Source organism: Nesoenas mayeri, assembly GCF_963082525.1.
Source record: "Nesoenas mayeri genome assembly, chromosome: 3".
NCBI classification, from domain to species: Eukaryota; Metazoa; Chordata; class Aves; order Columbiformes; family Columbidae; genus Nesoenas; species Nesoenas mayeri.
Window position 1 is genome coordinate 1,124,895 of NC_137544.1, and position 71,023 is coordinate 1,195,917.

The 71,023-nt window shown below is 53.7% G+C and overlaps 2 protein-coding genes across 2 annotated transcripts; both read right to left on the reverse strand.

The window, feature by feature from the left end:
* Window positions 1-322: 322 nt before the first annotated feature.
* SELENOI (selenoprotein I) lies at window positions 323-31,049 on the reverse strand. The gene is made up of 10 exons (XM_080342599.1): window positions 30,956-31,049; window positions 13,451-13,519; window positions 13,075-13,183; window positions 11,469-11,543; window positions 10,748-11,010; window positions 8,746-8,854; window positions 7,836-7,884; window positions 6,441-6,621; window positions 5,692-5,874; window positions 323-2,275 (listed from the first exon to the last, which is right to left on the reverse strand). Exons 1-10 carry the CDS (start codon window positions 31,001-31,003, stop codon window positions 2,159-2,161), a joined length of 1,203 nt encoding a protein of 400 aa, XP_080198725.1. The 5' UTR covers window positions 31,004-31,049; the 3' UTR covers window positions 323-2,158.
* Window positions 31,050-39,488: 8,439 nt separating this feature from the next.
* On the reverse strand, window positions 39,489-46,772 carry LOC308039503 (interferon-induced very large GTPase 1-like; the record flags this gene model as incomplete). Its single annotated transcript, XM_080342874.1, has 1 exon — window positions 39,489-46,772. One exon carries the CDS (start codon window positions 46,770-46,772, stop codon window positions 39,489-39,491), a length of 7,284 nt encoding a protein of 2,427 aa, XP_080199000.1.
* Between the last annotated feature and the right edge of the window lie 24,251 nt (window positions 46,773-71,023).

Here is a 71,023-nt window from a genome sequence, read left to right on the forward strand (position 1 = left end):
AGCACTGAGTTCAGGACACATTGTTCTAGTTTCAAGGTGCAATAAACGAAGGCACCACAATCTCCGACTCTCCAAAGATAAAGCCCGTGCGGATAAGAAGTGGTTCCAGTTTTTCAGGGAGATCTTTCTCCTACAGCACGACACATTCGCTGGTTTTTGGAGGGGAAGCGCTGCTTCCACATGGTTGGAACTTCACAAAGGGGTTTTTCAGGGTATATTATGTGCCACAAACCAGCTCATTGGCAGGTGAAACAATGGACAACCAGCGTGTGACTGGGCAAAGCCACAGCCGAAACTTTAACATGATCCAAGCAGTGATGGATGGGACGGGACACACTGAACTGAGGGCTCAGCGACCCCCTGGTCCTGCAAACACACAACTACAAAGTGAATCGTCCAACCTCCGCTTTTTATCAGTGCTGGGCGCACGACTTCGCCACCTGAACGCGTCCCATGGACAAGCACCGTGTTCCGTTTTAAGACTCCCTGGAATTCTTGTGCGTGACTTGAGTTCATCTCCCTTCACCATTACCACATTTCATGAACCCACAATAGTCAAAAACTCACGCGCAGCCCGGTTCATTTGTACACCGTTTGTTTTTTTTTCTCTGTACAACATCAGTAAAATAGGAGTAAGCTACTTTATCAAAGAAACTCTGGAATCCGCTTGTCCCCTCTCCCGGACGAGGCGCCGGCCCCGCAGGACGTACCGTGACCCAGTAGCGTTTCAAGCCTCATCGTCTGCGCCACAACGATGCCGATTTACAAATGAAAACACAAAGCATTAAATAGTTACAGTTGGAAGGTTTCCTGAAGCAGGAGGAGCCTTCACCTGCAGGAGGAAAACGCAGCGACCAAGCGTCTACGAGCCACGTTGCACAATCATCAGTGTATAAGCGACTTTGTTCCCATGGTAGATTATACATATGCACAATCTGCTGTGCTTGTTCGCTTCGGGATGCAGCCGTTCCAGAGCCTGGGTTTAAGCTACACTCTTCATTCAAGCACAGGTCTTCATTAAATAAAGTGACTAGAAAAGAAAATCAGCATTCGGTCTTCACCACCCCACTCTAACTCAATTACAAAAAGTAATTAATTCATTAATTAAAAAAAAAAATAAATAAATGCAAACATGTCTGTTACAAATGAACAGTAAACAAATCTATCCCTGGATGAGACGCGCAGCCGCCGAGGACGCTGCTGGCAGAAACAAAAGCGGTATCTGGAAAGGACCCCACGACGCGCGCCCGTGACTCTTGGAAGGTGCACACACGACGCTTAAGGTGCTTCTCCAAGCGGGGAACTCGCTGCCGCGGATGGGCGGTGGGTGGGAGGGTGACGTGCGGCCCCAACCCGGCTCAGGCAGCGCCTAATGACCCGAAACAGCGAGTTCATCCCGGTGGGAAGGGGGGCAGGCTGGTGTAAAGCAATTTCTGCCGCTGAGCCCCCTCCCGGGCGGGGAATACACACAGACAGACAGGAACACGGCCGAGATGTGGTCCTGGGTACCCACAGCTCGAGCTGGGGAGCCAGAAGCCACCTTCCCCTTGTTACAGGAAGCTGAGCCTTGGTTTTTCTAAGCCCAACAAGTAGAATATTACTAGAATGTTTTTGTGTGTTCTTCTTTAAAAAAAAACATAAGAGGCGCAAGTATTTCCCCAAATAGGTGAGTGCAGGAAGGCAGAGACCGCAGAGGGTGGAGAACTGTCCCCATCTGCTCCTGAAGCACCAGCCGGGACCGGGGCTGTCTCGCAGGATTAGGGACAGACAGGATCCCCCAACTGCCGGGACGTCCCCTGGCCCTGCAGAGATCAGCTGTTCCGTTGGGTTCGGTGACAGATCCCAACGCTTCGCTCAGGTAAAGCCATTTGCGTCCCCAACCGGCTTTACCTGAGCGAGAGCTGCAGTCTGAGGTTTCACTGGGAACATTCAGCTGGTCTAATATACAGTAATAGTGACCCGAAAGGCTACCCCTCCTCGTCCAGTTTCACCAAAAAACGACAGTTTGCATTCACTGAAGAGCAGCGGAGGCTGCCCCGTACCAGTCCTGCCCGGCTGCACCGGGTACCGTGCGGACTTTGCCCTGATGTCTGTCCAGAGGATCGGTTTAGATCTGTGGCGATGGTTGAAGTTATTTACAGGTATTTGCAGCAGTTATTTACAGTACTTCTGCGGATCGCAAGCCGATTTTCTCTTCTTCCACTCCTAGTCAATCTGGCGTGGGCTTCTTTAGCGAGAAGGGCCGTATATTGAAGTGCCTGCTCAGCTGGCTCACCTGGGGACAAAGAACACAACGGGACTGCGTTAGAGAGGCTGGAGGGATGAGCAGGAATCACAGGGTGGTTTGGGTTGAAGGGACCGTTAAAGCCCTCCCTGCCATGAGCAGGGACATCTGCACCAGCTCAGGCTGCTCAGAGCCCCGTCCAGCCTGGCCTGGGATGTCTCAGGGATGGTTCAGCCACCACCTCTCTGGCCAACCTGAGCCAGGCTCTCACCACCCTCAGCACAAACTATTTCTTCCTCATGTCCGGCCTGAATCTCCCTCCTTTAGATTAAAACCATCACCCCTTGTCCTATCACAACAGCCCCTGCTCAAAAGTCTGTCCCATCTTTCTTCTCGGCCCCTTTTAAGCACTGAAAGGCTGCACTGAGGTCTCCCCGGAGCTTCTCTTCTCCAGCTGAACACCCCAACTCCCAGCCTGTCCCCCAGCAGAGCAAAGCGAGCAGAGCACCAGACCGGTTCTCTGTATGGCTGACAAAGCTCTGCCACCTTCCCATACCAGTTTCCCCAGCATTGCCCACCCCACAGGCGCAGCAGATCTGGACCTGTGCTGTGGGGCCAGCCAGGCTGCCCTGCCCCGGACCTGCGCCCTGTCCCAGTCGGGGACAAGCAGGAATGTGGCCCCGCGAGGCGCAGCTTTGCTCCCCCAGCTTCCCAAGGGACAGGCTGTGCTGCCCAGGACCAGACTCACCTGCACCCCATGCTCCTCAAGAGCAGGAGGCAGAAACATCCGAGCACAGGGTGAAACCCTGCGTGCCAGGGCTGCTGCTCCCTCACTGCCCCTCCCAGGAGAATTGTTAATATTTTGCATAAATTAATTTGCTAATCTCAAATATAAATGTGAAAAAATGCCCCCTGACTCCATTTACTCCCCTGTTGCAATAGGACAAGGGGTGATGGTTTTAAACTAAAGGAGGGAGATTCAGGCTGGACATGATGCAGAAATTGTTTGTGCTGAGGGTGGTGAGAGCCTGGCCCAGGTTGGCCAGAGAGGTGGTGGCTGAACCATCCCTGGAGACATCCCAGGCCAGGCTGGACGGGCTCTGAGCACCCTGAGCTGGTGCAGATGTCCCTGCTCATGGCAGGGGGGGCTGGGTGAGATTTAATGGTCCCTCCAACCCAAACCATCCTGGGATTTTGCGATTTGATGATTCGCAATTCAGACTGGAGGTCGAGTGCTTTGCATTGCCCGTGAACACACACAGGAGGGTCACAGAGCAGAGGTGACCCCAGCGCCAGGTTTCTGGAGCAGCAGCAGCGGCTGAGCTGGGCACAGCGTCCGGGCAGCTTTATCCCCACTCGTTACTCCCCAAGTCAGAGCAGTTTGGGATTATGTTCTGCTCACAGAGCCTTAGAAGGCTCTTCAGCTCAATAAAAGCTCTTATATCCTAAAATAGAAGACCACCCAGATGGGCACTTGGAAAAATGGAGGCGGGGGGAAGGAGAGGAACAGAAATTCATGGGAGCAGAGCACCGAGCAGCTCGCGGCAGCGTTCGGGCGAGCCCGGGCAGGCAGGATTACACCACCCGGTCATCCCCGTCTCCAGCTATGATCCCGAGACCAAATTTATTTAAGCTGCTTAGCTATTCAAATCCTTCTTGCATAGAAGCCTCATTACGCTAATTGGAAAGACAAGACAACCTGGCTATTGCTTCTTTGCTGTAATTACAGTTCAAACTGGACTCTGGAGGGTCCACATTAAGAGCTGGGGGTCCCAGGGGATGGGGCTCCCCAGGAGGGTGTTGGTCACAGACCCCCAGGCTGGCTGGGGTTGAAGGGACCTCTGGAGACCCCCCAGCCCAACCCAGCTGCTCACGCAGGGTCACAGAGCAGATCACACAGGTGGGTCCAGGGGGTTTGAATGTCTCAGAGCAGGAGACTCCACACCCGCTCTGGGCAGCCTGGGCCAGGCTCTGGCACCTCCCAGCAAACAAGTTTCTGCTCATGTTCACACGGAGCCTCCTGTGTTTCAGTCTGTGCCCGTTGCCCCTCACCCTGGCGTTGGGCACCACTGAACAGAGTCTGGTCCATCCTCTGACACCCACCCTGACATATTGATCCATTGATCACATCCCTCTCAGCTTCTCTTCTCCAGCTCAACAGCCCCAGCTCTCTCAGTCTCCTCATCACAAAGATGCTCCAGACCCCTCAGCATCTCTTCTAAGCCTTGCCCAGCTCCTCAGCAGCTTCGTGGGACATTCCTAATGGGACTTGGTCTCCTCTGAGTTTGTTTTCTCTCTTAATCCAAGCTCAGGGAGTCAGCACAGGGAGCAGAGCAGTCCCTGGATCTCCACGCAGCCCTTGCAGGAGCCACTGCAGCTGCGGTGTCCCCATGTCCCCTTGCAGGGACATCCACCGTCCATCCTGGCTCTCCCAGTGACTCCAGCGCAGAGCACATCTGCGAGGTCACAGATTGGACTCAGCAGCCAGAGTTACACCAACAGATGTTTAACTTTTTATACCAAGGCTCCCAAATTAAGGTGTTCGGCCCCACACGCAGACACGGCATCTGCTGGAGCCGCCCCTCCCATGGCCCAGGGTGCGGGTCACCCACGCTGGCTCATATACATCCACGCTGTTCTCCAAGCTGCAGCCAGACCAAGTTAAACACGGCAGTAGAGATGTGAGTGCTTCTTTTCAACTAATATCTGGTACTACAGACCCTCCGTCACATCGTGTGAAGTGTCTTTCAAACCCATGTGACAAGCACAGCACGGCCAGCCGGGCAGGGGGGATTGTCCCGCTCTGCTCTGCGCTGGGGCGGCCTCACCTGCAGCATTCACTGTGTGCAGGGCTGGGACACAGGAGAAAAGGAGACAAAGCTGCTGGACAGTGTCCAGAAGAGGCTGCGAAGTTGGTGCAGGGTTTGGAGGAGAAGCCGTGTGAGCAGCGGCTGCAGTCCCTGGGTTTGCTCAGCTGGAGCAGAGCAGCCTGAGGGCAGAGCTCATGGGCTGCAGGTTCCTCAGCAGGAGCAGGAGGGGCAGGGTGAGCTCTGCTCTGTGACAGTGACAGAGCCCAGGGAACGGCAGCAGATGTGCCAGGGAGGGGCAGTGGGACATGAGGAAAAGGTTCTTCCCCCAGGGGTGCTGGACACTGAACAGGCTCCCAGGGAGGTGTCACGGCCCAACCTGACAGTGTTCAACAAGAGACTGGACACCGTCCTCAGACACACGGGGTGACCTGTGGGGTGTCCTGTGCAGGGACAGCAGTTGGACTCCATGATCCTGTGAGTCCTTCCATCTCAGGACACTCTATGATTACGCCCCTTGTCAGGAAGCAGCTCCGGTTTGGCACGGCCACAGCCGGCACGAGCAGAGCTCGGTGCTCCCAGTTATCCTCCCCAACATTCCCATTTTTAAGCCCCAAACCCAGCAGCCAAGCCCCAATTCCCCGCAATGAGTTCACCTACCACGACCACCCCGTAGTGGATGTGCGCCAGGGTGAGGAAAGCGGTGAGCAGGTAGAGGAGAAGCGTTTCGCTGCTGGGCGCGAGCCCGGCCAGCACCACGGCCAGCACGGCCGCGATGGGGAGCAGCATCCAGTTGAGAGGCTGGCAGCGCGTGCTGCTCATCTGACAGACGATCAGTTGGCACTGTGGGAAGAGAATGCGATCAGAACTCATGCCTGGAGTCGATTCTGCAAGCCCAGAGCTGTCTGGAGCGCAGAGAGGCTGGTCGCACACCTATGCGTATTGATTGTCTGCGCTTACAACAACCACCACGCGGTTTCCCCGAGCTTCTCACTTTCTTTGCTTTGTTAAGGCCTCCAGCAAGCACAGGCGCAATATGCAGCAAAATCACATTTACACTAAAGCTTTAGCCCCCCAGTTTAAAGTTTACACCCCAAAAGAAGCAAGAACTCCTTCTGTATTAGCAGTTTGCCATTCACAACACAGAGAACACGTGTGTGTGAACACACTCAATTTAACCAATTCTCTGGTTTCTCAAGAGTGAGAACTGCAGCACAAAATTTGCAGATCCCAAACCCTCTCTGCTTCCCTGCTTGTTCTCTCAATCATAGCAAAAGAGAAGTTAGATTAATCTTCACCTCTCCCCTCCTCATATCTGAGCTGGTCTTTTTTAATCCCTGCCTCCCGAGGGTCCTGACACTTGACACTTCCAAGGGGATCAACCGGAGCAGAAAGCAAAAGCCACTTACAGAAATGTTAGCGAAGGCTGTTCCAACCATGAAGTAGAAGAGCCTGGGATGGACCTCCAGGATGTCTGTGGGGGACATGAAGATCCACGTGGTGCAGAGCAGGAAGAGCAACACTGGGGACACCAGCGGCAGCATGATCTCATACACAGAGTGGTGCTTCAAGGTGTTATTTTTATAGGCCCTGAAATGCAAAGGAGTGAAAATAGATGGAGCCGCAGGCCACGCTGCCTTCAGAGAGGGCTGCAAAATGTCATCGGCTGTTCTGCTGCAGATCAAAGAATGATTTTGGTTGGAAAAGCCCCTCAGGATCGTCGAGTCCAACTGTTCACAGAATCCCAGAGTGTCAGGGGTTGAAGGGCCCTGGAAAGCTCATCCAGTGCAATCCCCCCATGGAGCAGGAACACCCAGATGAGGTTACACAGGAAGGTGTCCAGGCGGGTTGGAATGTCTGCACAGAAGGAGACTCCACAACCCCCCTGGGCAGCCTGGGCCAGGCTCTGCCACCCTCACCCCAACAAGTTGCTTCTCATAGTCAAGTGGAACCTCCTGTGTTCCAGTTTGCACCCATTGCCCCTTGTCCTGTCCCTGGTTGTCACCAGCAGAGCCTGGCTCCATCCTCCTGACACTGCCCCTTTCCATCTTGATCCCCAGGAATGAGTCCCCTCTCAGTGTCCTCTTGTCCAGCTCCAGAGCCCCAGCTCCCTCAGCCTTTCCTCACACGGGAGATGCTCCACTCCCTGCAGCATCTTGGTGGCTGCGCTGGACTCTCTGCAGCAGTTTCCTGTCCTGCTGGAGCTGAGGGGCCACAACTGGACACAAGACTCCAGGTGTGGTCTCCCCAGGGCAGAGCAGAGGGGCAGGAGAACCTCTCTCGACTATCACCCCACCCCTGGCACTGCCCCATGTCTGAGAACCTCATGTCCGTCTGTCCAGCCCTCCAGGGCTGGTGACTCCAGCACTGCCCTGGGCAGCCTGTTCCAATGCCCCACAGCCCTTTGGGGAAGAAATTGTTCCCCAGATCCAACCTCAACCTCCTCTGGCGCAAATTGAGGCTGTTTCTTTGTGGCTGTTCTCCAGCTGAACCCCCAGGTCCCTCAGCTGCTCCCATCACACTCATGCTCCAAATTAACGAAGCACCTACTTGTCTGGGTTGTGACCAACAGGACAAACCCCAAAAAGCTGGAGGCCCTTCTGCAAGACCCAACTGAGCAGCCTGCCAGCCCGCTGCTCCCAGTACACCCTGCAAACTGGGACTTTCTGGTGCATCAAAGCCACTTTACTACGCTGAAGACACTCATCTGAAAACAATTAAAGAAACCAAGTTCTCAGAGGCTTTGGAGGCTCTCACAAAGGTGCTGGTGCGGGTTGGGAAGCTTGAGGGCAGAAAACACTCACTTGTAGAAGTTGTAGAGGCTCATGGGCAGCGTCACGGTGAGCGCACAAGCTGGAAGAGAAAGAGCCGCGTTACTGCCCCGTGACACAGGGAGCCCATCATGTGCGTGTAACAAATATAGCTCCGAAGCGCACCAGGAATAGCTCAGCACGTTTAAAAGTAGGTGCTCGGAACTCTTGTCCAAAGAGTTTTAATTACAAGTTAAGGTCTGCTGTAAATGAAAGACATTGCCATGTTTAAAAGTTGTATTAATGAGCCCAGTATTATGCTTCAAACAGTTTAATTACAACATTGCCTTCAATGAGACAAACTCCACAAGTGGCGTGGCTGCGCACAACAGAGTTTTCAGCCTTCACAATAAAGCCCATTTGTAATTTCTCCCACAGTTCTCACTGTGCAAAAAAAGATCTTGTCATTTAACTTGACAAATGATATAAAGAGTCTAAGACTTGGAAGTTCTGGACCTCAATAGGAAACATCTGCTACACTCAAACCCCTCGGAGCCTATCGCAACCCTTTCCGTGTTTATCTACCTTTAAGTGTTTTACCAGAGCTGCAAATATTCCTGGTTTTAATAACCCAGCTCCTATCCAAGCGCACAAGAGCAGCCAGTGTAGGCACTGTGCTCTTTCATAGGGGAAAAGTGTGTTTAGTATTAAAATATGACATTCTACAGCTACCAAAGGCAAGCTGGGAATATCCACCTGATCAAGAAAAGTGCAAGCATTACATTTAACACAACAATTCAATTCGATTTGAAATTAAGTAGTTACAATTAACGCCTAGGCAAACAGATGATGCAAAATTAAACAGAGCAAGAACATCTGAATAAGCGTTATCATAGAATTAAGACATTTGGTTTCGTTAAAAAGGTGGAGTTTAAAAGACAGGCTTCAACATGGAGTTTCTTACCAATAATCATTGTAGTGAATAGGTCTCTATATAAGAAATTAAACAGGAAAGGTGCATACCAGGCCTCAACTCCCACAACGGCTGTCACTATGTAGACAATTGAAATGGTCTGAAAGAGAACACAGGACAAACCGGCATGAGTGACAGCATGGGGACAGCGGGGAGCACAGCAGGGCAGGGGCTGCGGGACAGGCAGCGCCAGGAGCGGGCTCTGAGCTGCACCAGGGGCTGTGCTAACCAAGGGCAGCAAGGAGAAAACAAACCACAGAAATAAAAATCCACAAACATCCCATGTTACAAGATGAGGTCTAATAAGTGCAAGAGCTGCTGAGAAGGACATAGAATCACAGGATGGTTTGGGTTGAAGGGACTGTTAAATGTCCCTCAGCCCCCCTGCCATGAGCAGGGACATCTGCACCAGCTCAGGTTGCTCAGAGCCCCGTCCAGCCTGGCCTGGGATGTCTCCAGGGATGGTTCAGCCACCACCTCTCTGGCCAACCTGGGCCAGGCTCTCACCACCCTCAGCACAAACAATTTCTGCATCATGTCCAGCCTGAATCTCCCTCCTTTAGTTTAAAACCATCACCCCCATGTCCTGTCACAACAGGCCCTGCTCAAAAGTCTGTCCTCATCTTTCTTCTCGGCCTCTTTTAAGCACTGAAAGGCCGCACTAAGGTCTCCCCGGAGCTTCTCTTCTCCAGCTGAACACCCCAACTCTCAGCCTGTCCCCCAGCAGAGCTGTTCCAGCCTCGGGTCATTCCTGGGGCTGCTCTGGCCCCTCTCCAGCAGGACACGAGCACGAGCTGCTCCTTGAGCAGGAGCACAGATGCCCTCGCACAGCTCCAGCTCACGAGGTGCCTGAAGCACACAGAGACACAGATTTTATCTCACGAACTGCAGTGACCAACTCTGGAGGCTTTGTCTGGGACTTTTTCTTATCCATCTGCAGAAGCAATCCCAGGGAAAAGCTCACGAGCTTTAACAGGAGCCCTGCAGCGGGTGAATCTCGCTGTAGGGTGGCTTAGCCCCCCAGCCCCTGCCTTTCTGCAACAGGGAGAGAGCTGAAAGCATTAGGGTTAAGCAATGTTTTTGGAGAAAGGGGTCAGAGCATAGTCAGAGGGGACCAGCTACAGTCTCTTGTTACTAGCAGGGATGATTACTGCAATTAATGCAATTATTGCAGTTCCTGGCTAGGAGGGACGGCAGTGAATTGTATCATCCAGAGCTTATAAGCACAGAATCAATTTGGTTGGAAAAGCCCCTCAAGATCATTGAGTCCAACCATAACGCACCCTGTCCCTGCCCATGTCCTGAGAACCTCATGCCCGTCTGTCCAGCCCTCCAGGGATGGTGACTCCAGCAGGGTTCATCACTGTCAGTCCCAATAGCCACTGCCCGGTCACTGCGGCACAGAGGGGCAGCTCCCCAGGAGCCTTTGCTCCAGGCACAGTGATTAATGTGCCAATTAGTTACTGTCCTTCACGCTGACACACATCCTGCTCGGCCCACAAGACACCCCAAACTTCTAGACTTGAATGTACGCACGTTGGTATAATGCAGTAAACTAATTAGAGCAATGATTTAGGTGCCCAAGACCTGCATTTTAGGGCAGCGGAAGCCAAGCAGAGGAAACACAAGGCAATATCCATTCTTCAAGCCTCATTTTTTGTGGCTAGCTCTCCTACCAAAGCTACTCAAAACAAAACGAAAACGCACAAACCTCCTAGGATTTAATGGGTTTTCAGCAGTCGAACTGCAGTGCCACGTGATATGTTTTTGAGCTCAAAGTCACGCAAGTCTTGGAGAGCTCCTCATCCTCCTCCTCCACAACGCCTAGAGACAGACACCCACCTCCAGCCAGCGTTGCAGTGACCCAGTTCCGAGGTTTCGGGCACGTAGCAGAGCTGCGGGCACCCCTTGGCCAGCATTCCTGCACCCCAGGCACGTTACTGGTTTATTCAGGCTCTGCTGAAGCCGAGGAGCGGCCGCGGTCGGTACTTACCACCTGGCTGATGTCGTATCCCCAGGGCAGGAAGAGAATCCCTGTGTTATACTTCTCCCAGTGGGAGAGGATGAACGAAAACAAGACCACCCATAAGAGGATGTAGAGAACGAAGACACTGACACCCGTGGAGCCCCGTCCGAAGGTGGAGTAAACCGTCACGACAAAGTACACGCAGGCCCAGCTGTCTAGGCCGTGGTCGAAGAGCTCTCCCAGGGGCGTGCTGGAGTTGGTCCGGCGAGCCTGTTTCCCATCCACGCCATCTGCGAAGAGAACAAGGAGAAATGGGGTTTCGCTGGACACCCCCACGCAGAGCAAGGGGCCAGTTTGCACTGACGAAGGGCGCAGCCAGTGAACAGCAGCGCTCACCACCTCCGTCCTCTAACGGGGAGGGCACTGCCCAGCCCTTGCTCTACTTGAAGCTGAAAAATGCAATGAAGTCTGGCGAGATTATATTTATTTATTTAAAACAGACTAAAGACGGCATTTCACAATTCAAGTCAGCTCCAGCATCCTCCTTTCACATCAGCTGCTCTGGTACAACGTCCTTTATCCACTTTGCAAAGTAGCTCCCAAAAACTGCTCCAGCAGCTCGAGTAGGATGGGATCAGTGGGTGGCAGAAGCCCGGAATCAGAGATTTCTCAGCAGGCTCAGACATGAGATGCAGCCGCAGCACGAACAGACGACACACACAAACCCCTCAATCCGCTGAAGCCTTACCTAACGTGTAGGCCATGAAGTTGAGCAGGCCCACAATGATCCACACTCCGCTCGGAACGTGCTGGTGATCGGGAGCTGCGGAGATCAGAAAGACCCAAGTCAGGACAGCTCAGTACGGGCTTTCCACGGGTTTATTTTGGCACAAGAGGCACAGCAACACGGACCGGAGCTCACCGAGACAAAGCACCTACACAGCTCAGTGAAACTGAGACGTTAGCTTAGCTGTCTGCAACTCGGGGAGCCCAAGGGTGCATCTGGAAATAGAAGGAAGAGGCACAGCTTGTTGGCAGCAGCCTCCCAGGAGCACATGGAGATCTGCGGGGAACAGCGATTCTGTGAAATCACAGAACACCACGTTGGAAGGGACCTCAAGGATCATCTGGTCCAACCTTTCTCGGTAAAGCCTGGTCTAGCCAAGCTGGCCCAGCACCCTGTCCAGCTGAATGTTCAATGTGTCCAATGCTGCGGAACCCACCGCTTCCCTGGGAAGATTATTCCAATGGCTGATTGCTCTCAGTGTGAAAATGTCGCCTCCTGTTTCCTTGCAGCAGCACCACGGTGCCTTTCCCGTGACAAATGGAGGGCGTCACCTCTACAAACCACCCAAGGAGGAGGGAAGGCACAAGCTTCTGCAGGCCAGCAAGGTGAAAGGTTGTCTTGCCAAACAGGACATGTGTAACACGTGTGAAAAAGGGTCCCAGAGCACAGCCCAAGTGTCTGGACATCTGATGTCCTGGGGATTCTCCCACTGAGGTTCCTTCCCTGACCTGCCACTGTCAGCTTTTCTTCCTTCAGCTCAGGGACCAAGCCCCAGTTTAAACCTTCGCTAACAGCCACGGATGCCACCCGAGCTTTGGAAAGCCTGGCCTATTAAAAACCAATCCTTGTGTGCCTACCGATAAAGGCAACCCCAAGAAACTGGGATTTCTCCCACTTAACTGTGTTTTGATGATAGGCCCAGTTTTAGAAGAACTAGAACTCTGAGCAACCTGAACTAAACATGACAGAGGGAGAAAGAGGAAAATATAGAGAGGAAGCTATTGATAAGTGATGGATGTTCTCACGCTGTATTAATGTTTCTCTTGGGACACCCCCCTGGGGAAGGGGACACAACTGAATTGTGGGATTCATGAACAGACGAACATGGGTCCTGTTAGAAAGTTGAAAGCTGTGCACATCCTTACGCAGAATGGTGAAAGGATTTTTGCCTTTGTTAGTCCGAATGTGGCGCTGGCAGGTTGTTTGCAAAAGGGCAATTAGCTGGGATGCAGAGAACAAGGCTCCACCTGCTGACTGCAGCGAAACAGAGTTTCCCACACAAGCCCACCTGATTTTAAAATGAGGGCACTGGGTTCTTGTCTGCTCTGTAGGCAGAGATGATTCCTACTCAAGATTCCAGCCTTTCCCTCCTCTCTCACGTTTGGACAAGTCCTTATGAAGCCCAGCGAGTTCGGCCCCTCTAAACTGTCCCTCCTGTGGCACAGCCACCTGCCTCTGGGAAGGCCCGGCCTAAAATCTTATCAATAAGCACCAGAAGTCACAGCAGACGAGGCGACAGATGTCACCACTCTGGTGCTTCACATCCAAACAGACCAGGCAGCCTTACCAGAAGCATAAAAGTCAGGGTCGAAGTATGCCATGAGGAAGAAGTTGAAGACAAGCAGCAGGAAGCCAGAAAACGTTATCAAATTTGGGGCCAGCCAGGTAGGGAAGATCTATGGGAAAGCAGCAAAAGAACACAGGAACTCGTTAAAACATGTAATAAGGGCCACGTGCTGGTCCCAGCCGCGGCAGAGCCCTGGTTAGAGCCATCTGGGCGGCAGGAAGCTTTAGGCCGGGATGCGGTGAGCGCGGGGCGGGCAGCACCCGCTGTCATTAGTCGCACCACAGACAAGCAGGGCTTTTCAGCTGAAGGTTTTGGAGAGCAGGGTTTGTGGTGCCGGGAGTTCTGCTGTCCCATTCGGGGCAGGGAGAGGTCTCACCTTCACTACCGTGTTCCAGAAGGGATGCATGACGTACAGAGACAGGGGGTTGCTGTCCACGGCGCTGTACTGCAAAAACAAGGGAAAAAACCAAAAAGCAACAGTTAGGGCTCCAGCAACACTGGCAAAAAGCCAGAGATCCTCAATATTGAGCTTGCCCTGAGGACACTTGCTACTTGAGTCTTGGCGCTGCAAGAATCCCAGGATGTCAGGGGTTGAAGGGCCCTGGAAAGCTCATCCAGTGCAATCCCCCCATGGAGCAGGAACACCCAGATGAGGTTACACAGGAAGGTGTCCAGGCGGGTTGGAATGTCTGCACAGAAGGAGACTCCACAACCCCCTGGGCAGCCTGGGCCAGGCTCTGACACCCTCACACTCAGCTCAGGGATGGAGTCTCACCAGGGATGGTGTTAAACAGCCCAAAAAGCACCAGGAGCTCCAGCGACACAAGAAGAACGAGCAGCGTGTCCATCGCAGCGGTTCTTGGGAGGTGGGGAGAGACTTGAGGACACACTTTTGCAGCCAGCACTCCCCACAGAGCCCCACAAAGGCCACACCGCTGGCCTGGTGGCACTCTGCACAAGCAGAGAAGTGACAGCCCCAAGCACCATGGGACTGACCCACCAAGGACTCATCAGGGACATGATGCTCAGGCAACGTGGAGGGTCCTGCCCCACAAGATGAGCAGGGTGAGGGACCTTCTCAGCTCAGCACGCAAAGGAGCTCCAGGATGGCGAGGAGCTCCTGAGGTGGGGTGCTCACCACGGGGGCTGTTCTGTGGCAGACACGGTGCTCCCGCGAGCTTCACGGGACACATTCCTGCGCTGGCAGCTCTGAGCGACCCAGACACAACCAGTGAGGGAGCCCAGAGGTCCTGCAAAGAGCTGGTGGGCTTCAGGTGGCACCTATCACTGACTCACCCATCTCCAGTCACTTGGAAGAGACCTTCTCATCCCAGAAAGAAACCAGGTATTTATGAGCAAGGTCTTCAACCAGCTCCCTTGTCCTGCAGATGCTCCAAAACACCACACACACCAACATGCAGCCCCAAGTATCTCCAAATCTCACATATCCCAATGCAGTTTCAGGCACGGAGGGTCTTTGGGCACTAAGAAGAGATACAGAGGCCCCAGCTTCCCAGCGCAGCCCCCAGGTGACCTGGGCTGGATTGTGGGGACAGAGATCGGGGCCAGCAAGGGAACAAAGCGATCGGAGCAGAACAGGCAATGGATTTCACTGTTTGCAGGTAGGATCCACGACACTTAAATTCTTCAGTCTAGAGTAGAGCAGTTTGAAGCAGCTGCCCGCTGACTTAGTGAAGGATCAGCATCTTGCTCCGAGAGCTGGAGTCTGTGTTTCCAAAGGGGGGGATTGGTGGTGAACACGAGGAGGCCCGTGGGTGCCCACGTGGGACGGGGTCGGAGGGCTCATCAGAAAGGCTCCTCTCCTTAAGGGGCTGCGATTGCTGCAGAGGCAGCTGCTGCCCTTGGGACATGGGGAGGAAGAGCTCTTACCCCTCACCCCAACGCTTCTACATCATGGACAGGTTGGAGAAATTAAAAGAAAAAAACCCAAAGACCAAATCATGAAACAGTTTCTAGATAGAAAGTTAAAGTTTGACATCCTTTGGCTCTCAAGAGCACCATGAACTGTTATCTGCCCTTCCTAGCAAAGATCACCTCGGCTAAAGTCCTCGTCCCCAGGTAACATGTTGACAAGAATTCCAAGAAAAGCTCCATAGGTTACAGAACTGCTCAGCTGACGTGCCCGGTGCCAAGCAGGGCTGCACCCACCCCCCAGGCAATGAACCCGGGGCTGGGTCAACACCCACTGAGTCCCAGCACCGGCGTCTGCCACATCCCACGCCAGCCTAACCCCAGGGGCAAGGCTGGGAGCAGCGCCATGGAGAGCAAAGCACAGCCACGCACCCTGCACCGCCACGGACACACTGTGCGCCCCTCGAGATAGGGGGGTTTGGTTAGTAAGGGAAACCCATCAGCAGAGAGCAGCTGTGGGTCCCATCCCATGGCCTTGAACGAGCCACCGTTTCCGCACACACAGCTTGTTCCTCTCCCCGTGCTCCTCTCCTCGGCTGGAAACCCTGGAAAGGAAGGGGACAGCCTGCTCGTTTCAAAATCCGGGAAGAAAGAGGTGGGAATCGCAGAATCATAGCACAGTTTGGGTGGGAAGTGACCTTCAAAGCCTATCTAGTCCAAGCCCCTGCTATGAGCAGGGACACATTCACCCAGATGACATAAAAATGGGGGCAGCTGTTGAGACTCTGGAGGGCAGAGAGGCCCTGCAGAGGGATCTGGACAAACTGGAGAACTGGGCAATCGCCAACTGCATGAAGTTCAGCAAGAGCAAGTGCTGGATTTTGCACCTGGGACACGGCAACCCCGGCTGTACAGACAGCCGGGGGGACGAGATGCTGGAGAGCAGCTCTGCAGAGAGGGACCTGGGGGTTCTGGTCTGTGGCCAGTTGAACATGAGCCACCAGTGTCCCTGGAGCCAAGAGGGCCCCGTGTCCTGGTGCACCCAGCACAGCACGGCCAGCCGGGCAGGGGGGATTGTCCCGCTCTGCTCTGCGCTGGGGCGGCCTCACCTGCAGCATTCACTGTGTGCAGGGCTGGGACACAGGAGAAAAGGAGACAAAGCTGCTGGACAGTGTCCAGAAGAGGCTGCGAAGTTGGTGCAGGGTCTGGAGGGGAAGCCGTGTGAGCAGCCGCTGCAGTCCCTGGGTTTGCTCAGCTGGAGCAGAGCAGCCTGAGGGCAGAGCTCATGGGCTGCAGGTTCCTCAGCAGGAGCAGGAGGGGCAGGGTGAGCTCTGCTCTGTGACAGTGACAGAGCCCAGGGAGCGGCAGCAGATGTGCCAGGGAGGGGCAGTGGGACATGAGGAAAAGGTTCTTCACCCAGAGGTGCTGGACACTGAACAGGCTCCCAGGGAGGTGTCACGGCCCAACCTGACAGTGTTCAACAAGAGACTGGACACCGTCCTCAGACACACGGGGTGACCTGTGGGGTGTCCTGTGCAGGGACAGCAGTTGGACTCCATGATCCTGGTGGGGCCTTCCAGCTCAGGACATTCTGTGATTCTAGGAGATCAGGTTGCTCAGAGCCCCGTCCAGCCTGGCCTGGGATGTCTCCAGGGATGGTTCAGCCACCACCTCTCTGGCCAACCTGGGCCAGGCTCTCACCACCCTCAGCACAAACAATTTCTGCATCATGTCCAGCCTGAATCTCCCTCCTTTAGTTCACAACCATTATCACTGCTGGCTCATGTCCAATGTCTCAGCCCAGCACCCCAAGTCCTTCTCCTGGGGCTGCTCCCCATCCCTGCATCCCCAGCCTGGACCGACACCGGGGTTGCCCCGACCCAGGTGCAGGACCTTGCACTTGGCCTTGTTGAACCTCATGATGTTCCCATGGCTCCACTGCTCCAGCTTGTCCAGGTCTCTCTGGGTGGATCCCGTCCCTCAGGTGTGTCCCCTGCACCACTCAGCTTGGTGGCATCTGCATATTTGCTGAGGATGCACTCGATCCCACTGCGTCACTGCTGAAGATGTTAAATAGCACTGGGAAAGGGCAAAGCAACACCCCACAAGACAGTTGCCCGCGCAAAGAAGGACCAGCGGTTCTCACAGGGCTCTGACACACAGGTTAAGATCTCACAGCCTTTGTTCCCCAGTGAATCCCATCCCTGGCAAACACTTCTGTACCCCCAGCAGCCCCTCCCCATGACGGGTCTGTCCGTCTCACTGCGGCTCCCGTCCCCACGCCACCAAGCCCGTAGGAGCTGCAGAGCAAGTGGTAACAAAACCTGCAGCTCGATGCCGTACCGAGGCGAGGTTTAAGCCTCGAGGAATTTCCATCCCAGCTTAAAGCAGTTTTGGAGGACAGAATTCCAAACGCTTTACAAGATAATAGGATTTAAACCACTGGTTAGGCAAGGAGGAGAGTTGGAGGCTGATTAAATCTCATTATCCCCAAAACAGCCGGATCAAGCAAACAGACGCAGCGTTTGCAGCAAGGCAGGGGAATTGCTCTGGAGTCTCTATGCTCGTGTTCGGAGGTACCTCGGGGAAGCTTCCCCAGGCCCACATCCTGGGAAGCTTTCCCCTCTCCCCAGCGTTTGGGGATAATAGTCAAAAAGCAGCTTTTCCCCATGGCCACGCATGTTCCACCTTGTTCGCAGGACTCAAAGACCTGGGAACGAGACGTTTCTCAAGGGCTGTTTTGCAGAGCTTTGCTGATACAACCACCCCGGTCTCAGCCCGTGTCCTGGAGGGAGGGAGGTGGGTGGGTGCTCTGCCCACTCAGGGGACACCAACAGAGCAAATGGACCGAGCTGGGGCTGGGCTGGGGTCACCCTAAGGGACAGCGCTCCCGGCAGCCAGGACAAGGCCACCTCCAGAACACCAGCGACCTGCCGGCACCTCCTGCAGCACACGGGTGATGGGAGCGCCAGGGGAGCCGGGCGCTCAGCCTGGAGAACTGGAGCTGAGGGGAGACAGGGACACAAAGAAACCGCCTCAAGTTGCGCCAGGGGAGGTTGAGGTTGGATCTGGGAACAATTTCTTCCCGAAAGGGCCGTGGGGCATTGGAACAGGCTGCCCAGGGCAGTGCTGGAGTCACCATCCTTGCAGGGCTGGACAGACGGACATGAGGTTCTCAGACATGGGGCAGTGCCAGGGGTGGGTTATGGTTGGATTCAATGAGCTTGAAGGTCTTTTCCAACCAAAACGATTCTGTGATCTGGCTGTTCACACACACTTGCATGTCGGAGAAAAGCCAAGAAAACAGCCCAACTGTCCCCAGGAGCACCAGGCTGAGGCTTGGGGCTTGTACCCCCCAAACTTGCTGCTGTTGCTCTCACGAAACACTCCTGAGGCCACAAACCCCGTGGTGTTTAACTCACCACACTCAGCACCACCGCCAGAATTCACCCACCTCATCCTCACTGCAAATTAGCATCACCTTTTCAATCTGGATCCCTATGCACTGGTCTAGTGATTCACATATGTGACTATTATCCTTCTCCAAGTCATCTTTCTATCACAGACCACGAATAGCACCAGCTAGGAGTCCTGATTTCTCCCTCATTTCCAGGGAGATAAGGTCAAATGAAAAGTGCTAATGCACAGAAGGAGTTTTGTACGCCCCAGAAGCTGCTTCTCAAAGCAGACAGGCATTTGTAAGGACCCTGCTCTAAAATAGCACCGTGCATGTGGACGTCGCTTCTCCTTATGATCGCAGGAAAGAGCCAGCACAGCCCAGCCAGTCCCCTCGGGATTTGGTTTTAAACTTCTTAAGAAAAGAACAGAGCAAATGGCTCATACAGCTTAAAAACAACATTAATCATGCAACCAGGACATCTCCGGAAGATCCAATTATGTGTCCAAGGAGGAAAAGCAATACAGATTTACAGCCCAGATTCTACCAACAGCCGTCCTGTCCAGAAAAGCAATGTCGCTTTTATGTAATCTGGTCACCAGGAGCCAGCGGCAGATCAAACATTGTCACCCGGTGTCACACCTGAATGGATCCGGGGCGGGCTGGGGAGGACAGAGGTGGTGGCACAGCTGGGGACAGCAGCCACAGATGCCTTTGGACACCCTATTTTGCTTGTGGACACCCCAGCCAGCTCCACAAGCCCCATCTCTCACCGCCCACACCGGCAGCGGGAGCAGAGGGAGCTCGGCACAGCAGCTCCACCACGTCCATACGGCTGTTTCCTATAAATCTCCTTAAGCATGGCAAGGGCACAAGGCTAAGAACCTTCTCCCAGCAGGCTCGAGATAAGCCAGGAGGCAGCGAACTCAACAAACCCCCGTCCACGTAGCTGAGCGGAGCCGTGCCAGTGCAAACAAGTCACGCTTGCACTATGCCCACGATCTGCCGATGCAGAAGCCACACCGGGCTTTAATGGTACTTATTAACTCCAGGTGTGTTTGTCTTTTCTAAGGTCGTTTCTCGGCTGGCACAAGAAGGGAGCGCATTGGCAGTGGCAAACCCGCACGCACCGCAGGAGCCGCGGGGTCGGGCTCCCGTCTGCTCCTGTTCTTCACCATGCAGCTTTTAGACATTTAGCAATTACAGGCGCATCAAAACATGGCATGTAGGGGACCTGGCAAGGTCAGAGCCCGCTCCTCCAAGAGCAGACACTGTGCTGAGCACAAGGCTCCTTTCTGCTCCCTGGGCCCCATAGAGCATGGAAATTCATTTGAAAACCAGATTTCTGCCCTGCCGACGCTCTCGCGTGTTCAGACCGTTGGCTCTCGCTCTACCAGCTGGGGGATTGTTCCTGCCTTCTGCAAACACGGACGTGGGGTCACCCCTCCAGTAAAGCCCACGGTGATGAGTGTTGGGGAGAGGCTCGCTCTTCCTTCTAATCACAGAATCGCTTTGGCTGGAAAAGACCTTCAAGATCATTGAGCAACCATAAATCCACCCCGGCACTGCCCCATGTCCTGAGAACCTCATCTGTCTGTTCAACCCTCCAGGGATGGTGACTCCAGCACTGCCCTGAGCAGCCTGTTCCAATGCCCCACAGCCCTTTGGGGCAGAAATTGTTCCCCACAGTTATGGAGGCACAGGACATGTTTGAGACGACAGACGTGGTGACTGAGGAGTGTGCAGAAATGGCCCCGCTCCAGGAGGAGGAATTGGCTACAGGGAGAGCAATGCTCACGGGGACAACAGCTTGACCTCAGAGCTGAGGTAGCACACAGGGATAGAACAAGGACACTTGGATGCAAAACATCAGCAAACAGCCCAGGCAGAGCTGACACGCAGCATGTTTGCAAACAGCCTGACCCAGCCCCTCCATGGGCCAGATCTGCTCTGCAGCACAGCAGCCCATAAAAGAATCATTTAATAGTTTGGGTGGGAAGGAAGGGATCTTCCCAGCTCCCCAGTGCCCCCCCTGCCATGAGCAGAGACATCTGCACCAGCTCAGGTTGCTCAGAGCCCCGTCCAGCCTGGCCTGAGATGTCTCCAGGGATGGTTCAGCCACCACCTCTCTGGCCAACCTGGGCCAGGCTCTCACCACCTCCAGCACAAACAATTTCTGCATCATGTCCGGCCTGAATCTCCCTCCTTTAGTTTAAACCATCACCCCTTGTCCTATCACAACAGGCCCTGCTCAAAAGTCTGTCCCCATCTTTCTTACGGGCCCCTTTTAAGTCCGGAAAGGCCGTGCTAAGGTCTCCTCCGAGCTCCTCCAGCTGAACAGCCCAACTCTCAGCCTGGCCCCAGCAGAGCTGCTCCAAGGACCTGCCCCTGGTCACCCCAGGAATCCACCTCACAAAGACGCACCCGACAGGGAGCCCGCGCTCCAGCTGATCCTCGGCTGCCCGAGCTGCTCTGTGCCAGCCCCTGAACGAGCAGCCGACCCCGTCTCGTCATCGTGCTGGTGGGGGAAAATCATTTCCCCATGGATACACAACGTGGAGCAACACTTGGTGCTGATGGCAGGCTCCAGCAAGCGGCCTGCCAGCTCCAGCTGCACCCAGGAGCTCCCCCTCTGTTTGGGAGCATTAAATAGCCATGAATATGGGTCACCACCACTTCTGCTCCAGTCCAAGGGGATCGGCTGCGGAACGGACACACAGATGGTGAGTACGGGAGTGGGAAAGATGAACCTTCAGGGAGCCGAGGCAGGGATGTGGTTAGAGAAGCAGCTGTGGGGTGGGAAGCGAGGGATCAGAGCAACTGCTCTGGGGAGGAAGAAGAGGCAGGAGCCAAAATGCACAAACAGGAAACCCATTACAATAACACAGTGACAGCCGAAAGACTTTCCTGCTGGTTTGGACTGCAAAACAAAGGGCTGGAGTACCTGATGGGGGGTCAGGCTGGTTTTGCGATCCTGCTCCTGGTGCCCGAGGAGAACAGAAGGGAGCAGGGAGAGACGGCAGGAGCCACTCGCCACCCCTGGGCACACTTCAGCACCCACCCTGTGCCCCCCAAGGGCGTTCAGGCCAAAAGACCACCCCAAAACTCTGTTTCTGCTGGGGATTTATCCTCTCCAGGGAGCTGCAGACACTCACAGGACCACAGCCCCGCTCTCCCCTCCAGAGGACGCGATCATGGCAGAACTGGGTCGAATCCAGCACAGAGCTGGGTTTGATGCCAACCCGCCAACCAGGGGAACACACGAGTCAGCGCAAGGGAAGAGAATTCATTACAATCCCTAGGAAAAAATAAATCAACTTGAACTTCTAAGTATATGTATCAAAGGAAAGCACCAGCCCACACACATCGGGAGCCGATCGCAGACGAACGAGGTGCTGCTGGGAGGGAAGGGGAAGACGACCAAGTTTCAACAGAACCTATGCAACGGGCACAAACAAAACTGTTGTCTTCCAAAGCACATAACCCCCTATCGCACCATAACCCCCTATCGCACCATAACCCCCTATCGCACCATAACCCCCTATCGCACCATAACCCTCATCCTGCCTCATCCACAAAGAGGAAACCCACAATTAACAGAAAAAAAAGCTGCATTGCTTTGCAAGCCCTGACACCCCGAATTGTGCAAGACTTGAAGCATAGCACGTCAGGTCAATTCTACGAGCCCTGATAACGTGGCCATTTCCCGAGCCAGCTATGGAAAGTGATACTTGAATTTCCACAACGCTCTCCGCTTCTCTTCCAAACAGTCCCAACAGCCAAACACTTGCTGCTAATTAGTAAAGAGTGACTTTTATGATGAAGTTCATTGTAGCCAAGGCTCAACACGCACCAACAGACATGGCAGTAGACTCTCAGAGCAATTAAAGAGACCCAAGACGGACTGACAAGCAGCCTGAGGTATTCTGAAGTGACTGCTTGGCGCACCTCGTGACAGTGGGCGAGCACTGTAGGCAGAGCCGCAACACGGCTGCCCCAGCTCGTGGAAACGGCCCAAACAGCCAAATACCCCCACACGCTTATTAGTGTCACCCACCTCAACTGCTCCTTCCCTTCCACGTCCCTGCGCTCATTTGTTTGGGCACCAGCTCTGTGCCCATGGTGCCAATGGAGACGGAGCGCTCTACAGAAGGTGTGGGACACCTATACAACCAGCGCAGCAGGCTCCAAAGAGGAAGGTGTGTGCAAAGATCTACCAGATATCCAAAGCAAAAATGTAGAGTAAATAACAGACTTTTTCCTTTCCAAAGGGAATCTGGAGAGCCAAAGGCTGCTGAGCAGCTCTGCATTCCCAGCGCCCCATTGCGCTCACACCCACGAGAGAGGCACCTGGGTTCAGCTGATGGGACAGGAACCTTCTGCTTCAGGTGGGGCCGAGGATGCGGAGGGATCTTGCGTCCTTCACCTGCACAGCAAGAGAAGAGCTGGGAGGGTTCCTGCTGCGGGACAGGACAAGGAACCTGTTCAACGCACACACAAGCTGCCCAATTCACACCCTGCAGGGTAAGGACTGCAAAAACAACCCAGAGAAACAGAGCACGGAGCCAAACAGCTCCGCTCCCAGGAAGGAAGGGGCAGACAGGGGGTTTGCAGCAGCACAAGCATCACCCCATGAGCATCAAAAAAGCACCTGGAGAAGAGCAGCCCCGGCCCGACAGCCGTGCTGCTGCACCTGCTGTTTGCAGCCAAGTCCCCAAGAGAGTCTCCTTCTCACACCAAAACCCACAGAGGTTTGAGGTTCCTTCCCGGAAACCCTGCAGGACCCACTGCGGAGTGGAACAGCAGCAGGTTCCCGACCACAAAAGGCTTCGTCAGCACCACTGTGTGGCTAAAAGCAGAGAGTCTGGGAATCCCCCACTGAAACAAGGTTCAGTATCTTTGATTCCCCATAGAGCAAAGGTCAACGCTCAGAAACCAGACTTGTGGCAGCAGCAAACAGCACCCTGAGATCCAGCAGCTATTTCAGGATTGTTGGAGATGATGAGATGTAAACGCACACAGATTAGGTCCTGGGAGTGGGATTAGCTCATCACTCACCAAAACCTTACAACCCACATCAGGAGTGTCTCTGGAAAGCAAGATAAATCCCTTACCCGCGCCTCATTGCTTAGCACACACACAGGTTCAGCCCAAGCTCATGAATGAGGTTGTTTCTAGTTCATTATAAGAGCTGCTGCTGTCTCCTCCAACCACGGCAGATTTGCAAGGGACACACTAAGCTGGGCAGAGGTTCAAACCCCTGAATTCCACTGCAGAGTGGGAGAAGAAAGAAGAAAAACACCTCTGACTTTTGCGGCTGCTCATGTGAAGTGTCACGAAGTCCAGGAGGACTTGTGGAGTTCCTCAGAGCATCCTCTGCAACACAGTGCGGCCGAGTGGCACCTTGGGAAGCTGTGGCTGTTGAAAGGCTCAGAGCAATTTAAAGAGTCCTTGGGGAAGGAGTTAAGTGATTCAGGAACAGGGCTCAACAGCTTCTCCTCCTTCACAGCCTACCTGCTCAGGACTCTGCAGGAGAAGACAAGCTGTTAGTCTGGGGACAAGAGTGGCCTTTGAATCACCGCGGCCTCAAGGCTCCCATCACATCGCTGGCATCCCAAAGCCTTCCCTTCCTGCTGCTCTCTCGGTTTTGTTGTTGTTCCACCGGTCTGAACCGCCACTTTATGTCTCTGCAAAGCAAACCCTGCAGAGATCTCTTTAGGGCTGTAAAATGCTGCCAGGGGCAGGCTGCAGCCATCTGCTTCCCGCAGCGCAGCAGCTGCACGCTGCTCTCTGTGCCGCTTCGAGCCTGAGGCAAGAGGATTTCTCGAGGCTAGTGGAAGGGAACAGCAAGCTCTTCTTCAGGGTAGAGAGGACAGCACGTGGGACCGGCTTAAGAGACCTCGAAAGCCTGTTCAATCAACAGGTGAAGCGTGATACACGCCTGACTCGTGGAGCTGCGTCGCCTGGCAGGTTCGCTGCTGGTGCTGGCTTGGGCTGCTGACAGCACAGAGATCAGGGACAAGGATGCAGGGAAGGGAGAAGAGCATCTGGGAGGAGAGGACTTGGCACAAAACAGAAGAAATCCTTTAGGCCAGATGCCCAGCTCTTCGGGGCACTGAGCACACGGGCTCTCCCCAGCTACGGTCTCGCCTGACACTGCAGGAGAACCTGGCCCAACGTTCCTGCAAAGCCAGCGGCTGCAGTGACCCTGACCAGGGGATCGCTGTACGTCGAGGAGTCAGCGACCCCTGAGATCGAGTCCAACCCTTCACCTCACACTGCCAAGGCCACCTCTAGCCCCCGTCCCCGAGAACCTCATCTCGGGTCTGTTCAGCCCTCAGACACACGGTGTGAACTGTGGGGTGTCCTGTGCAGGGACAGGAGTTGGACTCGATGATCCTTGTGGGTCCTTCCAGCCCAGGACACACTGTCATTCTAAGATAACCCCTCCAGGGCTGGTGACTCCAGCACTGCCCTGGGCAGCCTGTTCCAATGCCCCACAGCCCTTTGGGGAAGAAATTGTTCCCCACATCCAACCTCAACCTCCCCTGGGCAACTTGAGGTCACTTCCCCTTGTCCTGTTGTTTGTTACTTGGGAAAAGAGAAGTGCAGCAAGAAGCCCTTAGGAACATCCTTTCCATCTGACACCAGAAATGACAAATAGAGTTGTTTTCTTGCAAGAAAATCCTATAATAGCTTGAATGACTAAAAAGTGGGAAATACCTTCTACAGACAGGGGCTGTACATGGACTGACACCCCATTTGACGTGACACCACTTGCTATTCCTGCCACTTAAAAGAGATGTAATATTATCTATACTATTCTCTCCTTATAGTGTTAGCTCTTAGAAACAGCATTTTAAATGGCACCTTGCAGAACCCAAATATCTTTCTTATTGGCATAATGGACCAGCATCTCCTGGTGCAAAAATCTCCGCTACGGATGAACCCACCACAGGGTTTCTTGCTCCCAGCCACACATCCATGTTCGGTACCAGGTGCCTTCTCCATCCTCAGGAACATGCGGTTGGAGAAGATCCCTTGTTTCCCGAGGCAGGGGATGCCACCCCTGCTGTGACAGGGGCTCCGGGCAGCTCTGCGCCACGTGTCTCAGCAGAACCGCGATGCCAGGACCTGCCGAGCTCCTCCGTGCTGGGAGAACAGAACCAACTCGCAGCAGATCGACGGCCACATGCACAGCGAAGCGCAGGTCGCTGCAGAGAGAACGCGGGACGAGCAGCGAGTCTGGATGCTTTGTGTAGCGGTTGAGTGCTGCCGGCTGCTCCCGGGCCTCAGCCCAGCAGCCGTGTGGCAGCAGACACTTTATTTTACTGCCCACACAGGTAAAAAGACAAAGAATGTCTTTGCAAGAGCCACTGGTGAGCAGGCTGCCGCCAGCCGGCCCCGTGCCACTGCTGGCCGCGGGCTGCCCACCGGCTGCCGTCACCAGCTCTGGCTCAGGAGCGAGGACACGGAACTGGGAATGTTTGGGGGTGCAGTGGTTTTGCTATAAAAGGCACTTCCCGAGCCCCAATTCACCTTCCTCTTACTGAGCCCACAGCAGCTCCCAAAGCCTCCGGGGTGAGACACCAGCCTGGCCCACTTTGTACCCAAACGTGACTTGAGTTTTTGCCTTCTCTCTGGCGTCCCTGCCGTGCCACACGTGAGAGGCAGCGCTCCCACGTCCTCCTTCACCAGCATTTCCCCCAAACTGGTACTCCTGAGGGTGACACAAGCCCGAGGTTCAGACAGCATCACAACATTGTACCTGCACATTCACACAGTGAGGAACACGCACAAGTAGAGATGCTGACACGTGAGGCCAGGGCCCCGAGCACAACACACAGCACTCGAGTACCTTTCCTGCTCCTACGTGAGCTGGATGAAAGAGCCACGCAGCGACCGCTCATCCAGCTGCAAGACATGCCCCAGGAACAGTCACCAGCGGCTCCATCCCAGAAGACACCAGGACGGCACAGGACCCCACAGAGAGCTGGAGAAAGCAGAAGCACAAGCAGCTCACACAACAGCAGGCAATGAGAAGCGATGGAAAACACAGGGCACGCAAATGGAACACAAAAAGACAGTGACAAACCATGGAAGCTGCCTGTAACGAAGAGGACACGTGAAGCTGCAGCATCCTGCCCTCCCTTGCAGCCGGTCTCACCTCCCGCAGCTGCTCTTGGTGCCGCAGCAGCAGCCTCCCCGACTCACCAAAATGAGCCGTGAGAGTCCTGATGCTGCTAGAAGCAACGTGCAGCCTGCCACGACGCACGAGCAGAGGTGACACCAGTGCTGAGTGCAACGCACGGAGCCGTCCTCCCCTTCTCCGCTGGCGAGGCTGCAGCTCGCACTGCACCCAGCTCCGGGCACCGCGCTTGGGAAAGGCAGAGACAACTGCACAAGTGCGAGACGTTTGGGTTGCTCTGTGAAAACCCGACTCGGAGGCAGCCTGGAGGGAAGAAAGGGGGAGGTCTGTCTCCTAGGGAAAGCAAAATAGGAGCAGAAGCCCCTGGGAATGTTCCAGATGGTCTGATTCCCCCCCCCCCCATAACTTACAGGCAGTTGCCCAGAAGCCTGCCAGAAAGCAATTTGCAGACAGGTTTTTAAGAAGGAGATCATGACCTCTGGCATCCAGCTGCAAGGTTTTCACTCCGTAACAGCAGGGCCTGGCTGTGTCCTTCCTGGCAGAGGGACATTCCATGCTCAACACTCACACAGCGCCCGGTTTTGGCAGAGGACATTCAACACTCGCCACCAGCAAAGCATCTGGTACGCTCTTCTTCAGAGGGTTGACACACGCATCCTGCTTTACAGCCTCAAAACAAGAGGTTTATTTCTGATATCAAGACCTCCACCCAAACCCCCGTCTCCTACTGAAGAAGCGTTAGAGCTACAAATAAAACCTTTCTGATAACGTGGCGCTTTTTGCTGCACAGGTTCCTGAGTCAGAGGAGCTCTTGGGTGTCCCTTCCCGAGCGGATAAAGGACGGTTCCCCCGAGGCCGCGCCACCCGCGGCACCAAGCCAGCGTCTGCCAGAAGGAGCCCACACCTCCTTCTCCTCCAGCCAGGAGAAATGTGTGCTTTGCAAAGCTAAAACCATCTGGACTCCTGACACGCCGCTTCCCATCTGCGCTCCTGGCAGCAACGCGAGGAGAAAACCAGTCTGGGCTGGAGAACACTGTGGATTGTCTTGCATGGAGCTCTCCTGCTCCAGGGACACCAGCTCCTCTCCGAGAGCAGGGACACATTCCTTCCCTTGGACACATGTTGCCTCCTCCATATCTCCCTGAATCTGCTTGTTCTTCTCCAAATCTACCGCGTGCGGGCTGGAGAGCTCCTGCCGGGCACAGCTCAAAGGCTGCGGCAGAGTCATTTGCAGCAGGACCCGGTGGAGTCTTCCCGCAGAGGGTTTGGTTCTCACCACGCATCACCTTTGCGGATGGTCCCACCTTGGAGCAGTCGCTCATCATAGCAGCGTCCCAGCTACGCTGGCTTTGGGTACATATTCAACGTGAGCCACCTTCTGAGGTGACCTGCTGTGCTGCTGCCACACGCCGACCCCTTCCACGAAGGTTAAACGCAGCCCTGCTTTGGGGACGAGGCAGAGAAAGCAGCTCAGCAACAGCTAAATCACTCTTCCATTATTTCCCATTGCCATCCACACACACTCCACACTGTTCATTCCTTGCTCTGCCCATTTGGGACAACAGTTTATGCCGTTGCAGAAGTTTTTTGGGCAAGAATAGTTGGTTGCACACCCAGAAGGTCAGGCGGCTTTTCACCAACAGAGTGGTGATGGATCTGGCGTCGCACATCAAGGGAAGGGCAGAGCACGACAAGCCCCAATGCCTAAAGCGATGCTGGAATTTGTGACCCGGTCTCACAGATTTGTGCCTGAATCAGCTGCTTTCTCAAGGCTAAACAGCAACAAAAACAAAGCTCCCCAAGTGAACAAGACCCGTAGGAAGGGAGCCCTGCAGAGAGAGCGACTGGGGGGTCAGTGCCCCACGTGCAAGCGCTGATTGCTGCTCTCAGCACAGCTTGTGGGATCTCCACCAAGCGCTGTTCATGCTGTTGGTGACCAGCACCCAAACACACCAGAAATGATGCTCTTGGAGCACTAAGTGTGAACCTGCCCTCCCTTATCAAAGTCCCTATTGACTCAGGAAAACCACAATCTCTTGGAACTCCTGCCCCGAGGGCACACGCGGCTTTATTGGCCTGTGTTGGTTCAGCTGTGCCAGGCTGGGAGCGGTTCCTCCATCCAAGACCTGCTGCCACATCTCAACTGTACACCACCCGAAACCAAGGCCAGGAAGCACAACAACAGTGTGCAACTGGTGCCAGTAAGCGGCTGGCGCTGCCCATGCTGTGCTTTATGTGCTAGATGGGACTCTCCTCCTCACCCCGGGCTGCATTTGGAGTCCTGTTCATAGGTTTAATTGCGACGGCATTTTCATCAGGGGCATCCTCAGAGGGACCATGACCTGGGAGCAGGTCTTTGGTGCTTGCTACACAAACGAGAAGGTTGCTCCAGTCATCTGGAGCTTCCCAAGTTCAAGTGCCAGCACCACCTGCAGAGGGCGGAGAGCCCGTCCTCAGCGCACAGGTACCCAGAGGGAAGGCAGAACACCACAAATCCCTCCAGGCGCTACTGGAAACAGGCTCAACGTGTGACAGGCTCCCTCTTCAAGCAAAAGCATTGTCTTTGTAGGAGCGAAATTAGTCACTTGGGGAGGTGTGGCTCAAAGCTGAGAGTGTTCTGCTTACCTTTGCCCGGCACCCACACAAAACCGCTACCTTCCACTGCATTACAATCCGCCTTCCACAGGGAACCTCACGCAACCTGTCACATTGGTTGGACTCGCTCTGCCAAGTGCATTTATCTCCACCTCATCAGCTCTGAACGTGCAAAAGGAGAGCGTGAGCCACCCCTGCCCACACAGACTGCGCCAGGAGGAGCCCAGCGCCGCGCATACAGCCTCGCCCAGCCCTACAAGACAGCACGTCACCTGCTGCGCTCCCTGAACGCATCAGACTTGTCCCAAATGTCCTGCGCGCTTAAATGACACCCTGCAAGCCACCCTGGATGGTTATCTGCAGCGTGGCCCCATGTGACGGATCCTAGAACAAGAGCAAAGCAAACACTATGAAGTGAAACCTTTTAACTTCACTGCTGGTGTGGGAGAAGGAAAAACCTGGCAAACACCCTGCCCTCCACATAAACACACAATCTGGTGTTAAGGATGCCACACACTTGGGCCCAAAATCATCCCCTAGGGATTTAAACTGTGGCGGTAGAGTCCGCTGGCACTTACAGCAGCTTCCTCCAAAGGTTTCCAGGGCTTTGAACGAGACACAAACTGGCACACGTGCAGGAAACAGGGACGAGGTCTGGCACGTTTCTGCATGTCTGACTGTGTGTGGAGCAGCCACGGGGCAGGAGCAACATGGTCCTGAGCTAAACGTGAGGGCGTCTCTGGGCTGACCGTGATCCCTCCACAACATGGACCTGCATGCATCCAGAGCTCCCTCCTCCACAGCCCCTTCGTAGCAGGAGCAGCCACAGCACAGGCCGGGAGGGCACTGTCCTTGCTGCCTGAGGTGACAAGCCACAGTTACCTCTCTTGACCACATTGCTGCCAGCCTAGGAAGGGGTGGGGGGACACATGGCACCCAGCATCGTCCCCCACTCACAGGGACAGCCCAGGGGGGTGAACACACCCACAGGGACAGCCTAGGGGGGTGAACATGCATTGAATGTGATCCCAGCCCCGTCAGTAACACTGTAGGATACAAAGGTGCGTCCCCGCCCCAGGAGCATGGCTGAGGGGGCACAGCTGGCAGGCGATGACACTGTCACCGCCGCTCGCTCTGCTGTCCCCACGACAGACCCCACAACTGGGGGGGAACAGCCTAGGGGTGCCCACCTGAGACACGGACACGCTCACACCGTGTCACGCTGGATGTTGCACCCCGCAGCATCACACGCAGCGTCCCTGAACCTGCTGGGGGGCCCAGTCTGCAGGAGGACACCCCCTGACTTGCTGCGGGGCACAGGGCAGCCCCCTGTTCCCTCCTGAGAGGAGGGGGGTCCCACATCTCCCACGGTCACACCTTCGCGGGTCCTCCCCCAGCTGTTTCCCGGTGGGGGTGCTGGGGGAGGAACGAGGGGGAAGAAGGAAAAATCATTTTATGACACTGTGTTGAACCGGCCCACCCAGGGACCCACGCGTGGGGTGGGGGGGGAGCCGCACCCGGGGGGGACACGGGGGGGTCTCCTCTTCATACAACCACCCCTCCCCACACGGAACCCCTCCCCAGGCCCCACGGCACCGGCCCCACGGCTGCCCCTCCACGGGGACAGGGCCTCCAGCAGCCTCCTCGCTGCGGCACAGGGCTCCAGCGTGTCTTCCCCGCAGCGTCCCTCGGCTCCGGCCTCACTGCAGCCCCGCCTTCCCCCGTGTACCTCCGGTCAAACGGCGGCCCCTGAGCGCCCCGGCCCCTCAGACCCCCCCGCCCGGCGCCAGGCCCCGAGGCGCCCCCCGAGCTCCGCGCCTCACGGCTCGGCCCCCGGCAGTCCCCCGACCCGCCCGGCGCGCCGGTACCTTGTACTTGCTGAAGCCGGCCAGCTGCTCGGCGGTCACGTACTCCATGGCCGCCCGGTGCCGGTGCCGCCGGTGCCGCTTCTGTCGGTGCCGCCGCCCGAGGCCGCGCCGGAACCGCCTCCCGCCGCCGCATCGGCCCACCCGGCGTGGCCGTGACGTCACCGCGCCCCGCCCACCGCGCCGCCAGGGAGAGGCGAGCGGCCGGCAGCGGGAGGGCGCCCCCTGCGGGGCGGGAGGGCAACGGGCTCGGTGGGCACGGGTGACAAGCGGTGACCCTCGGGGGTCTGTGCTGGGACCAGCACTGTTTGACACCTTCACCAGTAGCACAGACAGTGTAATCGAGAGCAGCCTCAGCAACGTTGCAGTGCCGCCAAGCTGAGTGGTGCAGGGGACACACCTGAGGGACGGGAGCCACCCAGAGGGACCTGGACAAGCTGCAGCAGTGGGGCCATGTGAACATCGTGAGGTTCAACAAGGCCAAGTGCAAGGTCCTGCACCTGGGTCGGGGCAACCCCGGTGTCGGTCCAGGCTGGGATGCAGGGATGGAGAGCAGCCCCAGGAGAAGGACTTGGGGTGCTGGGCTGAGACATTGGACATGAGCCAACAACAACGATGCTTTTAAACTGAAACAGGGGAGATTCAGGCTGGACATGATGCAGAAATTGTTTGTGCTGAGGGTGGTGAGAGCCTGGCCCAGGTTGGCCAGAGAGGTGGTGGCTGAACCATCCCTGGAGACATCCCAGGCCAGGCTGGACGGGGCTCTGAGCAGCCTGAGCTGGTGCAGATGTCCCTGCTCATGGCAGGGCTGGCACTGAGTGAGATTTAACAGTCCCTTCCCACCCAAACTATGCTGTGATTCCTCATTCCGTTATGTGTGTGTGCACACATACACCTGTGCATATGTGTATGCACATATGTGTGCATATGCTTGTGTGTGCACATACGTGTTCCTGGGCATTTGTGTGTGCATCTGGACGTTTACCTTTATCTGCAGCTGGTCCAGCAGCACCATGAGTTTTACTGGGACAAGACCGGGACGCTGTACCCTGTTCCCTACTTTGTGCTGCCCATGAAGGAAAAGGAGAGATGCCCTCATCCACTTGACCTGTGAGTACCGATGTCCCTGGGACATGGTGGCACTCAGTGCCCAGGGCTGGTGGGATGAAACCAGAGAGGTCTGGGGGAGAGCCAGTGCCGCACCTGATCGTCCTTCTCTTCTTCGCCCAAACCTTCTGTCCTCGGAAAAATGAGAGCAGAAGAAACCAGATTAACCTGAAAGGGGAGAAATAGGTGAACAACGTGCCAGGATTTGAGTCTTTTTCCTAATTTAGAAATCTCTGGGTTGGTTGGTTGGTTGGTTGGCTGGTTGAGTGGTTGGTTGGTTTGGCTGACTGGTTGGTTGGCTGGCTGGTTAGTTGGTTGATTGGTTGATTGGTTGGTTGGTTGACTGACTGATTGTTTGGCTGGTTGGTTGGTTGGTTGGCTGGTTGGTTGGTTGGTTGGTTGGTTGGTTGGTTGGTTGGTTGGTTGGTTGGTTGGTTTTTAAAGCAAGTATCCTCCTGGCTGCGTGTTTGAAATCCTGGATGTTTCTAAATTTCAAAGCCCTCATAAAAACTGGAGCAGCGTCCCATGGGCTCCATGTCCCACCTTCTCCTCTCTTTGTACCTGTGGGACACACTACGGGCTCTGCTGCTCCCTGGGACCTTTCCCACCGTCAGTGTGGCCAAGGAGAGCTGAGGGCTGCAACGGGAATATTATACCAAACTGACTGCTGAAAAGACTTGACTTTAGCAACCAGACATGTGCACATACTTTGCTTCTCCTGCTCCAGTCTTGGCTACCGATCTGCCCGTGGCAAAGGGAATGTGTCCACTCAACCACCACAGAGCCCTGTGCACGCAGCCTGGGCTGCGGGTGATGAAGTGACGTCGAAAGGACCCGTTTAAGCTCCCCCAGCATCACCCAAAGTGCATGTGGGCTGACGAACCCCAAAACCTCCTGGGAACGTCAGGGCAGATGCTGCAGACGTTGGAGCGTGTGAAGGAGCTCAGCAGCATCTCTGGGGCACAAAGGTGCGCAGAGGAGACACAGCCCTGCTGAAACATGGATTGAGTGGCTGGATATTTCTCTCCAGCACTGAAGCCACCATGGGTATGTTGGGGATGGAAAGATGGTGATAAATAATTTTTAGCAAGAATGAAATGAAAGTAAAACTCAGTGGGGGCATAGAGTAGCAATTGCCTCTTGCCTCGAGCTCTGAGCATGACACTGACCTGGGATCACAGAATCACAGAATCATTTTGGTTGGAAAAGCCCCTCGAGATCATTGAGTCCGACCGTTCCCCAGCCCTGTCCCTGCCCCATGTCCTGAGAACCTCATGTCCGTCTGTCCAGCCCTCCAGGGCTGGTGACTCCAGCACTGCCCTGGGCAGCCTGTTCCAATGCCCGACAAATGAGGAGGATGGTGACACGGGATGTGAGATGGGCTGAGAAAGGCCGGGGGCTGAGCTGCCGGGGGAGCAGCCGGAGCCGGCGCCAGCAGAAATACGTGGGTGCCCTCTAGTGTGATGTGGCCGAGGCTCCACACGGTGTCAAATCCAGGAGGAAGAAAAACCCAAACAGACCTCCAGTCATCCTCAGAGGGCTTCAGATAAAATACCTTAATATATTTTCCTTATATCTGGCTGGATCTGCCCATGTTCTGACCTGTACCCATAGCTGCTCCTGTCACCAGGCACCTCAGAATTCAAGGTGCATCCTCCAGCTTCTCACATCTCGATCATCTCTTCTCTGCTACCTCCCCTTAGGTAGCTGTAGACTATGAGAAGATTCCCCTTTGCCTTTTCCTCTTGAGCGTGAATAACACAGCTCTCTGCCTCTCCTTGCACATCAAATCACAGAATCACGGATGGTTTGGGTTGAAGGGACCGTTAAAGCCCATCCAGTCCCCCCTGCCATGACAGGGACACCTGCACCAGCTCAGGCTGCTCAGACCCCGTCCAGCCTGGCCTGGGATGTCTCCAGGGATGGTTCAGCCACCACCTCTCTGGCCAACCTGGGCCAGGCTCTCACCACCCTCAGCACAATTTCTGCATCATGTCCGGCCTGAATCTCCTTCCTTTAGTTTAAAACCATCACCCCTTGTCCTATCACAACAGGCCCTGCTGAGAAGTCTGTCCCCATCTTTCTTCTCGGCCCCTTTTAAGCACTGAAAGGCCGCACTAAGGTCTCCCCGGAGCTTCTCTTCTCCAGCTGAACACCCCAACTCCCTCAGCCTGTTCCAGCCTCGGATCATTTCTGGGGCTCCTCTGGCCACTCTCCAACAAGTCCATGTCTTTTGACTTGACATTTGGCTGTCACCAACCCCTGGAGGGACAGGCAATGTGTCCTCGAAGGGGCAGAAGCGGTGGTGGCCTTGAAAGTCATCTTTATTTTCCCTCTATCCCTTCAAACTCTTCCCCATCCCCAGGTTCCTTCCTCGTGCAGACGTGTGACTGAACCCACCTGGGTAATACCAAAGTGCAGAGCTACTTCTGCATTAATATTTGTGTCCTGGAGGTCGTGGGTGTTTGCAAACTGGGGAGCACGGGCTGGTCTTGCAGCATCAGCTCTGAACACGGCACAGACAACATCTCCCCATTCTGCCTGTGTTCTCCTTGCAATACCCGCGCAATCCGTGACAGCAGGACTTGGGGTGCACGTGTGGGGTGCTGGCGCAGGCAGAGCCAGCGGGGACTCGGGATTTGGGAGCCCTGGGGTTGTATCAGCCCCGTGAAGACTCAGATTGGACAAATCCTTTTGCGGGGACAACCCTGCAACCTCAACCTGCTTCTGCAGCTCTGCTGGGTGAAAGTGCTGGGCTTGTGGGTGCCCCAGTGCCCTCGGAGCACATCTCGATGGCTGAGCCCTGCCTGCACCCCTGGAGCCCCTGCCTGCACCCCTGGAGCCCCTGCCTGCACCCCTGGAACCCCTGACTGCACCTGGTAACCCCTGCCTGCACCCCTATGACCCCTGCCTGCACTCCTGTAACCCCTGCCTTCACCTCCATACCTGCTGCCTGCACCCCGGTAACCCCTGCCTGCACCTCTGGAACCCCTGCCTGCACCCGAGTAACTCCTGCCTGCACCTCCATAACCCCTGCCTGCACCCCAGTAACTCCTGCCTGCACCTCCGTACCCGCTGCCTGCACCCCGCTAACCATCCTTCACATTCTTCTGCTCCCCAGCCCACCACTCAGCGCCAAGACCCGCTGGCATTTGCTGCGATTGTCATCACTGGACGTACGGACCTGCCAGACCTTCCCCTCGGGGAAGAGGGTCCCCTCCCAGGAGAGGCAGAACCGAGACGTCTATTTTGCGTGCCGAGCCTAAGCGACGGCACCCACCCTGCCCTCGGTGGAAACCTGCTTTGTCCAGCTGTAGGAGGAGCAATGGGAAAATAAAGGAGACGGAGCTGCTTGCTGTCTGGGGCTCTGTGTGCGACAGGGACCTGCCACGTGTGGCAGGGATGCTCTTTGTCCCTGTTTTTCAAGGAGAGGGTGCAGCTACACACCCCGCAGCTCCTCCTGCCATTAGGGATGAGCCACGAGCTGAAGAGACATTGAGGACAGATGGGAAATCAGCTGGCTTGATGGTGTGACCGTCCAGCAGGTGAAATGTCCCCACTCTGTCCTGCCCGCACAGGCTGGTGCCTCCGCTCAGGTGGGACGGCGGCTCTGCCCCGCTCCAGGCTCTGCTCACGGTGCTGGGGGGTCACCCAGGACCCTCTCGCCTGGGCCGGGATGTGGGAAACTGCAGCGGGTCTGTGGAATCCTTAACAGAAAATATGGGAGTAGAAATCAGCCTTGAAGATATTAAGATTTACCGTTGAGAAGGATGCGAGTAAAGGAGTATCCGGATCTTCGGCAGCTCTCCTCGGCTGCTCTTATCAGCTGTACCGGGCTCTGTCCCCACAGCTCTTCTTCGGCTGTTCACAGCTTTTACGCTGTCACCTTGTTATGCGAGATCCTCTTCCAGGCAGGATCACGTCGGGATCACCAGATGTCGCAGTTGAGACGGACAAACGACATGGACCAAGTTCCTTCAAGATTGAAGTAATAGGGTGCCATTTATTGCTACAAGTGCATTTTTATACAATCCTACCAGTTCATGTGTCTTTTCACTATTGGTTACAAGTTACGACACTAACATCTCATTGGTTAATTTTGCTATCATCCATGTTATTCTTCTATACCCTTCTCTCTCACAGGTACAACTCCATACCTCCGGATACACTTTTACTCGCATCCTTCTCAAGGGTAAATCTTAATATTTTCAAGGCTGATCTCTACTCCCATATTTTCTGTCAAGGATTCCACAGACCCGCTGCAGTTTCCCACACCGGGACAGCTGCTGAAGCGTTGCAGTGGTGGGGAAGAGCATGGGGACTTCAGCGTAGCCATCAGTGACCTCAAACCATTCTGTGCCTGTCAGTCTCCTCCTGGACAAGGCGTCCAGCACACAGCTGGGTAAACACGCAATGCAGCTGGTGAGCAACTGCCTGACGGGCCGGGCTTAAAGGGTTCTAGTCAATGGGGTCATGTCGGGCTCAGTCACTAGCGGGTTCCACAGGGATCATCTTAGGGCCGGCACTATTCAATGTCTTTATAAATGACTTAGATTCAGGACTTGAGGGGTTAATTAGTAAGTTTGCCAATGACACGTAAGTGGGGGCAGCTGTTGACACTCTGGAGGGCAGAGAGGCCCTGCAGAGGGATCTGGACAAACTGGAGAACTGGGCAATCGCCAACTGCATGAAGTTCAGCAAGAGCAAGTGCCGGATTTTGCACCTGGGACACGGCAACCCCGGCTGTACAGACAGACGAGGGGACGAGATGCTGGAGAGCAGCTCTGCAGAGAGGGATCTGGGGGTTCTGGTCTGTGGCCAGTTGAACATGAGCCACCAGTGTCCCTGGAGCCAGGAGGGCCCCGTGTCCTGGTGCACCCAGCACAGCACGGCCAGCCGGGCAGGGGGGATTGTCCCGCTCTGCTCTGCGCTGGGGCGGCCTCACCTGCAGCATTCACTGTGTGCAGGGCTGGGACACAGGAGAAAAGGAGACAAAGCTGCTAGACAGTGTGCAGAAGAGGCTGCGAAGTTGGTGCAGGGTCTGGAGGGGAAGCCGTGTGAGCAGCGGCTGCAGTCCCTGGGTTTGCTCAGCTGGAGCAGAGCAGCCTGAGGGCAGAGCTCATGGGCTGCAGGTTCCTCAGCAGGAGCAGGAGGGGCAGGGTGAGCTCTGCTCTGTGACAGTGACAGAGCCCAGGGAACGGCAGCAGATGTGCCAGGGGGGACAGTGGGACATGAGGAAAAGGTTCTTCACCAGAGGTGCTGGACACTGAACAGGCTCCCAGGGAGGTGTCACGGCCCCAACCTGACAGTGTTCAACAAGAGACTGGACACCGTCCTCAGACACACGGGGTGACCTGTGGGGTGTCCTGTGCAGGGACAGCAGTTGGACTCCATGATCCTGTGGGTCCTTCCAGCTCAGGAGACTCTATGACCCTCCCCCCACCTGACACCCCCGCCTGCACTTGAGACCCCCAACTCACCCGCTGGTCCAGCTGGAAGTTTGCTGGTGGGTTCCACACTCGCCCCACGCAGCCTCGGTTTGGGGACACAGACACTCTCTCCCCCAGCAGCCGGGACCAGCACGTGGGCTGTGACCCACGGTCCTGCCCCAGCTGCCGCTGCTCAGCCCGGCACCCGCCTCCCTCAGCGCTGCCCAGGGAGCTCATGGCAGGAGAACATCCCCACCCGGGGGAGAAGACCCCACTCGCTCTGCTGGGACCCCAGTCACTCTCTGCAGCAGCTGCACTGGGACCCCCCTCACTGCAGTGGCTGCACTGGGACCCCCCTCACTGCAGTGGCTGCACTGGGACCCCACTCACTGCAATAGCTGCACTGGGACCCCCCTCACTGCAGTGGCTGCACTGGGACCCCCCTCACTGCAGTGGCTGCACTGGGACCCCCCTCACTGCAGTAGCTGCACTGGGACCCCCCTCACTGCAGTAGCTGCACTGGGACCCCCCTCACTGCAGTAGCTGCACTGGGACCCCCTCACTGCAGTAGCTGCACTGGGACCCCCTCACTGCAGTAGCTCACACCACAGGCCAGGGCCACCCAGAGCCCCAGTCTGACTCCAGTAGCTGCCCCAAATCCACTCACACCCCACAGGCCTCACCAGTCACTGGCCCCCAGCCCCTGCAGCTCACACTCCCAACACGAGCTCTGTTTCCTGCCGGTGTCTCCATGGAGGCTTTGCCGGGATATTGGGGGCTGCTTCCTCTTTTTTCCCTCCGTTTCCCAGCTGAGCAGCTCCCCGCTCAGATAACCTCGCTGGAATAAACCTTCTCAGCCTCCCAGCCACCATCAGCGGGACTGACCAGGCTGGGTTCCCACCACCGCCTCCCTTCTCATTTGCGGGGCACATCTGTCTAACTCCCTGTTCTGCTCTGTGCCTTCCTCCCCTTCTTATTATCCCTTGAGACGCTCAAGAGGGTCCTTGAGCAGACACCCTGAAAGGAGCAGACACTCCTTCCACACACCTTTCCACAGACCATGGCCCAGCTGCCACCCGCCTGTCTGCACAGCCCAGACGCTGCAGTCACGCACAACTGGGGCTCACCTGAAAATAAAGGATACAGAGACCAGCCCTGTCCAGCTCGACTACTTTATTAGCAAAGACACCGGGGGATTGTACTGACCCACGGCTTTGGGCAGCTCTCCAGGAGGGCTCGGGCCTTGGGTTTCCAGCGGCGTTGCAGGAACTGTGCAGCAAAAGCCTCCGACCAGCCCACGGGTGCAGGCCCAGCTGGTTACACGTTCTCAGACCACGGCTCCGTTGCCACCAGCCTGTCCTGGCCGCACAAACACTAACGTCACACACGGCCGACGGCTGCCGGGGAACATGCGGAGGAACGTAATTCTCCACCTTGGTCATACAAAGGCTTTTGCTCAACAGCGAAGCACCGGCAGGAGCAGTTGCTGTCCCGGCCGAGAGCTGGAGGAAAGCTCCCCAGATCCAGGCACCTGCGTGGGAACGGCTCAGCTCAGGGATTCTGCCCCACAGCCCTTTCTTTAAGTGTGACAAGTACTCACTGCAGGAAAACTATTGCTTTGCCGTGTCACTTGTTGTCTCGCAGCCGCTGATAAAACCGGTACTTTCTAATGCTGCCTTTGCTCTTCACCTGGTTCTGGTCTTAATCTTAGCCGTAGGACCGCTCGCTGCAGGAAGGCTTTTCTCTTTTGCTCTAAGGCACAGCGGAGGTAAATGCTCATGGCAAGAAGGGAAGCGGATTCTGAACTTATTTTGAAGCAAGGGAGCTTCTGAGCAATGGCAGGAGTAGCACACCTCATTTCACCCATCTTTGTGAGCAGCTACATATGGTTTTCTTAATGTGGCTTGAGATCATAGTCATTATAACAATATTTTGTGGACAGACTTGTACTATGGTCATCTAAAATGCAAAGCAGTTGCGGTTCTTCATGTCGACTTGACTTAAAGCTTCTCCAGTTCCTCAAGCACTTCCTGCTTTGTAATTCTGTGCCACGACTCAGGGATTTCTCCTTTGCCATGAAATTTCATATTGTGTCGTTCTTCTATCTGTGTCCTGAAACGACACACAAACCATTTCCAGTACGCCAGCATGGATGGATCGGGAGGAATGTTCCAAGAGGAATAAGGAGGTCCTGCATCCCGGTATCTCTTGTAGGGGATCCATGTGTCTTCACCAATCCTGAACCTGTTGTCACTTGCAACACTACTAGAACAAATATCAATGACCAGATTGTCTGTATTAATCCACCACCCTCCTATCAAACCTTGTATACGATGGTAGACAACGCGATGGTCTCCATCGTGATTCGGCATGGTGTTTGTGCAAACCGCCCCACAGAAGGGACACTGCTCCCAGCACCCTGAAAACTGCTCAGCCAGGATCGTGTGGGGCGGCCTTTCAAACCGGCTCATATCAGCTCCAGCAAACTCTTCCCTGAGCTGATCTTTCAGAGGAGCCAGTGCTTGGGCCATGGCATTGTTCAGGAACTCCATGTCTGTTACCTCCTGATGCTCAATGCCCTTCAGGTCACTTCTGGGCAAGCTCAGCACCTCTCCAAGTGCCCCGCAAAATTCATCCAGCCAGAGAGAGATTTGGTCTTTTCTGTCTTTTCTGTCTTTGACAACGTTGGTTGATGCCGAAACAGCCGACTGGATGCTCTCATAGCAGTGAGTAAGGGAGTCATCTAAGAACCTCTCCAGTCTCCTGTTCTCGTCTAAGCAGTAGCTCTCAACACGTGTCTTGATGTACCTCTGGAAAAAGTCTCTTGGGAAATAAAGGTACTCCTTGAAATTCTCAAACTTTTCTTCTTCTGCCAGGTACCTCAGTATGCAGACTTCCAGAGAGGATCTATTGCCATTGAAGTCTGGGATTTTGCCCTTCATGTCTCGAGCTATGGCCAGAGCTGTCCTCTCATAGACCGCCTGGCGAAGAGCTGGGCCGATCTTTTCACACAGGAAAAGTGCAAATGATGTGACACAAGTGGCTCCTTGGCAGGAAATCTGGAAACATGTGAAGAAATCTTCTTTCTTGCTCTCCAGGTAGACGACTGGATCATTTGCTCTTTGGAACGCTTCACGCATGGCTTTAAACCTTCCTGCTGCCATTCGGCACAAATACAGTGATAAATCTATTCTGTAATCTTTATTAAAACTGTATTTCGCATTGTTAGGGACAGAATTCATACCTTTCTCTACTTCATTTAGAATTTCATGAATAAAGCTTGGACTGTAATCCCTTTTCTCCTTTTCCTTCTTATCAATGTTTGCCCACACATTGGCTATGATGTTGTCTGTAATGCGGTGTATGCTGTCCTCATCAGCATTATCCAAACTCACAGTCATGAATCCTAGCCATTTCTTTTTCTTAGCGACATGTTTCTCCAAGTCAACAGAAAACTCTGAATATCTGGGAAATGTCCTGATTCGTTCATGTAAGCGAGACTCCTTAAAGCGATCTAGGAAGACAGTTTCTATTTGCGCATCGATATCAACCTGCTCTGGAGTGGGAGCAGCAGAGGAGACTTCAGCAATCCACTCTGCCCATAGAGCCATGAAGTGGTCTCTCAGCTCCCTCTCGCTCAGGCTCTGGCCTTTCAGACGCAGAGCCAAAGCCCTGCTCTTTGCCAGGAGCTCGTTTTCGTATTCTGACCTCCTTTGCTCCAGTTTACACTGGTTCTTCTTTAGTTCTATAAGGTTCTCACACTTCTTTCTAGTCTCAAGAAGAAGAGATTCTTTTAGATCTTTCAGCTTCAGTTCCGTGTTGCCTTTCCACTGGACCAGCATCTCACAATCTGTGTCTTCCCCGAAAAACCTTTCCATGTCTTCACTAATGGCCTCACTCGTCTCTTGCACTTGATTTTGAAGGTGTTCTCTGCTGACCTCCTGCAAGGACCCGTTCCGAATTTTATTGTCCAGTTTCATTTGCAGGTCTAAGAAGTGGCTCCTCAGCTGCCAGGACCACTGACTGAATGCGGTTTCCAGTTTCCTGTAGGCAGCAATCTCCACTGAATTCTTGAAGCTGAAAACAAAGTTTTCATTCAGCAAAGCATTCCAGAGGTCACTGATTCGAACTTTCAAGCCCGAGAGCCTCAAAATGCTGCCGTGTGCCTCCTTCTTGGCTGCTTGGAGGAGTTTGCTCTTTAATTCCTGGACGTTCTGGCTGTAGGTGGGATTGGGTGGTGCCATTGGAGGGTTTCCTTCCCACAGGTGAGCAAAGTAATGGATGTGGGTGTTCACGTCAAAGCGGATGACATCGCTGAAGGAGGAGACATCACAGAATTCCTGCTGGGCAGCTGTCTGCGTCATCTCATCCAGCTTTTCCTGCAGACGTCTTTGTCCTTCCATGTTCTGCTCCCTGGCAGTCGTTTCTCCCACGTTTTGGTGCACAAACAGGCAGCCTGGAGAAAGTTTTACTCTCTTCATCCTCAGAAAAGCCTGCACAGCAATCTGAAGGACATCTTGCATTTCGGAAGGATTTTCTCCAAAGATATTGATCAGAGTCATGTTGCCGATGCCAATGACAAAGGTGGCCAGCTCGTTGTCGTGATTGATGGAGTGTTTATTGGCCACCTCCATGGCGCGGAGTCCCTCTGTGTCAACAACCAGCATGTAATCAAAGCCCAGATCCGGTTGCGCCTTCTTGTCCACTTTAATTAGCTGCATAAACGCTCCCCGGGTGCATCTCCCTGCACTGACGTTGAACTGAAGACCAAACATGGCATTCAACAGGGTTGACTTCCCTGTGCTCTGGATGCCAAGCACTGACAGAACAAATACTCGTTTGTCCCCCAGCTTCTCAATCAATCTGTCAAAGATTGCTCCGACCCATCGTAATGGTACGTAAGAAGCATCACCATCCATCAGCTCAATGGGATACCCTGAAACCATCAGATCAGCTGCAATTTCGGGTAATTTGACAACATATTCTTCCTTTGAGTTTGTTGATTCCAGAGCTTCATAAATCTGCCCGACCTCTCTCAAAATATGCTCAAGGCCAATTGATGAATCGTCCATTTTATTGGAGAGGGCCTCTAAATCTCTCTGCAACTGTTGTTTCAGATCATTTTTTTCATTGCCCTTCTTTATTGCCAGGACTTCAGACCATAACTGGTGGTATTGTCTCTTCAGGTCATCAAGGCGATCGCAGGACAGGTCATCCATAAAGACCTTCATCCACTGCAGGAAGTATTTCTTGGTATCTGCTGGCTGTGAGTGGAGAAAGACAAGGACTGATTTCATCAGAGGATTGAGGGGGAATGCTTTCTCTAGTTGCTCTCTTCTTATCGCCCGCTTCTTTGATTGGATTTCACTCCGATGATGCTCTATGCTCTTGTTCCGCTTTTCCTGCAAGCGAGTGAGTTCTTTGTCACTTTTGCACCACTGGTACCACAGTTTTCCTTGAAGAGGCAGTAGCCGGGACTTGATCTCAGACAACGGTTCTTTCTTCAGAAGCTTCAGCAGCGCCGTTGCCTCTTCTTTGGCTGTCACACACGCCTCTGTATCTTCATCGACTAAGAACCCGAGCTTGCGAGCTTTGTCCAGGCAGGCGTCGAGGCTAAAAAGTGTGTTAGACCCTGCCAGGAGCCCCCCGATTGTTTTTGTCAGCTCGCTCGTTAATTCTGCTTCGTTTCTGTTCTTCAGACCTATTCCTATCTTTTGGCTGGATCGGCCAGCTGCAACGCTCTCCTTTTCGGTGAAAAGACAAACCAAAGGCCTTTGCGACTGCCACAGCTCCCGTAAAATTTTCATCCCTTTGTTGTCACTCTGAGCACTCTCGGATACGAGAGCCACGGTCACAGCGGATATCTCCTGTAAAAACTGCAGCTGTTGTTCGTGATCCCTTGCGTCTCCGTGCAGGTTACAGAAAGCAACACAGCAGTCAAAGATGTCATCGTCACTGCCCCGGGGACAGTACCAGGAGATCTCCACAACACCTTTCATCAGCAAACACTCTCTGGTGCTGCCTTTGCAATGGCGGTGGAAAAAAGTGTCATGTCTTTGTTTGCTCAGCAAAGCATTCAGGATCTGAGACTTGGAAGAGGAGGGAGAGCTGCCGATCCGCAGGAAGGACACGATGGGGGTCTCGGCCTGATACATGAGTTTGTGATTGTAACTGTTACTTCGGACCTGCTTTCCTGACTTCTTGACTTCTTTCCAGCTCCTTTTGACTTGGCTGAGGGACCAGAGGGGGAACTCTATGTGTGAAGTGCAGGGGTGTGGGACCAGGAGGGGCAGTGCAAACTGGCAGAAGGCAAGCTTTGTTGCAATGTACTGTCTCATGAAATCATCAGCGCAATGGAAAATTGCCATCTGGAGGTCCATGGGGTGCACGTGACTCTCCCTGCTGGCACATTCAGGGGCTTCTCTCTCCAAATCCATGAAAAAGTCGTCAAAGGAATCCGAGGGTTCATGCTCTTGCTCTGTGGGTTCTGGCACAGATGTGAGTCCTGGGTCGCTCTCGTCCTTGCAAGTCAGGTACCTCACCCGATAATCCACGGTTAATAGCTTTTGTAAGAAGTAAAAGGGTAGTTCACTGTCCTCGCTGGGCTGGCTGTCATGTAAAGATGTCTTGTATATGACGTGGAAATCTTCTGTCCCCATTTTTCTTGGATACCGACTTTCTAGTCCCAGGCGCTTAAGTAAGTGGAGGAATTCTTGGTTTGCAATGGCTTGATTTGCTTTGGATTTGCTGCTGTCTGATTTGGATTTGGACTGCCGGGAAGGCTCTACTCTTCGAAAAGTGTCTTCCATGTCTTTGGTTATATTGTGTTTCTTGAGATCGTCACATGTGTCTTCCATGCGCCCGTCGATGAAGGAACGCAAGTCCCGTTCCAGCACCTCCCAGTCTGTCAATGAACTGTGCTTTTCAAGGAGAGTTTTTATCTCTGTGCTCCATAAGGTTTTCATGTGATCTTCCATGAAAGCTAGACGCTCAGTCTTCTCCTCAGGGGACAGCCCTTTGTAGTTGGGTGTTACAGTCAGGCCCGTCAGCAGCAGGAAGGCCTGAGCTCTGTGCACATCTCGCTCCTTCAGACTCAGATACTCTTTCTGTCCCTTTTCCATTTCATTTATCATGAAGTTCAGTTCTGGATATCCAAGGAGGCGCTGAAAAGTGCCCCTTTCCACCTGGTATCCTGTGCTGGTTGTAATGACGTGCACCAACAGTTCCATGTCTTTCTGTGCCCTGTCCTGGAGAAACTGGAGTAAGGAACGAACAGCCTGGCTTGCAGTCACGGTGGCTTTTATCTTTGTTTCATGAATGGCAGATGCAGAGGTTTCTGACGCGTAGGTGACTTCCTGGATGTAGTCCTTCATTTGCAGCAGTGTCTTGGTGAGATCTTCAGGCTCAGACACACGGGCAGTTTCAGGAAGCGAGTGCTCAGTATGGAAGATCCATTGCATAATGAGGGAAGAGTTGGGGAAGTCCTCGACAGAATAGCTGTGAGGATCCAGGAGGCACCTCAACAGGGACTTGATGTAGATGGTGTTTTCTGGAGGTGACTTCTGGTAAAACCGAACAGTATTCAGCAGGAACTCCTGCAGCGCTTTGTCCGACAGGCACACGTTGATCCAGACACTGTGGCTTTTGGTTTTCTCATTCAGACTCTGTTTGAAACGAACCAGCGTGAGCAGTTTGCTTTCATCCCCCGGCACCTCCCAGGCCTCCACACGCTCCATGAAAGCTCTGGCCTCTTCCACCGCACTGGCCAGTTCCTCCCCAAACATGGTGCCGACACGGAGGTTCGTTAGCGCTTCGTACGCGGCCCTGAGGCTGCTGCTCACTTGATAGCTGGACTTAAAATCACTGCTGTGATTGGACAGGATTACATCCCACACTGGGATGAGCTGAAAGCCTCGGTCAATAACAGACCAGGTTCTGTTGTTACTTTCAAGCCCGGCTTTCCACTGAGGAAGAGAATCTGTCTCTGATGGGCCCCCTGTGTTGGTCACATAGAGCTGAACAGCTGTGTGGTTCTTTCTTCCATCTCTTCCTTGAAGAATAGCCTGTGAACTGGATTTTGAAACGTCAACGCTGCCACTGAAGGTGCCATAACTGGCCCCAACGTAGGAGTCCAGCGCTTCAGATACGTGTTGCTTCATCTCTTCGCGATGCTCAGCTCTGAATCCTTCCGTAGATGCTTTCCACCAGAATATCCCCCCAAAGTGGAGGGGGCCCTGGTTTACGTGGGACCCAAACCTCTCAAAGAAGCTCCCACATTTGCTCTTCAGCATGTCGGGTCTGTCTGCTTCCTCCGTGATGCTCAAAAGATGCTCGATGTGTCGCAGCTCCCGCAGGGCCGCATCTGAGAGGTGAAGCTGATGCTTTTGGAAGTAGCAGGAGGCCAGAGGGATGTACCGGTACTTGGTGGTGCAAATGTAGGTCTGCTCAGAGAAGGACCGACGGGTGTCCTCCGACTGCAAGGACTTGCTGTAATCTGTACCCGTTTCAACATTAAACCCCCAGAATCCGGCTTTAGCAGAAACGCTGATGCTGAACCCCAGCTGCTCCATGGACTTGGTGAAAGTGGCTTCTGCTGCAGAGGAGGAGAACTCCTTCCTATCGAACAGCGACCCTTGCTCCGGACCTGCCAGCTTGAACCCACTGGGAACCCTGATGAGCTGCTCTCGCTTTGCCAGCACATCTGCAGTTCTGCTGGTTTTGTAAATGCCCTGCAGGGCCAGTCCCCCCGACGCCCGCATCAGGACCTCCGCATCTGAGACGTTCTCAGCCCTGCCCACTGACGACTCCTGCTGCTCCAGCTGCTTATGGATGTTCCCCAGCACCTCCATCATTGAGTTCTCTGGCAGGGCCCAGGACTCTTTGGGAATCCCCATGGCTTTCCACAGAGCCTCCTCTTTCTGTCTTACAGCGTCCTTGCTGTGGCTGCGGCTGTCATGCATTTCCTTCAGCTCCTTCAGGAGCAGCTTGGCCACTTCTTGTCTCTCCTTTGCCATCTTCTCAGAAGCTGCTTTTTTGTCTGTTAGTTCCAGGAGTTTTTGGAGAGCCTTTTTTTCCCATGGTTGCCGTACTGCGCACTCCAGCTTCAGGTAGTCTTCATATTGCAGATGTTTCAGGGCTTCTCTGGAGTTCACTCCCAGTAGCTCCGACAGTTTGGGCAGCCAGTATCCAGCATCCAGTCCTTCCTTCTCACATGCTTCTGCCAGCAGTGTTTTAGCAAGACGTGCCTTTTCCTCATCTTTTTGTGTGTCCTCCTGTGAAGCCATGGCTGTGGAAGAGGAAAACAGTCTGTCTTCAAGGTATGTTACGAGAGGCCATGGCCCAGGGGATTCCTTGGGGGCACCCAGCTGACCCCAACTGACCCAAGGGATATTCCACCCCATGTGACGTCAGGCTCAGCATGTAACCTAGGAGAAAGCTGGAGGGGTCATTTCTCAGGCACAGGCTGGGCATCACTCAGTGGGTGGTGAGCGATTGTATTGTGCATCACTTGTTCTGTACATTCTATATTATTATTATCATCATTATTACTTTCTTCTCCTTTCTGTCCTATTAAACTGTCTTTATCTCAAGCCACAAGGTTTAACCTTTTGTCCTCAACTCTCTCCCCCATCCCATGCAGGAAGGAGAGCAAGGGAACAGCCGTGTAGTGTTGAGCTGCCTGTGGGCTTAAACCGCAACATCCTAAACCCACATACCCATTGTGCACATTAGCCCAGGGACAGAGGCACAGTACGAAACTGCTGATGCAGAGTCTCTTCTGCACACAGCAAAAGGTGCTCAGGAGTGACTCCAGACAGGGCTGAACGCTTGTGCACCACAGAGCATCACGGGGAGGAAGAGCAAAGCTGGACGTGAAGCCAAAGCTCAACCTGACTGTTATTTCAAAAGGATTCCCCAGTACAGGGATCCTCTCCCAGTGCCCTCCTACCTGCTGACCTCTGGAATACTGGTCCTGCTGCCACCACCAGAAGCCACCAGCAAGGGAGGGAGCTGGACCCAGGCCTGCTTTCTCAGAGGGAGAACCACAACATCCTTTTGTTGGAAAAGACCCTCAAGATCGTTGAATCCAACAATGAACCTCATGCTGCCAAGTCCATCACTACCCCATGGCCCTGAGAACCTCATGTCCGTCTGTCCAACCCTCCAGGGCTGGTGACTCCAGCACTGCCCTGGGCAGCCTGTTCCAATGCCCCACAGCCCTTTGGGGAAGAAATTGGTCCCCACATCCAACCTCATCCTCCCCTGGCGCAACTTGAGGCCGTTTCCTCTGCTCCTGGCGCTTGTTCCTGGGGAGCAGAGCCCGACCCCCCTGGCTCCAAGCTCCTTTCAGGCAGGTCAGAGATCAGAAGGTCTCCCCTCAGCTCCTGTTCTCCAGCTGAACCCCCCCAGGTCCCTCAGCCGCTCCATCACACTTGTGCTCCAGCCCCTCACCAGCTCCGTTCCCTTCTCTGCACTCGCTCCAGCACCTCAAGGCCTTTCTTGGCATGAGGGGCCCAGAACTGACCTCTGAATTTGGGGAACAGCCTTCCCAGATCGCAGCACAGGGATGGTCACTGCCCTAGGCCTGCTGGCCACAGTAGTGCTGGTACAAAGGAGATGTGGAAGGATGGAGGGCAGGCTGTTGGAGATGGATGGAGAGCAGGCTGAAGGATTGTCGGTCTGATAAGGATAATGGCTGAAACATTGTGGCAAAACCAGTTCATGCAGCCACAGGAAGATGGTAAATTCAGTATAGGGTGAATTGTCATTTCCATATCAATGACAAGCTAAGGAGCCATATACCAGGCTGGCCATACAGGAGGTGGGGAACGTGCTGGAGGTCACAGAGCTCCACCTTCTGATACACCCAGCATGGATCAAATTCAACCTACAATAACATAAATCCTTCTGCCACCAAATCAGACACCATTTGGGCAAAGTTGCAAAATAAAAGCCTTTTGTTTGTGGACTTCAAGTGTTGTCTGTACTGTTTTCCAACCAAGCAGACACACCTACCTGAGTCACTCCTCTCCTCCACTCAAAAGCCCGGGCCACTCCTCCCAGTTTGGTCTCCCAGTTTGGTGTCACCAGCAAACTTGCTGACAGTCACTCCAGTCCCTCATCCAAGTCATTGATGAATATATTGAATAGCACAGGTCCCAGCACTGACCCTTGAACACTGTACTAGATGTTAAGGATGTACCCGTGTGAGAGAAGGGAGTAAAAGAGTAACATTGATGATAGCAAAAACAGCCAACCAGATGCTACTGCTGTAACTTGTAACCAATAGTGAAGAGACACACAAATTGGTAAAACTGCATAAAAATGCACTTGGGGCAATAAATGGATTTACTGCTTTCATCCTGGAAGAACATGGTCTATGTCGTTTGTCCATCTCAATCAGAACACACTTCCTCAATTTAGCAGTGACAGGAGAGAGAAGCAGAAAAGCAAAAGCAAGAACCACTCCTGGTCACAACCAGGAGAGCTGAGGAAGCGGCAAAGGCTGCGCTCGCTCGCAAAGCCAAGGAGGGTGTTTGCTCCCCACTGCCCATGGTCGGGCAGGCGTCCAGCCGCTCCCTGGGAAGCAGAGCCCCAGCGCGCGGGACGGCTGCTTGGGAAGGAAACGCCGCAGCCACCAGCATCTCCCCGTCCTCCTCCTCCAGCACGATGCTGCTCGTTACCCCAGCGCTGCCACGCTCTCTAACGAGCGGCACAGCAGACAGAGACACCACCCAAGCTGCCCGCGCTGCCAGCCCCAGGACGGCTCCCCAGCACCCATGGCTTCTGCACCCCGTAACGCTGACAGAGCACGCCACGGAAGAGGTTTTTACCCACGATGTTCCCCCAATTATCCGTTCAGCTCCCGAGGCCACGGGCTGCCGTCCCACCTGCCCTTGGCCCTGAGTCTCGCTCGCACACGGCCCAGCCCCGTCCCTGTCTCCAGAGCGGGGAAGCAAATGGCATCAGGGTGCAGAGCGTGCACGGCTCCCGGCCCCCGGCACGGCTGGGCTTCAGGCCAGCACACCCTCCCAGCTCAGCCCCGGCACACACTGGTGCCCCCAGCTCCGCAAACGGGCTGGCAAGCAAAGGCTGCTTCCTCCAGACATACTCACAGCACTGACACAGAATCACAGAATCCCAGAGTGCCAGGGGTTGGGAGCGACCTGGAAAGCTCATTTAGCCCAATCCCCCCATGGAGCAGGAACACCCAGATGAGGTTACACAGGAAGGTGTCCAGGCGGGTTGGAATGTCTGCACAGAAGGAGACTCCACAACCCCCTGGGCAGCCTGGGCCAGGCTCTGACACCCTCACCCCAACAAGTTGCTTCTCCTCTTTCAGTGGAACCTCCTGTGTTCCAGTTTGCACCCATTGCCCCTTGTCCTGTCTCTGGTTGTCACCAGCAGAGCCTGGCTCCATCCTCCTGACACTGCCCCTTTCCATATTGATCCCCAGCAATGAGTCCCCCCTCAGTGTCCTCTTGTCCAGCTCCAGAGCCCCAGCTCCCTCAGCCTTTCCTCACACGGGAGATGCTCCACTCCCTGCAGCATCTTGGTGGCTGCGCTGGACTCTCTGCAGCAGTTCCCTGTCCTGCTGGAACTGAGGGGCCACAACTGGACACAAGATTCCAGGTGTGGTCTCCCCAGGGCAGAGCAGAGGGGCAGGAGAACCCCTCTGACCTACTGACCACCCCCTTCTAACCCACCCCAGGTACCATTGGCCTTCCTGATGAATACATTGAATAGTACAGATCCTTGAACACTCCACTAGATCCAGGCCTCCAACTGGACTCTGCCCCATTGACCACGACTCTCTGGCTTCTCTCCTTCAGTCAGTTCACAGTACATCTCACTACTCGATCGTCCAGACCACACTCCCTCAGTTTAGCAGCAAGGATGTCGTGGGAGACTGTGTCAAATGCTTTACTCAAGTCGAGGTAGACCACATCGACCGCTCTGCCATTATCTGTCCACCTGGTTATGTCCTCATAAAAAGCTATGAGGTTGGTCAAGCCACTCACCCTGTACCCTAAATACCCTTTTTTCCTTCCCTGGCATCTCTCAATCGACAGGAAAACATGTGAAATACAGAGCAGAAGACAAATGAGATCCCTGCTCTGTGCTGATCCTCGGCTCCCCCTCCCACAGCTCATCCCCGAGGTCCTACCGTCTCCCTCGGGTGCTCGGCAGCTTGCAGGTTGATACCAGCCCCCCAAAACTCTCTCTTCTATAGTCCCTGCTCCCCAGGATGGGCTGTGGTTTCCTGTTTATTGAGTCAGCAAAGAGAGCTCCAACCTTCCTGGAAATCACTCCATTGCCTGTAGCAGAGTATGGAAGTGAAACCTGGCAAAACTGCTGCTTGGGATGGGGAGAAAAACAGCAGGCCCTGCTCAAAAGTCTGTCCCCATCTTTCTTATCAGCTCCTTTTAAGCACTGAAAGGCTGCACTCAGCTCTCCCCGGAGCTTCTCTTCTCCAGCTGAACACCCTAACTCTCAGCCTGTCCCCCAGCAGAGCTGTTCCAGCCTCGGGTCATTCCTGGGGCTACTCTGGCCCCTCTCCAGCAGGACACGAGCACGAGCTGCTCCTTGAGCAGGAGCGCAGATGCCCTCGCACAGCTCCAGCTCACGAGGTGCCTGAAGCACACAGAGACAAATTTTATCTCACGAACTGCAGTGACCAACTCTGGAGGCTTTGTCTGGGACTCTTTCTTATCCATCTGCAGAAGCAATCCCAGGGAAAAGCTCACGAGCTTTAACAGGAGCCCTGCAGCGGGTGAAACTCGCTGTAGGGTGGCTTAGCCCCCCAGCCCCTGCCTTTCTGCAACAGGGAGAGAGCTGAAAGCATTAGGGTTAAGCAATGTTTTTGGAGAAAGGGGTCAGAGCATAGTCAGAGGGGACCAGCTACAGTCTGTTTTTACTAGCAGAGATGATTCTGTCCTATTAAACTCTCCTTATCTCAATCCACAAGGTTTAACCTTTTGTCCCCAACTCTCTCCCCCATCCCATGCAGGAAGGAGAGCAAGGGAACAGCCGTGTAGTGTTGAGCTGCCTGTGGGCTTAAACCGCAACATCCTAAACCCACACACCCATTGCGTACATTAGCCCAGGGACAGAGGCACAGTACGAAACTGCTGATGCAGAGTCTCTTCTGCACACAGCAAAAGGTGCCCAGGAGTGACTCCAGACAGGGCTGAACGCTTGTGCACCACAGAGCATCACGGGGAGGAAGAGCAAACCCGGACATGAAGCCAAAGCTCAACCTGACTGTTATTTCAAAAGGATTCCCCAGTACAGGGATCCTCTCCCAGTGCCCTCCTACCTGCTGACCTCTGGAATACTGGTCCTGCTGCCACCACCAGAAGCCACCAGCAAGGGAGGGAGCTGGACCCAGGCCTGTTTTCTCAGAGGGAGAACCACAGCATCCTTTTGTTGGAAAAGACCCTCAAGATCATTGAATCCAACAATGAACCTCATGCTGCCAAGTCCATCACTACCCCATGGCCCTGAGAACCTCATGACCGTCTGTCCAACCCTCCAGGGATGGTGACTCCAGCACTGCCCTGGGCAGCCTGTTCCAATGCCCCACAGCCCTTTGGGGAAGAAATTGTTCCCCACATCCAACCTCAACCTCCCCTGGCGCAACTTGAGGCCGTTTCCTCTGCTCCTGGCGCTTGTTCCTGGGGAGCAGAGCCCGACCCCCCTGGCTCCAAGCTCCTTTCAGGCAGGTCAGAGATCAGAAGGTCTCCCCTCAGCTCCTGTTCTCCAGCTGAACCCCCAGGTCCCTCAGCCGCTCCATTACACTTGTGCTCCAGCCCCTCACCAGCTCCGTTCCCTTCTCTCCACTCGCTCCAGCACCTCAAGGCCTTTCTTGTCATGACAGACACAAAACTGACCCCTGGATTTCGGGTGCAGGCTCCCCAGTGCCTGTTCCATGGGCACGATCACTGCCCTGGGCCTGCTGGCCACACCAGTGCTGGTACAAAGAAGATGATGTGGAAGGATACAGAACAGTTTGAAGGATGGAGAACATGAAGGATTGTCAGAGTCTGATAAGGATAATGGCTGAAACCTTGTGGCAAAACCAGTTCATGCAGCCACAGGAAGATGGTGAATTCAGTATAGGGTGAATTGCAATTTCCATATCAACGGCAAGCTAAGGAGCCACAGCCCAGGCTGGCTGGCCATACAGGAGGTGGGAGATTTGCCAGGGGGCACAGAGCTCCACCTTCTGATACGCCCAGCATGGCACAAAGGGAAAAGCTGAGACCCTTCAACATGGCCGGAGATTTGTCAGTCTTTGGCAATCACCCCTCATCCCCAGACTTTTCTCTCTTTCACAATAACACCTCCACAAAACACCAAACATTATTCAAGTGGGTAACCCAGAGGGCTATAAAGGCCCATCCTGTGCAAGCACTGGCAGTGCCCACCCACCATCGTGAGGACCACTCTGCCCACCGGTCTCACCACATGAACATGCACAAAACACCAGAGGACGCTGCACATCGCTGGATCTGAGAATGCGAACTCCATCATGCATAAAACGGAGCCATAAGGGTGGTGAAATCTTTCTGTCTCTTTTATTTTCTTTCTTTCCCATACTTCTAAATTGTTTGCTTTTCTTTTCGTAAGTAACGTAGTGACGTAAGCTTTAGAGCCTCGCATATGCTGCAAACATTTTAACAATTGAACCTACAATAATTTAAATCCTTCTGCCACCAAATCATATACCATTTGGGCCAAGCTGCAAAATAAAGGCTTTTGTTTATTGAGCTTAAGTACTGTGTTCACTGCTTTCCAACCAATGGAACCCACGAACCTGAGTCACTTCTGTCCCCCACTCAAAACCCTGGGCAGGACATGACAAGGATGCCGAGCTGGCTGATCTATGAGAGCAGAGCCTGGACACCAGCTCCAGGCAGGAGGACTCAGGCTGCCCAGTTAATGTCTGTGCTGTCCAATCAGGCTGCCCAGGCAAAGTTTGGGGGAACAGCACAGAAATGTGGCAGCACATGCCCCATCTCACCACTGGCCAGATCCTGCATCTGCTGCTGTGGGTGAAGCTCCAGCCCCCAGAGAGAGGGGAGGAAACACCATCGTGTGTTGGAACCCACCAGCGACTAACGCCCCACCAGCAGCTGGTGCACTCCTGTCAGTGGGACAGAACCCAGAATCCCAGAGTGTCAGGGGTTGAAGGGACCTGGAAAGCTCATCCAGTGCAATCCCCCCATGGAGCAGGAACACCCAGATGAGGTTACACAGGAAGGTGTCCAGGCGGGTTGGAATGTCTGCACAGAAGGAGACTCCACAACCCCCTGGGCAGCCTGGGCCAGGCTCTGACACCCTCACCCCAACAAGTTGCTTCTCCTCTTTCAGTGGAACCTCCTGTGTTCCAGTTTGCACCCATTGCCCCTTGTCCTGTCTCTGGTTGTCACCAGCAGAGCCTGGCTCCATCCTCCTGACACTGCCCCTTTCCATATTGATCCCCAGCAATGAGTCCCCCCTCAGTGTCCTCTTGTCCAGCTCCAGAGCCCCAGCTCCCTCAGCCTTTCCTCACACGGGAGATGCTCCACTCCCTGCAGCATCTTGGTGGCTGCGCTGGACTCTCTGCAGCAGTTCCCTGTCCTGCTGGAACTGAGGGGCCACAACTGGACACAAGATTCCAGGTGTGGTCTCCCCAGGGCAGAGCAGAGGGGCAGGAGAACCTCTCTGACATACTGACCACCCCCTTCTAACACACCCCAGGTCCCATTGGCTTCCTGGCCACAAGGACTCAGTGCTGGCTCACGGTCACCCTGCTGTCCCCAGGACCCCCAGGTCCCTTTCCCCTACACTGCTCTCCAACAGGTCATTCCCCAGGTCTGTGATGGCAGCACAGCTTCCAGTGTAACCACTCCTCCCAGCTTGGTGTCACCAGCAAACTTGCTGACAGTCACTCCAGTCCCTCATCCAAGTCACTGATGAATATATTGAATAGCACAGGTCCCAGCACTGACCCTTGAACACTCCACTAGATCCAGACCTCAAGTGGACTCTGCCCCATTGACCACGACTCTCTGGCTTCTCTCCTTCAGCCAGTTCACAGTCCACCTCACTACCTGACTGTCCAGACCACATTCCCTCAGTTTAGCAGCAAGGATGCCGTGGGAGACTGTGTCAAATGCTTTACTGAAATCAAGGTAGACTACATCCACCACTTTGCCATCATCTGTCCACCTGGTTATGTCCTCATAAAAAGCTATGAGGTTGGCCAAGCCACCCACCCCCTGACCAAAACTCCCTTTTTTCCTTCCCTGGTGTCTCTCAATTGATAGGAAAACATGTGAAATACAGAGCAGAAAGCAAATGAGATCCCTGCTCTGTGCTGATTCCCGGCTCCCCCTCCCACAGCTCATCCCCGAGGTCCTACCGTCTCCCTCGGGTGCTCGGCAGCTCCCAGGCTGATACCAGCCCCCCAAAAACTCTTTCTTCTATAGTCCCTGCTCCCCAGGGTGGGTCATGGTTTCCTTATTTATCAAGTCAGCAAAGAGAGCTCCAGCCTTCCTGGAAATCACACCATTGCCTGTAGTAGAGTATGAAAGTGAAACCTGGCAAAGCTGTTCCCTGAAATTGGAGCCAAAGGCAGCAGGTGCTGAGCAGCACTTGGAGACCTTTGATGGGAATGTCCCAGTCCTGCTCCTCATACCCCAAAATCAGTGACTCACAGGATGGTTTGTGGGGGAAGGGACCATTAAATCTCCCCCAGTGCCACCCCTGCCATGAGCAGGGACATCTGCACCAGCTCAGGTCAAGACATCCCTGGAGACATCCCAGGCCAGGCTGGACGGGGCTCTGAGCAGCCTGAGCTGGTGAAGATGTCCCTGCTCATGGCAGGGAGAACTGGGGGAGCTGGGAAGGTCCCATCAACCCAAACCATTCTGTGATTTGATGATTCTGTGATCCACCATAGCAGAGACATTAGGGATAAATGACACGCTTGTTTACTGCCCTCTTCCCACCCTCCAACATGTCCCATTAATTAATTATGTCAGGCTCAGTGTTTTCCAAATGCAGGTTGATTTTGTTCAGACCCAGCTTAGCTCCAAGCAAACCCTCTCTCTGCCTTTGGAGAACCATTTCTCCCTCTGCCCACCGCTGCCCCTTCCCCAGCTTATCTGCTCCCAGGTCCCATCTCAGACTCCTCCTAACAGTGGGGTCCCCCCTTGCCACCAACCCAGCCATCAGGGGCCATTTAACCAGGTAAAGGTTAAGCCAGGTTGTCAGCAGCTCCTGTCCTGATGTGTTTTTCCAGCTACAGAAGCGGGTAAGTGGGTGTTTATGGGATCGATCCGATGATCTTTACCATCTTGACAACTTGTTTAATCTTTCCATGCTCCACCTCCCTGCGCCAGTGACATTGGCTTTTCCCCACTTTTCTGTGTTTAGACTGGAGCTCGTTTGGACTGGAAATGTGTTTTATTGCGTATTCATCCAGCCAGCGGCACAGAGCAAGCAGTGCTGTTAGATCCTTCCATAAAACAGATGATCCATAATGAAAAAGTGTTTGTTTTCTGCCTCTCAGAGTGAAAAAGAAAATCCCTTTCTGCCCCCCGCACCCGCAGTTCTGTGCAAAATCCATTTGTAGGAAGGTAAACCAGAGCTGGTCCCTGGTGGTGCTGGTGTGCTCAGTGCCAGATCATCTGCATCAGCAACCGAGGCAGGTTGCTGCTCCTGCTAAAATTATGGGAACACGCACGGTTTTGTCTTCTTTATTGTTTGTGGGGCGGGTAATGACTGCAGAGGCAGCGGGGGAAAGGCTGGCCAGAGCGTTTTATAGCCCTCCCGAAATGCAAAGTGCTCATCTGCAATGATCCATGGCAGACGCGTGGCGAGACTCCGGCTGCCTCCCGCTCGCTCCGCGCCGGGGATGCCGCAGGAATAAAGATGAGATTTGTGCTGGGAGGAGGGAGAGAGCTGCAAGGGGTCAGGGACAGCACTCCAAAGTCTGGCGGGCTGGAAGGGGGTTTTCTGTACATCCAGGATAAGCCCCTCTTAGAAGAGCCTGTTGTACAACACAAGGGGCCACATCATAGAGTCGTGGAATATCTCAAGTTGGAAGGGATCCATAAGGATCATCGAGTCCAAGTCTCTGCTCCTCACAGGACTACCTAAAACTGATTCATATAAGGACATCATCCAGATGCTCCTTGAACTCTCTGGAGGAGTTTATCAAGACCCACACAAATACAGTGTTCTCCGTAAATGACTGTACTAGACAGATGCATTTTTGGAATTTGGCATAGTTTTTGCAATTTGCAGAGATTTTGGGGTGGAATACCTGGCAATGCACTGCGGGACCCCAGAAATCTGCTTAAGGAATTTTAAGAGTTTAGGCTCAGCTTCCCCCAATTTCTGTTTTCTCCAACAACATTAGAAACATATATCGGTGCATTTCTTCTGTCTTTTTCATAGGGTAGTACCTGGTTTCCCTGCATGTGCAGAGCTACAATTTTATCAGCAGATTTTTGAAGAAAGGAAGAAAATTGAAGAGAAGCAGATGATGGAGGTAGAAAATAAAACTTGCCAGGAAGTACAAATATTCCCCAACTGGTTAAATATGGTAAGACTCATAATATTTTCCCTTGGAACAATCATGGTGCAAATCTAGCACAGGCAATAGCAGAAGTAGAGCTTTGAGGTACAGCAGGTTGTAATTCCAGCTCATCCTTGGGGCTGTTTCTGGCTCTGCAAAGGGGGGACCCTGCTGCTCTGGAGCTTCTCCACCCCATGGAAAGGGACCCACAGCCAAGGAATGAGGGTGGTGGGAATGTCGTGCCAGCACAGAGCAGGATCCACCCCCAGCACCACAATGTGTGCAGGGGGAGCATCCTCATCAGAGCCACTTTTTGGGACAGGAGTCCCATGAATTCATGCAAATGGCCACTCCAGAAGGAGGTAAATCACACCTAGGAGACATCTCTTTGTCCTCACCACCACCATCATCACCATGTTCCAATACTCAAGAGTGGCTACAAGGCAGATGGGGATTCCCTTTGTACAAGGAGCCGTGTGGAAAAGCCGAGGGGCAACAGGTACAGGTTACTCAGGGTAGATGACAATTGCAAACTAGAGGGAAATTATTCCCAATGTGAACAATCAGCCATTGGAATAATCGTTGCAGGGAAGTGGTGGATTCCCCAACGTTGGACACTTTGAAGATCCAGCTGGACAGGGTGCTGGGCCAGCTTGGCTGGATCGGGCTTTGCCAAGAAAGGGTGGACCAGATGATCCTTGAGGTCCCTTCCAACTTGGGATTTGGTGACTCTATAATTCTACAGTCACAGTCACAGCAGCCCAGCCTCCCTCCTAACAACCTCCTCCAGCCCTTCAGACTAGATCCAAGAGAGCAGTCTCAGGAAACTGAGATACTAAATAAAAAATAAATTAATTAATTAATAAAAGTCTTGTTAACCACCTCTCTGCTCATCATCTTAGTGCTAACAGCCGGATGATGGGCAGATAATGGGAAGACAATCAGTTTTTGTCCTCTTTGGCCAATTTCTGCTGCAGCAACATCCTGCCTTGAAGCTCAAAGTGGGGTCTGGACACCTTCGCCCTCATCCACTGCTGCCCAGAGCAGCAGAGAAGGGAGGGATGACAGGGAAGGTCCATGGGGAAAACATCTTCCAGAGACCTCAATCCAAAAAAAGGCCAGCCCAGGGGGTCAGCCTGTCCCTGTCTGGATGCAGGTCACATATGCCATGGGAGACAGGATGCTGCACGATGTTCCTGCATCCCTTCCCTGGTCCCTCCCGTACCCCTTTCTCCTTCCCAGGGGCAGTTTTAAGAACAAAATCCCAGGCTGGTTTTCCCATCTGCCCAAAAGCTGTTGGATAAATCCATAGAGCAAAACGCAGGTGTGAGAACTGTCCACACTTGTCCTGGTATCAGCACCAGCGAGGATGCAATGGCTGGGTTTTAAGCATCTCTCAGCAAACCAAGGACCAGGACCGGCCACGTATGTGTGAGCAGAGGCTTATTAGAGCAGCCAGGTGTTTGATGGAAAGCAGAGATTGCTGCAACAGGTCCCCAAAATGCAATTAGTGCTTTTAAACAGCCAAGTCCAGCTCATGGGGGCGGCTTAAGCTTCCGACAGTGATGCACAAGCCAGGCCCTGCAGCGCAAGGTTTGGCCTTTTGGATAAACCCTGCAGATAGTGTCACCGTGGTGTCACTGGGTAAGGTTTCGCAAGGGCAAGGAAGATTTTAGGTGGCAGTTTAGTGAGCTGGTGGAGCGAAAAAACAAACACAGAGAAGGTTTGGTTACGAGCTGCTTGCAGATGACAGGAGAAGAACAAAGGTCACCAGGGATGGAAGGAGACGAAGTTCAAGCACTTCAGTTCCCCACTGTGACTTTGGAGAGTGATTCCTACCAGGGAAGTGATGCTGCCTCTAAGCATAACAGCTAAGGGTCCTTCATCCCTGGTTTTGGGTCCTAGGGTGGTCTGAATTGTCACTGTCCCTCGCCTCCTTGCCTGCTGCATGCAGGATGGGACCTGAGCAAGTTGCTGAGGTTGCTCTCCTTGTTCATCGCTATTTAACATGAGCAGTCCCGAAGCAGACAGGGACAAATAAATCCCTTTCCATTGCAGGTTTGGGTGCTGAGGGGATCAAAGAGCTCAGATCTTGCCCTTCTCCAGCATCTCTTGCATCCTGCACCTCCCTTCTCCAGCATCTCTTGCATCCTGCACATCCCTTATCCACCTGCACAAGTGGGATGAAGATGGGGTTTGGGAACGGGCGGTTGGTGGCAGGAGGAAGACGGGGTTAACAGGTTTGAATGAAAGAAAATTAGGGCACGAAACATTCTTTTTCTGGTTTTCCCTTGACTTTCCACACCAGGTAAAAGACTCTCCAGGCCTTCATCTTTCCATGCGGTGCCTCAAGGCAAAGCACATCGGTCTCTTTCTCTGTGGCTTTAATTGGCATCTCTGTTCTGTGTCAGGTTCTTGGCTGCTCTCAAAAATGATGAGGAATTGATTTTTTGCCTTTGAAGCAATCAAAGGGCTTATTTTTAAACTCTGCTTTCCTCTGAAGAATTTCATTTTTCTTCTTGCAGAATCTAAATCCTTGGATAAATAAGATCCTTGCAAAGATAGTATTTCCGACCTGGCCTGATCTGGTTGCATCAATTTGAAGTGTAACTGCTCTGTGTTTGGATGCATGGGGAGAATAACACCCATGTTGCAGAAATCAGTCCAGGAAGGTAGAAAGAACCGTGAGAGCCAAAAAACATTTAAAGAAGAGGGAATATAAATATTCAAAGGCTGGGGTCAGCAGGATTTAATATTGCTGCTACAACCTCAGCTCAGCCCCTTGGGTCTGGAGGTCACCGCCATTATCTGCTTTTGTTGGAGACCAGGGAAAGGGAGCCAGGTTCACCCAACCTATTGCTGCCGTTGGGACCGTGCAAGCGTTGGTGCCTCTGCCAGGTCAGTCCCAGACAAACTGCCCCAAAACTGCTCCTTGGAGAACAGGGTTAGTTTGGCAGAGGGCAAGAGATGGTGCTCGTTAACTTTGCTTCCTGACTGCTGAAGCCAAAGCTGTTTGCTACAGCCCATTGTCCATCAGCATGGCCTTGGCATGGGCAAACCATGGCCAACACACCCTTCGCCAGCCCTGACCAAGGCAGGGGTTAGTTCAGGACAAGCATCCTCGGTGCAACTGTGCGTCCTGATGATATCATCAACCCTTTTCGTTTGGGAGGGTGAAAGGGGAGCAGGATCTCTTGGTACAAATCACCTCCTGCCCACAAGAAACTGCCCCCAGATAAGATCTTTCTGCCCTTGGAGACTGCTAAGCTATTTCTGAGCTATATTTGCTTTACCCTGGGGGATACTGAGTTCTTACAAACTGCTCAGATCACTCAATTTTACGTCAGTGCTCCATCAACATTTACTATCTTATTGCCATGGTTATATTATTACTGCTTAATACTTGGTCAGCCACCAAAAACAATTCCTGATAATAATCACAAGTTAACGGCAATGTCATCTCCTGGATTCCCCATTTCGCTTGCAGCCACCCCGGCTTTCTGAGTAAGAGCCTAATTCTGCACTGTCAGCACATCGACACCCAGGACAGCCTGAGTTCCTCATTTCTGCAAGATGCCAGGACATGCAAAGCCCTTGGAGCAGCTGACATCTGGTCTTCTCTGGTTCTGGGTCTCACAAAGGCAGAAACCACCAGCCTGAGATGTGCTGCTGTGGATGCAGCTGTGGCACATGTGATGTTGGGGACAATGCCCACGGACAGTGGCTTCTAACCTCTGGTAAGCAAAGCAAATCAGCAGAACTGCTGCTGTGGTCCAGAGAGGGGTAATCTGAGCAAATTTGGATGGACATTTATTTTATACAAAGGTGCTGAAGGTGCCATAGCTCCAGCTTTTTCATGACCCTGTGCTCCAAGTGAATGCCAAGTCAATTGGAAAGCAAAAAGACTGAAGTGCCCAGGTGAGCAAGTCCTCCAGGGCAAAGCCATCACAGGAAAGCAAAAGGAACAACTTTGCTACTGATCTAATACACAGCTCTGATGGGCGATATGTTCAGTAAATGAACTGTTGTGGGACATCACAGGTGTTGCTCAACTCTGAGATGTCCAACGGTCTCAGTGCCCACCTGGAGGGGAAGCCCCTGTGCTCCTGTTACACAGACAGGGGAAATGAGCCCTTCCAGGAGGAATTTACTCCCGTAGCTGGGATACATCTTTTCCTAGAAGCCCTTTTCTCTTTCCTCCAAAAGGAATCAAGGCCGCTGACCCAGAGAGACATATAGAGGTAGTTTATCTTGTCCAAGTGTCCTCCAGGCACTGCTTGTTGGGGTTAATCAGACCAGCAGGTCCCAGGCTTTTGGGGCCAACAGAACAGCTCAACCTCACCCCACCCACCCCAGAGGTAGCTTTGTCCCCCAACAAGTGATGGGGGAACAGACTTTTGAGCAGGGCCTGTTGTGATAGGACAAGGGGTGATGGTTTTAAACTAAAGGAGGGAGATTCAGGCCAGATATGAGGAAGAAATTGTTTGCGCTGAGGGTGGTGAGAGCCTGGCCCAGGTTGGCCAGAGGGGTGGTGGCTGAACCATCCCTGGAGACATCCCAGGCCAGGCTGGACGGGGCTCTGAGCAGCCTGAGCTGGTGCAGATGTCCCTGCTCATGGCAGGGGAACTGGGGAGCTGGGAAGGTCCCTTCAACACAAACCATCCTTTGATTCTACAATTCTATGAACACCATGCGTCTGAAGAGGGATGAGAGCTTTCAAGGAAGGCCCAAGACTTCTGATACAGTTGGTATCATGTCTTGTTGCTGATGTTACCAGGATACTTAGTGCTGATCTCAGCTGTGCATGTGTTTTGGTTTGGGGCTGCATATCAAGACCTCTCCTAGCACTTGCTCAAGCTGCATCTGAAGACACTCAGACTACACCAGCTCTGCCAGGTGAAGAGCAGGGGCAGATACAGACATACCAGGGAACTAATACAGTTGATATGCAGACCCTGGATTCAGTCCAACCTGAATAGGGACATGATCTAGAGAGCAGAAGATCCTGGCCTGGAGTAAGATGCTCTGGGTTGTGCTTCATCAGCCACATGGCCACTCTGGTCGAGGCCAAGCCACTGCCTCTGGCTGCCTTTAACTTTGGATTTAACCTTGATTGCACCTTTGCATTCTCGCGCACTGGGCAGTGTTGTCCACTTCTGTTTGATGTGGTCTCCCAAGTGCCCAGTGCCACAGTAAATGGCAAGTTTACTTTGCAAACCGATCGATAATAAGCTATTTAAACAGTGTTGTGTTGAGGTAATAGCATTAGAGAGTCTATAGGGAATTAAGGAAATAACAACTGGCTTTATTAAGGAGCTTAATTCAATTACATAGGCAGGATGGTTTAAGCTTCAGTGCTGAGCTCCACACCCACGACTCTTGGAGCAGGATGCTTATCGGCAGCAGCAGCGAACAGGCAAATGAAACTGACTCTGGTCTCCTTGGAAAACTGCAGTATGGTTAGAGGTGGAGCCCATAGGACACATGAGAACCTCTCTTCACCTAGAGCAAGTCTGCTCAATGCTGGAGCTGTGGGAGAATCAGCAGGGCTGAGGATGGTGTGGCTGGGAAAGGGCAGCCCTGCCCCAAATTGGGATCAACTTTTCACATGTCGCCCCAGGTAGATGTGAGCTGACCATCCTCAGCCTCGTCCACCATCCTCATCCACCCCTCCCCATCTATTTCAGTTTCCTTTGCCTGAGACTGTCCCTCCAGTGCTCAACGTCACTGTATCACATCACCTAACACAGAATCCCAGAATGTCAGGGGTTGAAGGGCCCTAGAAAGCTCATCCAGTGCAATCCCCCCATGGAGCAGGAACACCCAGATGAGGTTACACAGGAAGGTGTCCAGGCGGGTTGGAATGTCTGCACAGAAGGAGACTCCACAACCCCCTGGGCAGCCTGGGCCAGGCTCTGACACCCTCACCCCCAACAAGTCGCTTCTCCTCTTTCAGTGGAACCTCCTGTGTTCCAGTTTGCACCCATTGCCCCTTGTCCTGTCCCTGGTTGTCACCAGCAGAGCCTGGCTCCATCCTCCTGACACTCCCCCTTTCCATATTGATCCCCATGAATGTGGTCACCTTCCTGTGTCATATCACCTAACCTCACCAGGCTGTGCTGCTCAGACCGCCCCATCCTTGCCCTGTCCTGGTGATCACCAAGGGAAGAGCAGGCTCTTTCCCTCTGCAGAGACTTCTCACCAGTGTGATCATGCCCACCTGATTACCACCTCTGTTTGCACACCTCCTTGCACATTGCAGTGTGCTTAAAGTACTAAGATGTCCCTTCACCCTGTCTCCCCTGTCCAGAGCTCCTAAACATGTAGGACAGGTCAGCACAGTCTGCAGGTGGGTTCAAGGGAGATGTCCTCTTGGGATCCTTCCTCTCTCACAGCACAGAGGCTGCCCCATGGGCTGAGAGCCACCGTGTGTCCTGGTGGGGCTGGGAGGAAGGAGGGATGCAGGCAGGGTGGAGTGGGATCTTGGGAAGCGTCAGCTCTTCCCAGTCACTGTGGTGGGACATCATCATCACATATCATAGAATTACAGAATGGTTCGGGTGGGAAAGGACTGTTAAAGCTCATCCAGTCCAACCTCCTGCCATGAGCAGGGACATCTGCACCAGCTCAGGCTGCTCAGAGCCCCGTCCAGCCTGGCCTGGGATGTCTCCAGGGATGGTTCAGCCACCACCTCTCTGGCCAACCTGGGCCAGGTTCTCTCTACCCTCAGTGCAAACAATTTCATTATATCCATCCTGAATCTCCCTCCTTTAGTTTAAAACCATCACCCCTTGTCCTATCACAACAGACCCTGCTCAAAAGTCTGTCCCCATCTTTCCTACGGGCCCCTTTCAAGTCTGGAAAGGCCGCACTAAGGTCTCCCTGGAGCTTCTCTTCTCCAGCTGAACACCCCAACTCTCTCAGCCTGTCCCCCAGCAGAGCTGTTCCAACCTCAGGTCATTTCTGGGGCTCCTCTGGCCCCTCTCCAGCAGCTCCATGTGTGTCCTCAGGAACCTCTGCTGTAAAAAGGCAGAAAAATCTCCCAGCGTTGCCATTTCGGGTTTTCTGGCAGTTCTCATGACCTCGCAGGGTAAGAGGGTGGCACCAGCACAGAGGCCTCTTGGTGAATTCCCATTTACGCTGCAGGGAAAGCAGAAACTGGGGTTTCCATTAGCAAGAGCATCTGCAAAATGATTGCACCCAGCAAGGCACAGAGCTGAGCATGTGTGGTGCCAAGCTGTACCTAAAATCAAGACACCTGCATCCAGCACAGCACCCAGCGAGGATGCTGGTGGCAGAGCCAGGGTGGACATCTCCAAGTCCCACCTCAGAGGTGCCCCGGGCAGAGCACAGGGCTCTGTCTTTCTTGGAGCACAAACAGCAACAAGGAGGGTGTTTCATCTCCAGGACATGGTGGAGAGAGCTGAACCACTCAGCAGCAACAGCAGTTAAATAAACACTCCAGCAGGAGTGGTGAGAGACATCTGCCTGAGACACATAATTGAATTTTCTGGTAGCAAGTGAATTAAGGGATCTGAAACTGAGAAGTTTTGAAATCATAATAACACGAGGCAAGAGACATTGCACAACCTGGTTCTGCTGTGGACAATGGAAACAAGCAGATTAATCCCCGTGAGGACAGGAATCAAAATATCTGGCAGGCAGTGAGAGGGGGTCATGTTTATACATCTTGAACTACGCTGCCTGCCTCCCCTGCCTCTGCAGAGCCGTTGGAAACCACATTCTGTGTCCTCCAAGTGATTCTTGACCTCGTTTGGTGAGGGAGGCAGCTCCAGCAGTTTGCCAACACCCTTCCAGAGCTGGAGGCTGCAAGTCTGCTTGATGTGACTGGAGATATTTTGGAGAGGCTGACAGCATGTGCTTCATCATAAATACAAGATGGGCTGCAGGGGCATCCTCCTGCCATGGATGCTGCCTCCAAGCATCACCCGTAGCAGAAACACGATACACATGATGGATCATTTATCTGGTCAGGCACCTCTGGCAGTCAGAAGGTCTCCTTGATCCAGGCATTGCATGGATGATGACCAGCCACAGAGAACCTGCCCTCCATGAATCAGTCTGGCTCCATTTTGAATGCACATCTACATTTGCCATCTTCAACACCATTTATTGACACACATGATATGCCAAAATACTTCCTTGTTTGTTTTTGAAGCCGGTTATCTTCTCCCCAGGTCGAAAGTCCAATCACTCTGGATAACACCGGGACATCCATCTGTTCAGGTTATTCTTCAGGACCAAAGTACTGACTGCAGGAAGGGAAAGGCAACTGCAAGAGATAAAGGGGCTGAGACTGGAGCACTCGTGGTCAATGTGTGCTGCTGAGCACCAGGGTGTGGAGACATGCTGTCCAAGCTACAGCACAAGAGTGGTGGAGACACATTGAAAATGAGTAAAAACTCTGTGAATCAGAAGAGATTAATAACCTAAGAATTCATAATCTAAAAGAGGAGAGATTCAGGCCAGACATGAGGGAGAAATGGTTTGTGCTGAGGGTGGTGAGAGCCTGGCCCAGGTTGGCCAGAGAGGTGGTGGCTGAATCATCCCTGGAGACATCCCAGGCCAGGCTGGACGGGCTCTGAGCAGCCTGAGCTGGTGCAGATGTCCCTGCTCATGGCAGGGGGGGCACTGGGGGAGCTGGGAAGGTCCCTTCAATCCCAACTATTCTGTGATTCTGTGATTCCAAGAATGGCCATTTTCAGCTCACACCAAGGCTCATCTCGACCAAATGTGTCCTCTCTAATTCTAGCAGTGATTCCTCAGGAAAAGCAAGCCAGACCAGGGTGTTACCAAGTGTCCAACCCCATCTCTGGCTCCCTGAAACACACTTCAGTAGTGGGTGGGTAAAAGCACCACAAACATCACTGTGTCCCAGTTCTTAGATATCTGCTGATGTCTGGGATGTGCTGGGATCTCATGACTGGGCCATGTGGACCTTGTTCCCACACTGCTGGCTGTTCTGTTCTTCATTACAGCACCATCCAGCTCCGTCGATCAGGGATCATCTCAGACCTTCCTGCACCACAAGTTGTACCTACGTTTTTAATGCAAGAAGCCTTGAAAGGAATTTCTTTCGTGTCTTGAACATTTTTATTCTTTCAGCAATAAAGGACCTGCATCAGTCTGTGGTGTTGGGCAGTGCAGGAATTCCTAAGGCTTGTTCCACAGCTCCCGTCAGATCATTTCACGTAGACTATTTTCCTAATTCAGGCAGAACGGTCCTGGGGCAAGGGATCAAGAAATATCAAATAGTGTTTTTAAGGCTGAGTTAGTTCAGATGAGATGGGATTGGACAGGATGGGGTGGGGTGGGATGGGACAGGATGAGATGGGGATGGGATGGGATGGGATGGGATGGATTGGGATGGAGTGGGATGGGATGGGATGGGACGGGACGGGATGGGATGGGATGGGACGGGTGGGATGGGATGGGTGGGATGGGAAAGAGTGGGATGGGATGGGATGGGATGGGATGGGATGGGATGGGATGGGGTGGGATGGGATGGGATGGGATGGGGTGGGATGGGATGGGATGGGATGGAATGGGATGGGGTGGGATGGGGATGGGATGGGATGGAGTGGGATGGAGTGGGATGGGATGGAGTGGGGTGGGGTGGGGTGGGGTGGGATGGGATGGGATGGGATGGGATGGGATGGAGTGGGGTGGAGTGGAGTGGGGTGGGGTGGGGTGGGGTGGGGTGGGATGGGATGAGATGGGATGGGGTGGGATGGGGATGGGATGGGTGGGGTGGAGTGGGATGGGATGGGATGGGATGGGATGGAGTGGGATGGGATGGGGTGGGATGGGGTGGGATGGGATGGGATGGGATGGGATGATGAGATGGTGTTGGGTATCAACAGGGCCCTTGAGCGTATGACCCAATTGTTCCATCCTGTTCTCCATCAAAAGCCCATCAAAGAGACAGAAACTACAGCAGCCAAAGGTGGCATCACTTGCCAGAAGGTAAAGCCCCTGGGAGCTGGAGCAGGGCAAGGATTCCCTGCCCTGATGGGATGACCCAGCTCTCTCAAACATCCCCAGTACACACCGGCCAAATATGCTGAACCAGTAATTCTTGCCTGTTAGGACCAAGCTGGCCGAGCAAACTGAACACTGAAGAAAATATTTGTCGTGGTGAAGAAAAATATATGTGCCATTTCCCCCCTTTTCCCGTCTGTGAGAAGCAGCAGCAGCTCCTACGTTTGGTGTTTGACAGGCAGAAATGATATCTTCACTCTGTTTCCTTCTGGAGAACTGCTTCGATAAGACGGGAGTTTGTTTCTTTACTAAAACTGGATGGAAAAAATAACAGCCCTGCACAGTTTCAGTCTCTGGAAAGAAAACATCTCAGGGAAGCTGCAATTTATTTTATTTTATTCTTTTACACTCTTAGCGGCTCGTACAACAACCTAATTAGGAGAGTCCTCGCTTCCTTTCACACGTGGAGGAACAGCAAAACAGGAGAGAGCAACAGTTGTATGAAATTATCTCATTCCAGCCTCTTTTGAGCTGGAGAAAGGCAAGAGGGTGTTTCTCCTCCCTGGGTTGTGTAGAGATGAAGAGGTTCAGGCTGTGTGAGCAACTGATGCTCAGTCGTTCTCTTTGCTTCCAAACATTCTTCTTATGCAAGTCCAGGACCAGGCTTGCATGGTGGAAAGGACATTGCTCACCTGTCCCAGCCCCTGAGAATATTTTGTCCTTAAACCTGCTGACACGTCTACCAGCGACTCCCACATCGGTGCCTGGGGAGCATCACCCAGGTCTCTGCTGCCCTGGAGCTCACGTGGCAGATTCTGCAGGGGTGGGGGGAATATTTGACCCCTACAACTTCATGGGATGGTCTGACGAGCCTTTTCCACCTCATCCAGCTCTGCCCGGCATCGCCTTCCACTGAGGGCAGGCTGAGTCATGTTCCGAGAGGAGACGGCGTCTGTGAGTGCAGGGAGTTCTCACGTGCCCCTGCTCCTCTCAGCTTTCATCTCCAACACGACGTGAAATGGAGTCTCTAAGGGCCAGCTGATTACATTTTCTTGGAAATTTCACTGCCCAAATGTGTCTGATGATTGAGAGAACGCAGGCAAGCCAAGCCAGGGCCAGAGAGGCTGGGGAGCGCCAGCGTGTCCAAGTAACACACTAAAAGGGCCGTAATTATCTACCCAGCTCCCTAGAGAAATTAATTCCTCCAAGTATGGCACTTGCAATGTATTACTCAGGCTGCTGGTGCTTTCCACATGCCGCCTTTAGGAGGGTGCTTGGGATGAAACTGGCAGGAGTGTCCTTCTGTCCTGCTAAGCAGCCTGGAGCTGTTTCCCTCAGCAGATGCTCCGCTATTCGGGTGAGATGTCAGGGATCACAAGAAGAGGTGCCCGTGGGTGTCAGAGGCATCCACATGGGTCCAGAGGGTTTTAGGGGAGACCTCTGCCTTTCTCTGGACTTGGGGACCCAGCCCAGAGCAATTGGGCTGCCCAAGCATGGGGTCCAGCCCAAGGAGAGCTGGGTTGCTCCCTGGGTCAGGTCTCCATGGGCCGCAAGGCACCAAGAACATGTGGAGATGCCAGGACACGGTGTGGGACCTGTATCTGCAGGGGACTCCTGCCCCAGCCACTGCTCCCAGACAGGGAGGATGTTTTTAGGCAAGTGCTGATAACATTCCTCCTCTGTCTTTTCCAAGCAAGTCCTGGAAATGAGTCAACACACCAGCCCATCCATCAGTCTGTCCTCCAGCCGCCCGAGGAGGAAATGGATGCAGTGGGGTGAAGTCTGTCTAGATTTGCTAAAAACAAATCCGTCGTCCTGCCTCACTCACTGTTTATGAGAGGGGCAAGGCAGAGAATCATAGAATCATAAAATCATTTTGGTTGGGAAAGACCCTCAAAATCACCAGATCCAACCATTCCCCACCCCTGTCCCTGCCCCATGTCTCTGAGAACCTCATGTCCATCTGTCCAGCCCTCCAGGGCTGGTGACTCCAGCACTGCCCTAGGCAGCCTGTTCCAATGCCCCACAGCCCTTTGGGGAAGAAATTGTTCCCCACATCCAACCTCAACCTCCCCTGGCGCAACTTGAGGCCATTTCCTCTGCTCCTGGCGCTTGTTCCTGGGGAGCAAAGCCCGACCCCCCTGGCTCCAAGCTCCTTTCAGGCAGGTCAGAGATCAGAAGGTCTCCCCTCAGCTCCTGTTCTCCAGCTGAACCCCCAGGTCCCTCAGCCGCTCCATCACACTTGTGCTCCAGCCCCTCACCAGCTCCGTTCCCTTCTCTCCACTCGCTCCAGCACCAGAGAAAAGGTGCACCCGGACTAGGACATGGAGACATTGGTGACAGCTCAGGCCTCTGGGGAGCTTTTTTTTGACCAGGACAGTCTTACCTCTGATGAGTAAGGAAGCTCCTTACCCCAGACAAAACTCATTGCAACCTAATTGCAGAAAGAGAATCCAGGTCACATCTCCATTCTCTTTTTCCCCAGCCAAGATGCAGAGGGTTAACAGAGTCTTTCAAGCTGTTGTGCTTTTCACCAACAGTGTCCAGTTCTGGCTGTGGTCTCCCAGACCAGTGGCTGGATTGTCTTGGGGATGTCCCATTGCCACCCTTGTCCCAGGTGAAGCTCACTCCATTCCCTGGGCAGGAGCCCAGAGAGCTCAGAGAGCTCAAGGAGGTGGCAGAGACAAGACAAGAACTATTAGAGTTTGTGTCTCCTAATGAAAAAAGCAATCAGGTAACTATGGCAACACCCAGCAGGGAAGCCATGGAGACCAAACTAATGGTGTGGGGCAGCAGGTTCCACTGGGAGGGAAGTTGCCCCTGGAGGGTGCTGGGTGTCCCAACTATGAAGCCACATGGGACGAGGTGGCTCTGCTGTGTCCCGAAGGCAGTGGAGATCCAGGTCCTGGGCACAGGGGAGCAGGGTCCAGAGGATGGTCCCACCGCAGGACGTGGTGTCAGGCAGAGCAGCAGGTGGTGACAAGACCACGGAGGATGCGCTCAAGGATGCTGCCAGCCTGATGGCACCGTCCTCGAGGGGTGATGTGTCCCATTGCACAGGGAGCAGGGGTTTTGGTGCCATGTGGCTCTGCAAAGCTGCGCAGGCTCAAAGGTCTCAGCAGCCCCTTCCTCAACCCCTGCCTTTTCCAAACCATAGAAAAGAGCTAAGCATCACCTTTCACTTCACCCCCTCAGCACCGGCATCCTCCGGGGACGCTGCAAAGGCATTTTATGTCCATCCTCAACCCTTCACACCATGAGGCTCCAGCTCTTAATGTGGGTAAATGCTCCAACTTCTGCGTTTCCCACGAGCAGAGCTTCTTATTTCAAGATAAAGCCACCTGCCTGCCTGTTAATCTCCCCCAAATCCATCAGAATCCCGGTGATCCCAGTTAAATGTGGTTGTTTTATCTGTGGCTTTGGCTCAGTGATGACCGGGACAGATGCTCCCTTTTAACTCCGCTATGTACAACTGCTCATACTGATCTGTTTTGAGGATAAGTGTGATCTGCAGCCCCTGGTCATTAGTTGCCTCCCGCAAGCGGCAGGCATGAGGGAAACAAATGGTTTATTTTCCTCACATCTAATCCATCGCCCTTGGAAACCCACTGATCTCCGAAGCTGTCGTAATTGAAAGCGAGATGCTAACAAGAGCGATGTTGAACAGAGCAGGGTAAATAAGGTATAATTTGGTTTAGCGGCTGAACTGAGGAATCAAAACCCCGAGTTATTCTGCAAACAGGGAAATTCATTCTGCCAGAGCACATGTAGCATCCTCGCATTTGGATCTTCTTATGCCTCCCAATGGGGTGTGCAGGCTGTCAAAGATGGAAAAAGAGGAGAAACAAGGAGTTTTGTTGTGTTATCCAAGGAGCAGCACATGCAATTGGGGAACTAGCCCCAGCCCTTCAAACCCCAGCAGCAGGTGGGTTCAAGGCAGGGACCTAAATGCAAAACCTG